This window comes from Chelon labrosus (genome assembly GCF_963514085.1).
Source record: "Chelon labrosus genome assembly, chromosome: 12".
In the NCBI taxonomy this organism is placed as follows: domain Eukaryota; kingdom Metazoa; phylum Chordata; class Actinopteri; order Mugiliformes; family Mugilidae; genus Chelon; species Chelon labrosus.
In genome coordinates, this window is record NC_140345.1 from 14,283,534 (window position 1) to 14,350,731 (window position 67,198).

General features: G+C 41.2%; 6 protein-coding genes and 1 pseudogene across 7 annotated transcripts; 5 read left to right on the forward strand and 2 right to left on the reverse strand.

Annotated features, from left to right (window-relative positions):
* Positions 1 to 10,481: 10,481 nt before the first annotated feature.
* Positions 10,482 to 13,965, forward strand: spaca6 (sperm acrosome associated 6; the record flags this gene model as incomplete). The annotated part of the gene is made up of 9 exons (XM_084557408.1): positions 10,482 to 10,695; positions 10,805 to 10,891; positions 11,063 to 11,134; positions 11,351 to 11,374; positions 11,486 to 11,563; positions 12,098 to 12,201; positions 12,651 to 12,807; positions 13,170 to 13,353; positions 13,512 to 13,965. The coding sequence occupies 9 exons, from the start codon at positions 10,482 to 10,484 to the stop codon at positions 13,582 to 13,584; spliced, it is 993 nt and encodes a 330-aa protein (XP_084413534.1). The 3' UTR covers positions 13,585 to 13,965.
* Positions 13,966 to 22,421: 8,456 nt separating this feature from the next.
* Positions 22,422 to 25,622, reverse strand: has1 (hyaluronan synthase 1). Its single transcript, XM_084556696.1, has 4 exons — positions 24,877 to 25,622; positions 24,562 to 24,787; positions 24,316 to 24,448; positions 22,422 to 24,200 (listed from the first exon to the last, which is right to left on the reverse strand). The coding sequence occupies exons 1-4, from the start codon at positions 25,570 to 25,572 to the stop codon at positions 23,522 to 23,524; spliced, it is 1,734 nt and encodes a 577-aa protein (XP_084412822.1). The 5' UTR covers positions 25,573 to 25,622; the 3' UTR covers positions 22,422 to 23,521.
* A 3,410-nt stretch (positions 25,623 to 29,032) lies between these two features.
* On the reverse strand, positions 29,033 to 31,832 carry LOC311496523 (trypsin-like; the record flags this gene model as incomplete). The annotated part of the gene is made up of 5 exons (XM_084556410.1): positions 29,033 to 29,276; positions 29,362 to 29,498; positions 29,589 to 29,851; positions 29,939 to 30,092; positions 31,682 to 31,832. The coding sequence occupies 5 exons, from the start codon at positions 31,830 to 31,832 to the stop codon at positions 29,127 to 29,129; spliced, it is 855 nt and encodes a 284-aa protein (XP_084412536.1). The 3' UTR covers positions 29,033 to 29,126.
* A 4,457-nt stretch (positions 31,833 to 36,289) lies between these two features.
* Positions 36,290 to 39,796, forward strand: fpr1 (formyl peptide receptor 1). Its single transcript, XM_084557638.1, has 2 exons — positions 36,290 to 36,343; positions 36,981 to 39,796. Exon 2 carries the CDS (start codon positions 36,992 to 36,994, stop codon positions 38,150 to 38,152), a length of 1,161 nt encoding a protein of 386 aa, XP_084413764.1. The 5' UTR covers positions 36,290 to 36,343; positions 36,981 to 36,991; the 3' UTR covers positions 38,153 to 39,796.
* A 1,345-nt stretch (positions 39,797 to 41,141) lies between these two features.
* On the forward strand, positions 41,142 to 42,446 carry LOC311497362 (chemerin-like receptor 1; annotated as a pseudogene). Its single transcript has one exon. The product of its transcript is annotated as a chemerin-like receptor 1 (transcript).
* A 5,750-nt stretch (positions 42,447 to 48,196) lies between these two features.
* LOC311497360 (chemerin-like receptor 1) lies at positions 48,197 to 49,200 on the forward strand. Its single transcript, XM_084557641.1, has one exon. It carries the CDS (start codon positions 48,213 to 48,215, stop codon positions 49,086 to 49,088), a length of 876 nt encoding a protein of 291 aa, XP_084413767.1. The 5' UTR covers positions 48,197 to 48,212; the 3' UTR covers positions 49,089 to 49,200.
* Positions 49,201 to 61,380: 12,180 nt separating this feature from the next.
* LOC311497358 (chemerin-like receptor 1) lies at positions 61,381 to 64,797 on the forward strand. Its single transcript, XM_084557639.1, has one exon. It carries the CDS (start codon positions 62,474 to 62,476, stop codon positions 63,608 to 63,610), a length of 1,137 nt encoding a protein of 378 aa, XP_084413765.1. The 5' UTR covers positions 61,381 to 62,473; the 3' UTR covers positions 63,611 to 64,797.
* The last annotated feature ends 2,401 nt before the right edge of the window (positions 64,798 to 67,198 follow it).

A 67,198-nucleotide genomic window follows, 5' to 3' on the forward strand; every position in this document is an offset into this window, starting at 1 on the left:
ATCGGAGAGTTGATCTCAAACGTGGCCACATTATTTACCCTCAGTCAGGGATGCACCATTAAAATACATATCAGCAGAGGCTACATATTGATATTTGATACTGGGAACTGTGAATTTGGTACATGAAAATCAAGTGTTACTCTAAATCCAAACCGGATTATGTTCCGTTCTCCTGGAGTTGCATCACGTTCGTTGCATCACGTACAGCTCAAAATCAGCGAAAGTGAAATTGCCCTTGTCGTGAGTTACCGTACTGTATGCGGATGATGATCGAGTATGTGAGGAATTTTGAACTTGGAGTGACACTGGCCCATTTAGGAGTCGCTCCAGACATCTTTCATAGCGGAGCAGTTTTCTTTTCACGGCGCAGATGCCCGACGGGCCCGCTCAAGGGTGGAGTGAGGGAGTGAAGGATGGCTGACACTGGCACAATTACACTGCATTTCTGCGTGATTCGACTGTGAACGCACGCGGGGTAAGCTGGAGGAGGCTGTGGGCACATTAAAAAAAAAAAAAAAGATGCCGGCCAGCATGTGTTGTGGATGTAGAGGGAGGAAGGGAGGGTATGAAGATGGAGGGTGGTTAAAAGGCTAAGACGCGGGAAATGGGGACCCATGAGGGGCTGAGGCAGAGAAAACGTTGAGTGAGTGAGGAGAGGAGAGGAGGGGAGGGCATGTGCACTTTGGGACAGGAGGTTGAAAGAGGGGAAAGGGACTGGATAAGGATGATGAACGCGGAGCAAATAATGAAAAAAAAAAAAAGGAGGAGAAGACAGGGCAGAAATTCACCTGGCAACATTTCGACAGTCACGGCAGCATGTTGCCCAATTGGCTTAAAGGTTTTAGGATGGGTTGTGTAGTTTCTCCCTCTCTTTATGTCCGTAATGCTGCTTTTGTCAGAAGATAGATTCCTCAAATCCCACATGCCAAGTAACGATTTCATGCAGAGAATGCAGAGCTCCCACATACTGCTCTCCTTTGTCAGCATTGCAGACTTTTATCCTCGCATTTCTCCAACGTCTACCCTTCTGAAGTCATCTTTATATCGACGGCATTTGTTGTTTTACATTTCTGTTCTGATAAGGGCCAGCTGAAATTCTTTAAATGGCATTTACACAGCACATCATCTTGCCCCAGTTATGTCTGAATCCGGGCTCGTAACGTAACACTCCTGGCTTGTAGCTGTTGGAATGCAGCCTCGTGCCAGCAAACGTAGCGCACCATTTCCACAGAGAGGATCCACAAATCTAAAAAGTTTTAGTCTTGAAGCCTCTTATTGAACGTTTCACTCAGTGCGTGACGTGAGGGAAATTCCATTTCGACTGTGAGGCAGAACTCGTCCAGATTTAGATATCACAGCTGACAGCAGACTTGATGCCGATGACAGTGTTATGACAGATGGCATTTAACTCCCGCGAAAAGCTGTCAGCTATTAAGGCAGAATCGGACAGATGATTCGGATGAAATGCTGCAGCGTGTGAATGCATGAAAGTGCGAGCCACAATATGGTTGAATAATGGTTAGTGGTTTTAAAAGAGGGAAGGAACATTTTTCATTCCAGGCATTGATTTTCAGCAGACTGCGTGATTGTGACGTCCTGTATGTGGCAGTCCCTGAGACGGTGAAAGTGAATTTTGTCAGTGCTGCTCTGTTGTGGAGTCTGCCGCCAGTGAAAGAACAGGACTCTGGGAAGTGAGCTGCAGCTTGAGCAGTCACCAGTAGAGGGCAACAATTCCAAAGAAATGGACTGAGTCAATGACCGTACAGTAGGAAAAGAAGCCTTTGTAGTATTCACACCTGTTAGATGAGGGATTTCCATTGTCACTGCCATTGTCAAATCTGCAGCAACCACTGCTGTCAAACATTTATCTCATCTGCCTCACCCAGGCTTCACTTTCCTGTCTGATAACTCTCACTATCTAATCTTTGTCTTCGTCTGGCATCTCTCTGCATACATTATTCGGGCTTGTGTACACACCTCCTCTGCAGAACTTAATTCCAGGCTGGCTTCCTCTCCTAAAGCCCTTGACCGCTACAGGCAGAGCACATTTTCCTTGCTGTGGTGTCACTGCACCACTCCGTAGGAGCATATACCGGGATGTAACCTTGAACAATTCTCCTGATTTAATCCTTATTGCAAACTGGTTTCCCATTTACTGTTGTTGGGTGGTCACGTGCATCTCTTACCAAAAACGTTATGTCATTTCATAGCGCCAACGAAAAGGCCCAAAATAAAATCAGTGGGGAACATCCCACGTGAGTTTGCATGGCTCAGTCTCCAACTTGCTAGGGCATTAACTTTCACATGACCGCTTAAAGAGTAAACGGTGGCATGAGGTAATTGGCTCACTGGAAGACGGGAGGCAGACAGGTGCATAGCGGATGTACTCAGGCACAGACGTCCTGCTGTTGAAGATCTTGTCTGGAGAGCAGCTCTACAGTCGGTGCTCTGCAGCGTGAGGTAGTTGGTTGTATGGTTTCGCATAATAAACAGCAAGGAGATAACTGTACAACCTTCTAGCTTTCCCTGCGGAGTCACTTCTTGCCACGTCTAGCTTACCACCAGCAGAGAGGTAAGTGTGCTTTGTTACTCCGCCAAAGGATCTCCTGGTGTTTAATGATACGACTCGTCCTTTTCAACTGCAACCCCTTTCATCCTCTCAAGGTCTAATCATGATACCTCTCTCCTCTGGGCAAAGTCCTCACGAAGTCGCCTTCTCATACGCTCGTGTGCGGTTTCGCGGGCAAGCGTATGTGGCGGCCGGTCATAAAGCAATCAGTGGCGCATACTGCAACAGAGAAATCTTTGAGGGAGGGCGCAAAAAAACTGTCTGTGAGACCCACAAACATTTTTAGTTCACTAGAGGGTGGATGAACATATTATTTCATTCTATTATTTTCTTGTTTGACACAATTCTTATTGGGAAAAGGCAGCACTACACACTATAATACTTCAAGAAAGAGCATTTAAGGTAATTAGTGGAAATAAAATAAAGGCCTGGATTTAATCAGACAGGTAGCTATTATTCTTTTTTTTAAAGGGAAGAATGAAATGAGAGGCTCTTTCAGAAATGTATGACTTGCCTTCAACATAAAATAACTCCCTGCCTGACTGCCACCATTGTAATGTGCAAACATCCCCAGTGAAACACAATAAAACGCACGATATATCATACATATGTATATGGGTTACCTTCATTATACACATCCATACTCGGTATGGAAATCATATATGCAGTACATATACGACACGATATGCATTCTTCATGATATCCACCCCTGGATACAGTACACTACAACAGGTAGAGGAGCCTTGGCTGCCTGACATTATACCTTTGCATACAATACATGCTACTTTTATGTTATCACTTCAACACACGCTGTAATTTTCCCCCCGTTTCATTACCCCACAACCTTCCGGCCCCCTCCCCTTCTTCCTCGCTTCCCCACAATATGTCAGACCGGCGGCTGAGACAGCAGCCATCTGCAGTGCGTTATAGCCGGCTCTCCTCCCCTCCTGGAAGGAGAAAAAAAAAAAAAAAAAAAAAAAAGAGCATATATCAGAATTGTGCTGATTCGGCACTGTCAGTCGTAGTGTTCTTTATCATCCACCACACAACGCCAAGCGATTTGCAAGGTGTGTGAGGCAAGGGTACTGTGCAGGGGAGAAAGCGCTATCAGCCCTGCATATATTCCTCTATTTCTGTGTCAGACATTAATGTAGCAAAGATTGTTTGTGCCAGTGATCAGATTTTCTTGGCTCCTTTTCCAGCCTAGCAGATGCTGCACACAGTGCATATGTGTGAGCAGATTGTTATACGAATGTATTCTCATGCAAACACACGCACATATGCCGCTTCAAAAATGGGGAACCACGGGTAAAATTGCACCACATTTCTCGGTATAAAGCAGGTGCCTTGAAGCACCTGCTCATGCTTCTTAACTCGCACTTAAGAATTCTTTCGTTACTCTGCTTAAAGCACGGTTCTTGCTTTCGCCTCTGTGCGTGCACACACACACACACTGGTACTTTGTAAAAACAGGTGGGAGCGCTGCCATAAACAATGGTGTGTGCAATCTCTTGGGGGTATAACAGCAAACTAGAGCATCCCGAGCCTGAGACAGACAAGGCAGACACCATCCCAGACTGATGATGTCATCCCTGTGGAGCACTCCCAGTGCTTTGTCTCTCAGTGGCACTGCAGAGTACAGCCGCAGGCACACACACATACACAACCACCCCGCCACCACAACCCCCCTACACACACACACCTGTCTGTGACATTCTGCATTTGTCACTCAGGTTCGGACGCAGCTCATGTCCGAGGAAGAAAGCTGCTTTTTCTTGGTTTCCGAAGCCAAAATGGCGCCCGGGTAGCCTAATGCAGTGTGCCGGCGAGAGGACAGACAGAGGGGAGCAGCCGGTGACTCCTGCACTCTGTTGTCTGGTCACAATCAGAAACTATGTGTTGATAATGTGCAGGAGATTGCCTCCGTGACATTAACAGCAGATCAGATAGACTAGATGCTCTGCACGAGCACGTGTTGAACACGAAGTCGCATTCGGTGCGAAGGAACGGTGCAGAACATTCAATACCCACGGTATCACAGGAGATAGTGTAAACACATTCGGCATGTTGTTTCTATGCAAATTCAGGTGTCAGGGCATTACAGTATGATTGCAGCCACGGAGGAGGATGTTAAGAATCCTGTAGTGCATCAGAGCCGTGAATAAGACAGAATAGGATCAAAGCAGGAAATAAATTCAGTATATGTGTCGAGGAAGCCTGCAGTTAAAGCGACACAGACCAGTACATAGGCGATATGGGTGCATCATGATTATTCAAGAGGTATTATTGGGTATTATTGATTAAAAGCGTACATTTCTAAAAGGTTAGATCCTTGTCTTACATGTCTTACAAGGAACATGAAGACAGGTTTGTCTTAATCAATTTCCATCACATGTTGTTGGTCACTTCTTGTTTTTCAGAGAGAACGCTTTTGAAAGTTCCCCAAAACGCTACAACTGTCTTTTGTTTTTCATCGTCTTTTTTGCAATAGTGGTAACTCACTTTCCATCGCTGAGGTATTATCGCAAGCCTCAGCTACTGCTCGCTGCCCAAAAGCACCGTATTTTCTTTGTCCATTTACTCTCATTTGCTCTAAATGTGTGAGACATCGGTGATACGCTCTGTTGTACAACATGGTCCGAACACTTTAGAGCCATTAATGATGCTTACACATCAAGTGTAGTGTTTATGCTCCATCTCGCTGAACAGACAGCCAATCAGTGGGTCCAAATTAGATTTACTTTCATTTCTGAATTTCCCCCGGGGCTGTATGATTCTGTTATCCCACAAACACGACTGCAGCGCTGTCCTCTGCGAGAGCAGCGCAGATATTACAATCAAACTGCCTTCAGACATGTGAACTGATCGAGCGGCGGGCGGAAATATTAAATGCGTTAAAAAACATGACACATTAAATATGCAAAACTGCTGCAATTTCTTTGTTTGTGCATGCAACACAAAGGACGGGCGTTCACGCTGGTTTTCCATTGTTTCCTCATTGTTTCATTAAAGCAGCTTCCATTGCAGCTTCGCCCGGATTAATTCGGCTGCACCGAACGGCTAACTGCATATTGTTCACCTCTGATGTCAAGCTGTATAATCGAGACACGTTTTATAATTGGCAGAGCTTTCCCGCGATGGGTTTATTTAGTGTGTTTGATGTCACTCCAGCTGCAATTTACAGCGGTGTTGGAGCAACACCATAAATCCTGTAATCAATTTGATGATGGTATGATTGCTGTACACACAGGAGGAGGCAGTAATGTCAGGCTCTCAGGTTCATGAGACTCCTGGGCTTCATATATTTTCTCTATTCTCATCCTATTAGAGATTCTGACCCTCCCCCTCCATCCCCACTTTGTGCTAGCCTCTCTGCTCCCCCCTCCCCCCTCCCCCTGCCCCCCCCCCCCCCATACACACACACACAGTTCCTCTCTTTCGTAGTCACACACATACAAACACACACACACACACACACATGAACTCGCTGCACTCTTATTCACTCTCTCTTTCCATCACACGTTCACACACATACACGTAGCTCCCATACCGGAGTGTGTATGTGTGTGTGTTGTGTTTTGGGGGGTGGGGTGGGGGTTACTGAGCTAGTAGAGACGTGAGGCTTGGAAAACTGTGTGAGGAAAAAGAGGGAGATGGAAGGATGATGACTAGAGACTGTAAAAGAGGGAGAAAGAGGAGGTACAATGGAGGCAAATAGAGACGACTGGAGACCACTAATGCAGCATGGAGGGTAAATGTGTGTGTGTGTGTGTGTGTGTGCGTCGTCTTCAAGTGTTGGACAGCATGAGCACCAGGCGGTTCGGTGTGTACACCAGCATGTGAACTGCACAAGTAAGCCAGCTCTTTTCTCTCTTCTTTATTATTCTCTTGTTCGCAGCTCCGTGCGTTTGTGACAGCAGCCCTGCGGAGACAAAAGGTGAAGCGCTGTAGAGATGCTGGTGCTAGTCAGGCAGGCAGGCGGGCAGGTAGGTAGGTAGGTAGAGAGCAGAATAATGGAATCAATACTATTGTCTGTAACCTACCTGCCGCTGGGCTCCCTGTCTGGCCCCGGCGGAGACCGTCAGAAGGAGAGAGAGCTGAGAGGAGACACAGAATCACTCTGACTGGGGAAGAAAAGAAGAGGCTGAGTGTGAGGTGATTCCTTTTGCTTTACATTTTCACCCACGAATGTAGATTGAGTGCTGTGTGTTTATTAATGCAGGGGTGACGTTTTAATCTGAAAACTTTTTCCACCGCTGATTCATCGCATCCTTTTCTGTGACCGTCATAAAGGAAGTAACGCTAAGGTGCATGTGCCCGCATGTCATGTGTTTATGTCAGTACAGTATAGTATTTATGTCTGTGTTTGCGCACGCTGAAATACCTTTCAAATAGATTGTAATACCCAGGCTGCACGTTGCCGAGGTCAGGTCTGCGTTGCGTGTTTGAACGACACCTTGTTTTAATTTCCGTCTAACAAATCCCATTAACATTTTCAGAAATAGCAGATTCAAAAATGTTATGACAGTCTGCATGTTCACACGCTGCGTTGAAACTAAATCAGCGGAGGAAATTCCTATTTCTGCTGTGTATGTGTGCTTTGGCTTGGCTCATTTGTTTCACTGACTCCGACATAAATGGCAGTATTTTAAACGAACCTTTAAAGGCTGTCTATACCGCAGACGAATCCATTATTCATTTTCAGTTATGACAAATGTCACGCCATTCCCTCTGGTCTGCTCCACGTCGGCCGCGCGCAGCCTTGACAAAGACGACCTCGAAATCGCACCTCTGGATTCCAAAATCTGGAGGCCTGTGGCTTATGAAGCCAACCTGTGGGTAACACACACCGTGCGTTAATGCAGCTCAATTTGATGCAGCATGCGGCGCTGACTCATTACACCTTCATTCACATTCACGCCGAGGTGTTAAAGTGTGAGAAGCACATGTTTCCTCGACAGATGAGCCGCTAATAAAGTGCAGATTTGCCTTTAGAACGTTGTACGTGAACTTGTGCAGTCTTCCTCTGTGAGTGTGTGTCATTCTGTCTGTCTGCCAGTGGGTGGCATTGCCTTCTAATGTTTCTGCGCAGTCAGTTTTCTTTATTTTCTCGCAAAAAAATAAATCATTTACAATGATGTTGTCACAATTTGACTGAGTGTAAAATGCCTTTATGTTACAGGTGGATAGATGTCGTAGTTATCCGGCTCTTCTGCTTCCTCATATTCTTCGAAAGCTAGTTTCCTTTTAACCGGTAAGTCCACAGACAGATCATATCTTGTTCTTAATGTTGTTGTTTTTTTTTCAGATAAAATACAGTAAGATGCGTAAGTGCTGCATGAAAATGCTGTCAAACTATCCATGAAATTTAATATCTCTAACAGAAAGCATGCAGACTTTATACCCTTAAAGAATAATCTAAGCTGCAATTTAATTTGAGCTCTCTCCCCAGCCGTTTGTTTTACGGAATTACAGAATTACAGACAAAACCCTGCAGCCATGAAAGAACTGAAAACAAAAGCCTCTTTCTGTGACACATATTATATGCCTTAGACAGATATTCTGTTATATATGTGTACATATGTCAGTCAGGGCTAGTGCTAGCTCAATAAATTATGTGCAAAAGGCCCAAAATCTTTACCAGCGCTTTCGAATGAATCGTTTCTCCCAGTTGATCAGAGAATTGCTGCATTGATATTATTTGTACGTGCTGTGAAAAACTTCTTTTATATTTGATTTGTTGCACAGGAAAACAAAAGGTTAGCAAGGGAAGAAATGTGGATGAACATGGCATGAATATGTGGCGATTACGCTTTCATTGCACTGTTCAGCTTTGCTCCCGATCTGCAGAAACAAGCCAGTAGACCGGTCGGTGCCGCAGAATCCAAATGTCAGATGAGGTCATGTCTTTGTCTCGGTGCAGCGACTCTGCGGTTCTTTCTGTTAACACGTTTCGTCTGGGCATTTGTTGTTGTTGTTTTTTATTTATTTATTTTTTGTTTTTCTGAACGTTCTGAACGGCTCTATTTTAATTTCACAGTATGCCCCTCTGTCCCTGAGACCCTTAACCTGTGAGGTCAAAGCAGGTCACAGGTGAGGTCCTCGGGAACAGGGCTGCATTCAGTTTCAACGTCCTCAAAAAGAGGGGAGCGTTTAGTGAAAGTATTTTACAGGACAAACATCTTCCTCCACAGAAAGTCACCTGTTTGACGTTTACTTTCTCACCGTGCCTCCCGATCGCTTCAAATGCAAGAAGATCTTCAGACGTCACCGTGTCACGGTTATTCTGGCTCTGACGTGTATCTTGGCGCCTCGCGTATTATTTACCTGTCATGTCACGATCAAGACTTTTCAGGCGGGATGAGAAGAAGACAAACGCCTCTCCTGCTGCACTTTCAGGGAGCCAACCCTATTGGCTGGCTTTGTGTTATAAACCCCGATGGGGGCCAATAGGAAGACAGCCGAGGGTTGTGACCCCGCCACATGTGTCGCCTCCGAACAAAAAGTTTTTGTGCTTGAATCGGCAGTGGTTACTTTTTTAACGTTTGTATGTTAATAAAATATGAGAAAAAAGTGTGTGTGAATTTATTTTAAAGAGCACATTTCCGTCTGTTTGCCAGTTAAATCTGCGATGTCCCAGTTTTCCCTTTATTTTGTCTAGACAGCCTCCAGGATTAACAATTTCTCATGTTCTTGTCCTGATTTAAAAATAGCTCATCTTCCACATAAATAAAAAGAGTCATTTTTATCAGTACCACACATTTAACAAAGCCTTGAATGAGTTTGTAAATGCCCTGGATGCGCATTAAAGAAATTACCGACGTGTCCTTGACGTGATGCGACCAGACACAATTAAATGCTCCCAGTACTTGCTTATTTGGGATTTTCCATCTCCAGCCATCTGACTAGCTCTCTCACTTTGGCAGTCCTGGAGCACACTCTTGCCTAATATTGATTGGCCTGTCTGTGTGGAGACAGATGAATGCATTAGTACCCAGCTCACCCTGCCACTGGAAATATATTAAGTTCATGTATTAGGCACCCTGTCTGGTTGCCATGGAGATGCACCAGGAGTGAGGGACCGGGGAGAAGGAGGGAGGGGGCTGTAGGGATGAGGAGGATGCGAGACGAGTGGGGGATACAGGATGTGATGAGGCAGTCGACTTGATTTGTAGTCCCGCTCCCTCTTCCCTTTTTTTCCTCCACCTCTGTCTGTCACTTGTGTGTCCTCTCGTTCCCCTTTTCTCTTTGTGTCTCCTCGCTTCTTTCCGTTCTTTGTGCACCACTTTTCAAAATTCCTAAACTTCACGAGCCAAAATTTGCGCTTTCTCTTCCTCATTGCGTGGCTTTTCTCGCCCCTTTTGTTTTTAATATTTGTCTTTCATTCTCTGTGCTGCCACCCGTACACTACCACCACCACTTTCATTTATTGTATATTCTAGTTTTCTCTCAGGTTTTCTTGCTGGCTCCCTTCCCACTTTATCCCTACATGTACATAAGCATTTAACTCCCTCTTCATCTGCCCTTCTCCCCCCCCTCGCCGCCGCCGCCGCCGCCACCTCCCTACTTGGCTCGCTCCATCTCTGTGCTCTGCAGTAAAACTGGTGCATTGAGGCAGCAGGAAATGGGGACTGGAGACAATAGAAAGGAGGGAAGTGTTGAAAGGAGTGTGTGATTCCCTCCCCTCAAACCCTTGCAGCATGAGAAAACACGAGCAGGATACTTTCAAAATCCCCAGTCTCGCGTGGGATACGCACATGAAATTCATGTTTTATTTTTAAACCTCAGTTTCCAGTATATAAAGAAAAACCCTGGAATTTCCACATTTGTAGTCACCATGAGACGAGGATTTGAACAAAAACAGTTTACACAGAAACATGTTATTTCTGAGTTTAAAGCTTGTGCTGACAAAATGTGCACGGCGGTTTTGTGGCTTTTGTGCGTGAGCTTGCTGTTCAGCCCCTCTCTGAGCTGCTACCAGTGCTTCGTTGATGTGGAAGACAGCCTGCGTCTCTGCTGGGGTCACGTTTTGACTGAACACAGCGTTAGAAATGTTGACGCCTGCTTCAGTATGCTGGATCGGATATTCAACAGCGATGAGAGGGTGATAGCGGCCGGGAGAGTAGGTAAAAAATGGAACAGTAAAATGAGCAAACGAGCCCTAAACAGAGCATGTAAATGCGTTTGCGGTAAGAAAGTTGTCTTATACTTCGGTTCTATGCGTCTCCCTGCCAGGTAAAGGCTATGACAACCAGCTGAAGGAAATTCTGGATGCAGAGATCCTGCCGATGGTGGAGGAATTTGACAATATGCTGAATAACGGTAGCTAAACACCTGCTCGAGTAAATGAGTCTGTAGAGCGTAAGAATTGTTAAGTCAGGTCAGAAACAAAGGAATGAGAGGTCTCCAAAATGATGCCCTCAAGCATGCAATTTTCCAGGATGTTTTGAGACAAATATTTCTGTCCTCCTCCTCCTCCTCCCCATCCATCAGACTACGTCTATGAGCAAAGGTTGCAGACAGCAGCAGACAATTTCATTGCAGCTGCCTCCAAACTGCCTAGAGGTGAGACATGGTCTCTTTCTTTTTCCTTCATCTTTTCATGTACACTAGGGCCTATATTAGGTCATTACAGCTCCCTCTGATCTCCGTGCTATCTCTGTAATAAGCTAGTTACGTTATTACAGACTTTCAAATACTGTGGAGAATAAAGGAAGCAGTCAGGTTGAACTGACTTTTACTTCTGGATGCTGCCACTAACTCTAATAATTCTTTTCACAGTTTCTGGATGCTTCCCTCCATGCGGTCAGTGCTTTATTCTGGTTTGTCGTTTCAACATTTTCTGTCATTAGAAAGCAATTCTGCTGTAATCTGCGAATCAGTATATTATATTATATATATTCATGCACTTATCAGGTTTTCAGAGTGCAGGCGCAGAATACAACTGCATAACTTGCCAGTATGACTCCTGCGAATTCCCTCTCGACTGTCCAGGTGAGTATTGATGAATATAATATGACACGCTGGATTACTGATTCTGTTACATCACAGTTTTCAAATATGAGAGGACAAAAAAAAAAATAAAAATGATGTACTAATCCAGACTTGACATATTTTCCCCCTTCATAATCACCCGCAGTAGATCCTTGAAATGCGCTGCTTTTGATCCTTGAAATGCTCTTAGCTGAAAAGTCAGGATTTGAAAAAGAGACGGAGGAAAGGTTTTATTTCCACACGTTATATCTTTTGCATTGAGCCCCCAAGGTACTCTTTAAGTCCTTGGCTTCTTTATGCAAGGTGACAGTTGACTCCCACACACGACCGTATTCGTATCGACCCTGTACAGCACAGCCGCCGTTTAGCATACCATCACTTTTACTCCACTCCTCAGAGACCGGGCTTAAGTATTATCATTAAGGAGGGCTCAGACTGCAGGAGCTGCCCTCCTGTGAATGTTATCTGTTTGTTTGTGTGTTTGTGTGTGTGTGTCTGTCGGTGTACACGTGGGTGGCTATATGTTTATTTCAGTGGAGGAAATTAACGTAATGGAGAACAGCAGGAGCAGAATGTGGTGCGATGTGCCTTTTGGCTTGCCAGATGACATCGAAGTGATCTGGAGGTTTGCAGAGGAGGTACGCTCTGCATATGGTGAAACCACTCAGGTTCACTGCCATACCTTTAGACTAACACTTGAACATCTTTGTGAGACGCATGTATTGGCTAGATGTAAGAGGATCCCTCGCCTGTCGGTTTAATACCGTACGAAGCTGGAGCCAGCAAACTGTTAGCCTAGCTTAGCATAAAGAGTGGAAGCAGGTGGAAACAGCTAGCTTGGATCTGGTCTAAAAAAAACTAAACCAATAAATGAATAAAAAGTCTGCCTATGATTGATAGAGTGTAGTGACTTTGCCTTATTAACACTGTGACGTTCGTACTTCCTGTTTCCCAAAATGCTGAACTATCTTTAAACACTACTTTTATGCAGTCCTATTACATATGTCTTTGCATCCGTGCCAGTTAGCATAAACCCTTCCTGCATGCTGGCGCCCAAAATCTGTAAGTAGCCTATTTATTCCTTCAGGTGAAAACCCAGCAAACGGATCAGTTTAAAGAGGTGACAGCGGGGGTGGACAGGCTCTATTCCATCCCTTCAACCAGCCCGCAGCATCAGGGCACCTACCAGTGTGAGATATACTCGGGCCAGCGCTCCATTGTCAGAGTGTATTTCTATATCGCAGGTAACAAGTTCCACCATTTCATGAAAGACATATTTGGTAAAAAAATGTAGTTTATCAGTGGGAGATAGAAAAAGTAGCTCCTTCACTTGAGAGGAGAACAATCTTAAAAGATACAGATGTAATATTTTATGACCAGAAATAAATATGCTGAACGCAGAGGCTGTATGTGCTCAAAGGAATGTGGACTATATACAGTGTTATATAGTTTGATCATGTAAAATGTTACAGTTAATGACTGGTTTGAAACCAAGTAGACAAAGAGGCAATATATTACATAAGTTACAATACAAATCAAAATGTTTTCTCTTTCTGTTCTCCATATTGCTTCTCTCTCTCTCTCTCTCTCTCTCTCTCTCTCTCAGTGACCCCCCAGGTAGTGTCAGGCCACACAGAGCTGCAGGAGATATTTGACCTGTCTCTGCTCCCAGGAGGCCGGTTGCTCCCTGCGCCTGGTGGATCTCCTCCCTCCTCCTCCCTCCTCCTCCTCCCAATCCTTCTCACCGCCTGTTTAACTGCTTCACTGCTGATGCTCCTCCTCTCCCTGGGGTAAAACAAAGCTATTCATTCCCATAACATAACACATTAAGAGCAAAAAAACAAAAATTAATAAATAATGCGATGCACACCTCTCCTGTGACAATACGACGCCTTATGCCAGGTTACATTTCATTTCACGTCTCACGCGTTTCTTTGGGCTATTTCAGAGCGTTGTATTGGTCGTCAATACCAGAGCAAATACCAGAGCAAACAGAAGGAGGAGGTGATCTAGGATTCTGAGAGTTGAGACGATCCATGTTGTGCATTAAAGGCATTTCATCCAGCCCTCGGTGTTCCACAGATCCTTACGTCATAGTTTGCAGAAAACTTGTGTGCGATTTCTTCCACCACTAGAGGACAGGGTGCACACCTGTCCTGTGTTACTGGTAACAACCACATTTATGCTCATGTGTTTGACTGAAAGCACTGCTACTATTATATAAACTAAGTTTCTGTACTCACTGTGAATTCATATTTCAGCTGCTTCTTCTTCTTCACTTTATACTTCGAATTATGTCAGAGGGAAACAGCTACAGTCACTTGCAAATTTAGAACTCACATAATGTATGTCACGTATATGAAGAGCTTCTAAAATATGAACTTTTCACAGTAAATAATGTGTGGTTAAAAATAACTCCACATCAACAGCTACAAGAAAAGATGCCTCTTGAAGAAGGTGCGTTCGTCTTAAAACCTCCAAAATAATCTAGCAGCAGGACACGAGTGAACAAATCATACAATGAAACTCTAGAAGTGACCAGTTTCTGAAATTAATCTTTACGAAACATGTGATAGTTCTTGTCTATGACTGGTACCAGACAGCTTAAAGAAAGTGTTCAGACATATAGATATATTGTTTGCTCCAGAGGCTGGGCCGGATCTGGAAAAGATGACAATGATAAGATCCATCAGACACAGATACAGCACAACCAAAACATGTGCAAGGGACCCAAGGTACTTTTGCATTCAGACGGTGTGGAAATGGAACTTCACTGCGGTGACAGGAAGTGTGGGAGAATCAGATAACCAGTATTAGTCAGGACAACAGGCAGAGGTGTAATGAAAGAGGGGTATGAGCTTAAACTGACTGCATCAAGCAACAGTTGTGTCTAAAAGGAAAGGAAAATGGAACTACCAAGAAGATAAAGGTCAACAAAAAACAAAACAGTAGTACCTACTGGTGGCCACATGGTGGCAGCAACATACAGACTGCAACTGATCTCCTCTATAAGAAATCATCCTTAGGAACATCTTAGGAGAAAACAGGCTTTAGTCTCAATTCACATTGAACTTTACATTAGACATGTGGTCCAGAGAAAATGTGGTTGCCAAAACGGAAAAACAACATTGACAAAAACCAATATGAATCATCATCAATGTGTTGAGAATAGGGAACTATGGCAAAAGTACTAAAATGTGACACTGCCGTCATAATGAACTACTCAAAGCTGCATGTGTCTTCCAGTCAAGAGAGTGTGATAAGGGTCATTAAGCAACAGATTCAACTAAAAACTAGTGTAAAGGTAGAAACATGCCCCAAATCTCATGAAAAAGGGAGCAGCGGCGTACTCAAGGTTCCCTCAGGTGAATGACACTTACACTCAAATACAACAGTATACATGATCATCCTCACAGGCACGTCCATAAAGACTGTCTCACAATGGACAGAGGAGACAAATGTCAGTGACAGGTCATCAGAAAAGTCAAAAGAAAAGAGGACTTATATCACGCTATAGAAAACAATAACTAAAATCTTTAAGTTCTGAGCAAATACCATGACACCATGCACTGGCTTTAATGGTCTGTCATGTCAGCTGAACTAGAGAAGACTGGTCTCTGGTTGATAGCGACACTCATTTTAACCGATAGTAAAGATCTCTTGGCTTATTTTTTTCATCACATTTGAGGCTGTTTTAATTAGCTGGACATCAGGAAGAAATAACTATGTGATGTGCCATATGGTGGCATGTTGATGACAAAACGTTGCTTCAAATGGCAAAAGTTTGACACATCAAAGTGAAGGGGCAGCGTTCAGCCACTAGGTGTCAGCAATGTTACGAGATCAGAAACAGATCACGCTGTGTGTATATGAACTCTCCTTATTTTTAATAAATAATTAAATGGCTGAGGAAATACAAGGTCTAATTTCAGTTTGAATGTAGAAATGGATTTAAACAACCTTCATGATATGAGTGAAATGCCATAGACATGCATTACAGAAATGTTTTGAAACTTAATGAACACAAACAACTGGTTATTATTTAACTACACTTGTTAATACCGTATCAGCTGAATATGGTATTTGTATTTCAATGTGAATAATAAATGCTCCAGCTTCACATGGTTGTATACAAAATAATAACATGGGGAAGAATGCAAAATTTAATAGAAAATGAATTAAGTTTAGATAGATATAACTAAGGTAAAGTGCTTCAGAAAGCAAAGCATTTACTCCTTGTGCTCATTGCCCATGTGTTAATTAAAGCCATAACAATTCCAGTTGAACACAGATTCATGCAGTGTATATTTAGATTGTATCTGACATATGATCCACCATGCGTTTTTGCTTTTAAGTTGCATACGTCATGACTGGAAATGCATGCATGACCTACAATACTCAATGCATTTCTGATTTCTTTTCCATACAGTGCTGTCGCTCTGTGACACCTCGCTCTTGTAAATGCTGATTTAGTTTCTCTCATTCTGAAGAGTGAGAACACTTGATGAAAAACAGAACAGAGTGTTTATAGCTTGTACATTTTCATTCCCAGCAAGTTGAACACACAGGTATTGACGAGTACACTTCAGCACAGTGATTGTTGCATAGTTGCTAAGAACCTCCTGTTATGTTCTCCTGAGTGCAGATCAACACACAACCGCAACAGTGGTCGGTGGTTCCAGGTACAAGAAGGAGATATCGCCCAGCTCGGGCACAGTCCGTTCTCCTGGGCATCACATCAATACCTGCGGTTTGCTGGAAACCCTCATAGCACCCATTGTTAGGGAGGCAGGGGGGTCGCGTCTGATAAAAGTTACACAGACCAAAGCTTTCAGCGGCTAATTCATGTGATGAAAAGTCAAACAAAACAGCCAAGGCCTTATCTGAATCTGAGTCAAGCAGCACACTTTCAGCATCCGCTTAAAAGTTAGAGGCCTCAGAGTAATTACATTTAAGTAAAAATATGCTTTAAAAATACAAATGCATGTTAAAAAGCTGAGTTTAGATCACCACACCTGTTCATGGTCTCTTTTGCATGTTGTTACCGGCCTCATGTCGAAACAGAAACAAAGTTACATTAGGTTTCTTTATTCCTTTGTGAAGTATAATGTGAAGTTTCTGTTTCACAGTTATTGTATCTATCTGTAAGTCTTGAAGGGAAACGTTGCCATAGTTTTCGGTATTGGATGGGAATTAGGTTTGTGGTTGTGACTTTCTGTAATTTTATTCAAACTTAATGCTTAATGTTCTCCTTGCTTCGGCTGAGATAAATTTCTCCTATAAAGCCTTATATCTGACAATAAAGGATGAAATACTAAACATCATTCTAGTAGAGCAGCCTGGGGGTCAAAACAAGAGGATATTTTGATGCCATTGGCCTCATACACTTTGAAAGTCTTGATAGGATGAAATATAACTTTGCCAAAATGTAGAATAATGCACATAAGATACAATTGTGTTGGATAATGGTCAAAACTTATCCATGTTTAGTTCTTGACTACACGTTTTTGTGCTAATACAGTACTACACATACATTGGTGTGTTTTGGTGTACCACTGTGGCCCCTCAAGATGCACCACTGCTTTAGTTTCAATTTAAAGTAATTAAAGCACAAATATAATGTGTTCCCACATTTTTCTCGTAGAGTTATGACTGTTCAACCATTGTTCATCAAGTAAACTTCACGTCTTGCTCCCTTTACAAGTATGTAGTAGTACATAGTGTGTTAATACCCTGTTACTACACTGAAACTTTGGATTGATTATACTGCATGTTGTGTGCTGTACTTGAAAACATTCCTAAGCCAAGTAGACAAAGCTTTTGCCGTGCCACAGACGACGGGAGGCAACCCAGTATACCAGTGCGCTCTGAATAGATATCACACTTGAAATAGAGACAAACATAGGTTTGTATCTTCTCCTTCTTCTTTGGATTAGCATTGATAATAGAAATTGGGAGAAAAAAGTAGTGAATTTTACACTGACTGTTTTCTCTTAAATGCAAGCTAGATGACGACTATGACAGTCTAACATTATTGGAACCTGTGAGCAAGTAAACTGGCACAAATTGAAAAAAAAAATAAACATAAAGAGATTTCTGCTGAACCTCCGTAGTAATTCTCTGTGAACTAATGTTTCTTCTTGGTGGAGAAAACACAATATGAGGACAGAGCGAGTTCTGTGAGCCTTTTAAACCTCTCGTGGAGTATCTAAATATAGTCAGACATGACTCAACACTGGGTTTTTCTTTTAATTGGCAGATTGCTTGTATTTTTTCCTCTGGGTTGCTCAGTTACCAAAGCAACCTGTGAAGCACGATGACAGGCGGAAATGTAAGCTATATGCATGTGAAATGGTATCTGACTTATTTTTTTGCGTTCTACTCTGGATTTTATTAGTCATGTTTGCCTAGCGTTACGCGCGTGTCTGAGTCTTTTTCACAATTCTCTCATTGCGTAACAGTAACAGGCAACACAGAGGCCATGGCGCCATAAGCATCTGTATGGGACCATGTCAAAAAACATTTGCAGGTGTCAGTGCTGACAGAGTCATACATCTTTCTTTTGCTTTGGATTTTTTGTCTCTTCATAATTGCTGTAATTCCTTTAGTTAGCCTATAATTGATAAAGGATTTAATTTAGGTGTACAGCGTTGGACACCCATAATAATACTAGAAAGCACCAGTAGTCTCTTCATTTGCATTTTATCTTAATTTAAAAGCAATTGTAAAAATGTGAATAAGCTACTATAATGAAAGTTTAATGTATAAAAAGTCTCTCTTCTTGAAAAAAAAGGTTTCTTGAAGCTACTTGGATGGGTTTCGCCACCCATCCAAGTAGCTTCTTCAGTTCAGAGGCAAAACAAGTCCTACAGCCTGCCAGTATGACCTGGATGACTGAGAACCTTCACAGACATATTGTGTTAGAGTATGTGTAGAGTATTGTAGTTTTCATGCATAAGTATCTCAAGCAGAAATGACCTGATTTAGATGAGAAAAACAACACCATCGTACCATTTTCACAGTCACACTGACTCAGTATGGTTTAACAGTCTGTTTCAGTAAATTCACAGGTTTTGAAAACGGCTTAAATATTTGTCCCAAACGGGGCCAGCTTTATCATTTCTCCTCAATGAAATGGAATAAAATGTAATGACGCAGTTTTGATGAAGTCACAACATAATTACAACAAAGAATCTTGAATGGTTGTTGTGACGTTAAGAAAACGGCTTTGACGACATCAACACTGAGTGAGTTAAAAAGCCTTTTGATCACTTTCTGCTCCGGTGATGTCAAAAAGTTTGGGGAAAGTAGTGGCCTCTGATTAGTGACTCTCGGTATGCTGCTTCAAACTATGTGTTTTTGCGCAGTTTCCAGTAAATGATGGTGGCCCCGCCAGTATGACTGTTTGTGCTGCAGCTGAAAGCTGAAGGCTGAAAGCAGAAAGTGGCTTGGGGAACACCCTTGGTTTAATCTGTCCAACCATTGTCTGCCAAAAATAACAAAATGATCCAACACAGTTGCCCATTCTTATTATATATATGCCCATTCTCTCATCCCTGCTCTTTTTGGATTCCTTTCTTCCTTTCTTTCTTCGCTGGAGCAGAAAGAAAATTAAATGTAGATCATAAATTTAATGTGGAAAATAGAGGATCAGTAATGGCAACCACAAGCCACACCAACAAGCAAAGTGGAAAAATCTGTTGTGTTTATTGTCTTGTTGTGTAGAACATGTGACCACTGTATCATTATCTCTCATATAGTACTGATCTCTTTGTATCTACCGCAACACTTTCTGTCGTGTTAATTTTTCCCACATATCACTTTTCTTTACGTCATCAGTGCGGCATCACAGTCATCACTATGGCTTTCATAACTACTGCAGATTGGTGGTAAAGCTTATCACATGCAGTTAGACTGATAAAGTTTGGTGAGTAAGATGACACAACATTTCTGCTTCCCATTCGTAAAAGACCAAGCGTGCGCCCCAACATGTGCGCCAGCTGATGTCAGAGAGGGGAGGCCCAGACAGGGTGGGGGAGGACAAGCTAATTGAAAACAGACTCAGAGGGAAGTGATGTTTGGCTTCGTCACACCATTGGTTTGATCCCAAGCCCCCCACCCCCACACCCCCACACCCCCCACACCCTCTCTTCCTGACTAATTAAAATCCTAACTGTGCAGAAGCTTGTTTCATGTAGTAAATAACCTCAGGGCTCTGAAGTTCACTCTGGCTGGATGTTGCCATGAGAGCCCAAACGTGGGATAACTTCGCGTAATCTAGTGAGCAACACCGCTGATAAGGAAATTCATCATGTGAGAAAATATTCTAGCTGTTTGAAACACCATTAGTGACTCACTGGCAGAAGTGTTTCCTGATCTCCCAGTGGTGTTGTGGTTATCTAGTCATGATGTACAGCTGCAAAATCATTGCCTCAAACATGTATTTAAAGGCAACATCTGTGAAATGTGATCTTCTACAGCATAGGCCACACAACACAGTCCCATCCCGTTATTTATTGTAGGTTTTATTCTAGACACCAACACTCTTGTCTCACAGAACTGCGTATACTTCTCCTCCCACCTCTCTGATCATGTCTCTCTGATGGGATGTTTTTCATTGCTGTCAGTAAACTCCTTCTTCTCCTCGTCCTCATGTGAAACACTTTGGTGTACCTCAAGGTTCTGTCCTGGGTCCTGTTCTGTTTGAGCTTAATATATTAAGTGTTTTTAAAGTTATCTCTTACCAGTGATATACAGATGATATTTAATTATATTTTGTGTTAAAAGACTTTTAGTAGCTCATTATGAGTAAACAAAAGTTCTTATTTATTCTTAAAACTGAAAGTCTCTCCCTTTTAATTAGAAGAGGCACACCATTACTAAGCAGCTTAAGATCAACCACTTATTCTCTTCTCTTACTTCAACCTCATAGTTTCCTTTTCTTTTTATAAATGTGCATATATATTTGTTCTTTCTAAATTTGTAAAGCATTTTGAGCTACACTTTGTGCACGGAAGGTCATATAAGTACATTATAATCTCCATTACGTTTATTGTTAGGCCAATCTTTTGGGTCCTTTTGAGAAGAAATACAGCATCCTGCATTAAAATACCACTTGGCAACAGAAACAGTGCCGACAGTTTTATATAAGAGAGCCCATTCAAGCTCATTTCGTCCCATTGTTCATTTCATTCACATTTTAAGTAGCAATTCCATATAGCTGTACTTATTAACAAAACCTTTCCACTGATAATTCCTCCTCGCCCACACCTACAATCAAAATAGGCAGGTGCACTTGACTTGTGCATTAATGCTCTTTTGAGGCTAATCTGTATAATGAAGAGCCACTTTAATGTTTACACAACCAGAAAGACCTTGTTTATGACGTTTGTACAGATCATAAAGATGTCCCTGTTTATTGATTGTCTGTAGGTTTGATGCAGTGTTGCTCCTCATCTTAACAACAACCAAGCAGGTCCACAATTTTTTTCCTGGCATTGCAAAGAGTCACTCCCTCTGCACTTTTACTGCTCTCTAAAAAGCTATGAAGGAAAAGCTTCACCCTATATACAAATATTTCCAAATAAAACAGAGCTCACAGGTCCTCCTAATGTCAAAAAATTCACTTGAAGATGATTAAAATCCTGCTTTCCCACCCAGCACTATAACTGTGAAACTGTCTTTACTCATTTTATTTTTACTTGTAAACACTATAAAAACATCGGGTCTAACAGAATGGACCTAAACTCAAGCCGAAGAATTGAGATTTTTCTTGAGATATTTTACAAACACCGATTATTTATATGCAGCCTTTCTGTGTGGAGTTTGCATGTTCTCCCTGTGTCTGCGTGGGTTCTCTCCGGGTACTTCAGCTTCCTCCCACTGTCCAAAGACATGCTCGTTAGGTTCATTGGTGATTCTAAACTGGCCACAGGTGTGAGTGTGAATGGTTGTCTGTCTCTGTGTTAGACTGGCGACCTGTCCAGGGTGTACCCCTTCTCTCGCCTGATGACAGCTGGGATAGGCTCCAGCGACCCTTCACAGGACAAGCGGTTACAGAAGATGAATGAATGAATGAATGCATTTTAGTCATTTGTAAATTCTTTATAAAAGGTAAGTTTTTTAAAATTACATCTCAGTGCTGCACAGTCTAATTTCACTGGTAGATGATTCTCAGGCACTAGGGATAGTGCTATCTTGTCTGCTTGCTATTCTAGTGATTCATCATCTTGGGAAAGCATTCAGTAAAGGAAAGAATGATATTATACTCAATTTCTGTGTTTACATTAAGATTAGTTTTCCATTTACAAATGCCTCATGTAACCTCCTAGGTCAGAACTGACTCTCCAGTCTGGTCTGATCCGAAGGAATTTACAGTCAGTTTGAGAGGGGTGATATAAGCTTGTTGATAATCCAGTTCGTTGAAAGTGTCTAATGACCATGTAACTGTTCAATCCGATCGTTTCATTCTGCACGTTTGCCCCACATGTGGTAAACATCAGTTGACATGAGGAGTTTCTGGGAGAGGCAGAAACTGGACAGCAGGAAACAGAACTGGTCTGGATGCCAGTATGACCAAGAGGCTTGAAATGAAGAGTTGTTTGAAGAAACAACTCTTCTGTTGAATGAATTTGAAGTTTTCAAGCTGTGAAAAAAAAAAAATGCTTTTTCTTTCTTTCTGTTTCCTGCAAATCTGACTCTCCACAGCGGCCACAACCACTTTACCACAACCACAAATATCTCATCTGATCATTTTATTTAGCGTCCACGATTTTTTATGAGATTATTTACAATGACGGCCCTATTGGTGTCCGACGAATATGATTTTTCTTTCTGTTTCATCAATTAAAATAACTTCATGTTTTAGATGCTTATGAGTAGCATGAAGCATAATTTTATATCTTAGTATTTATTACTTATTATTTTTTTTAGTATCGCTAAGCACCTCTTCATGATCACACTGATTTACCATGTCAACTTTTCTAATATTTTCTGTTACAATGTGATTTTGATCCAAGCAAAACAGAAATGTTCCTGTTAGAAAAATATTTTATTTGGGCACATTTTCAACAAACTTTTCACATTTTCATAACATTTCCAGCCTGCGCAACAAATGTATTGCTTAGAAAAGAACATACATATAAAACATCCATGTTTTCCATTTTCTCTGTGATATATATAAAAAAACAAAGTGCATCTCAGATACTTCACATATCAATATTAGACACACAGCAACTATGTAAAATGCCATATTTAATGTCCCCTTCGTCTCATGTTGCAGTAAGTGACTTCATACTTTGGTTCAGTTTTCTCAAATATAAACCTTTTTCCGTTTCTCACTGCTCCATATTCTAACTGCAGGTTTCTATATGTTCAAGTAATGCTGCGCAAAGTGTCAATCATGATCCAGTGCAAAAACACCAACAGCGGTGAAGTCGACCAAACTGGCACAGTGACGCACGTTTAAGTTAAAAATCTTTGTGTTGTTAAAGTAATCTACACACAGTACACGTACACGTGGACATATCTGAAGACAAAAATACATTCTACGAGCTTTTGAAAATATTCCTTGCCCACATATCTTAAAACAACATTACTTTTAAATAGAAGTCTTCTTTTGATGCCATTAATAAATATCTGATGGGCCATCTCTTCAGTCGTCATCTCACAAAGAGAAACCTGAGAAGTGCGTGGACTACAAAAGCCCACAGTACAGTTTCTTTTAAATGTGCAACACCATCCTCATATCAGTTTAAACGTTTGTTCCTATATATTAGTGACCATCCTGGTTCGGAGTGTATGGACGTATTCAATATTACAATACTTATTCCCCTTTGTTGAGTTTGTTGTTTAGCAGCTGCACGAAACACCCCTGTCCCTCAGTAACGTGAGACAAAATAAATATTTATCAACTTGATAAATGGTTGAATTCAAATAAATTATCTTACCCCTCCAGACCTACACACTTGAAACATTGTAACTTCCGGTTCGTTTCCTACATAACCTGCGGAACCACACCCAGTAGAGGAATATCATGAGCAACCAATAGCACGTGTAGGCCACACAACCAAAGATAAGGAATCTGGTCTCAAGCAACTTAGCTGGAGTCGACCAGTCCAGCTGACTCTCTCTATAGATTGTGTAACCGAACCCGCTTAATAAAATGGCAGCCCACACCGACAGGGGAAGGAGGGGGATGTAGTTACCTACGATCTTACGCCTGCCTGACGTTCCCCAACTGCTTTTGTTCATCGTGAGAATGGCAAAGTACTTAGCAGGCAGCAAGCTGGTCATGTACAGGGTCGAGTAGAGCGACATGAACACCATCCCCATGTCCCTCCGCAGAAGGCACGCGTAAGCCGCCTTCGCCAGCCCGATGAGCTGGATGCAGCACAGGATCCAGAGGACGTCCCACAGCGAGCCCGTCCAAAACAGCTGGATGATTGTGGCAGTGACAAAGAAGGGGAAAATGCCCGAGACGATGGACTCGTAGGTCATCCAGAGATGGTGCTTGTGCCACCACATGGCGTTGTAGAGCCACTCCCGAAAGTAAGACTTCGTCCAGCGAGTCTGCTGGTTGAGCCAGCGAAGGAACTGAGCAGGAGTCTCGGTGTAGCATTTTGAGAGTGCTGTGTACCTAGAGTAGATGATAGAAAAACCACATATTAAAACATTTCCTATTTGACTTTGTGACATCACCTATTGTGTCCTATGTCATTTATGTGCATAATAATAATAAAGATGGAGCGTACTTTGTGGCGTAGCCCATGCTCAGCATGCGGTTGGTGAGATGCCTGTCGTCACCAAATGTGCAGTGAGTTCCTAAAAACATCTGGTTGTACCAAGACTCCAAAAACTGCTGAAGGATGTCGTTCCTGTACAGACCTTAAAGGAGAAATTGAAAAGAAACGTTAGCTGTGAAATGTTACAACACAACACTTTTCTCCTACTGCTTCTTTCACAGAAAAAAAAAAAAGTAAATTAGTCTTTGCTCTTACCCAAAGGTCCACTTATGCAGGACACACAGTTGAAGAAGGACTGGCAGGACCTTTCTATGTTAAAAGCCATCCAGTAACGAAGGCTGCTCATGAAGCTGATGTATGAGTCTTTGAGGTTCAGGATCATCACGTCTCCTCCCACAGCGCCATACTTAGGGTTGCTCTCCAAAACCTTACACAGCTCCACGGTGGCCAAAGTGTCCAGCTTAGTGTCTGAGTCACACACCTGAGGAAAGAGAAAGACGTGTTACTGGAAGTGCAAAACATAAAAAGAACATATTTCGTGAACATGTTTGAGCGTAAAAAAGTAGATACCTGTATATAATCAACCGATGATCCGAGGGCTTTGAATGCTGTGTACATCACCTCCCGCTTCCCTCCCCACTTCTGCATGATGCACACACACCTCTTGCTCCGGATCAGGTGCTCTACTACTTTTCTCTGCGGATCCTCTCCTATCACATGATCAGCATCCCCTCCTGGGCCCATTTCTGCACCCATTTCCGCATCTTTCTGGACCTGGGTGGGGTCCCACGTATGATAGTTGTTCTTCCAAACATAACAGCCGGGATCCTCATCCGCAAACACCTCTCTGAACATCTCCATCATGTATCGGTCGTCATCTGAGTTCCCGTCCACCACCATGATGATTCGCAGCAGCTCGGGGGGATACTTAAGGGCCTTAATGGAGTTGAGACACTCTCTGAGATAGTCAGGGTCCTCCTGGTAAGCCGATATAGTGAAGCCAATTGTTTTGGTGTAGGTGCACGGGGCTGTGCGAGCTTTCATTCGCTTGTGCTCAATGAAAGCGAAGAGACTCTGGACCAAGAGGTGGACCGAGAGAAGGAGTCCGTAAAAGCCAAAGGAGACGATTCCATACACGGAAGTCACCAGCTGGAAGCCCTGACCGTAGGCCCACACCATCACGCCCAAGACCAGCAGGGCGAAGAGGAACGTGAGGATGATGCGGACTATTGTTCCCAGCTTCTTCAATAAACGTTTCAGCTCCATTGTTTCTTTACCTAAAGGACACAAAGACACCACATGTTGGTGTTCAGCTCGTAAAGACAGGATGCATGTGCGACTAAAAGTCTTTTACGGGTGCCGCATCGAAAAAACAGCATTCTGACAGAAGATCTACGCAATGTAAAAAGACAAAGATACAAACGTTCCCGTGTAAAATTAGCTCAGCTCATTTCAGACACACAACTTTTGCTTTCACTAGGCCTATGGCTTGTAAACACTTAAAGGATGGAGTCTCACTGCATGAGGTCATACTAAAAACGTACACAGACTCAAGTCTGGGGAAAAGGGTGTTGCGTGGAATCAGTCGTTTTATGTCGACAGTTTGTAAGTTAACAAGCTCAAACTTGGAAAATAATACAACTTGCAGATGCTACGAGCTCCAGTATTGTCTTTAAGATCCTGGAAACTGAGGCTGTTAAAGAACGTGTGCCGCCGACAAGGACGCCCACCTAGACCAGTGCAGGTGATATACTGTAGAGCCAAAAGATGAACTAGTCTGTTTAAATAATTAATCTTTAACTTTGAGTCATTACATTTGATCTGCTTATGTCAGTTTTATTTAGGTAGTCAAATAAACTGAAGAATTAAAACTAATATTTTATTTTTTCCTGTAGGCTATGTGCTATGAATAAACAATGAAATTGAGGCTTTGCTACAATCTGAACTGAAACATCACAAACACACAGAAACGAGTAACAGTTAACACGTGTGTTTGAATAACTGCTCTTATTAATAAATAGCCAAACAACACGATAAATAACTGAAAGAATAAAAATCAATTTGATGTGCATCTTATCAGTCTTACCTTTTTGGAGAACCGAGATTTTTTTAAATTTATTTATTTATTTATTTCCAATTTCGTATTTTTCAAGTCAAATAACTGGAAGCGTTTTGTTTTTGTTTAAATGTGATCCTAGGGATTTAAATTCACTTACACAGTGAAGCAATTGCTCAGTGAAACAGGAGCAGGCATGCGGATAAATCAGTAGAAAGTCATTTATTTTAAGCCTACCTGATGTCAAGTTTCCCTCCAGGCTTTAAAGTTGCGAGACATCCACTCGGAGTTGCTCTTGTCGGGGAGCCGGTGTGAAGTTGGTTGGCTTTTACTACTGGATTAAGTTGGACTGGAGATGGAGCCATGTGCGCGCTGTTTTATGCGCGCCCCCGCTGACTCAGCCTGACTCAGGAGGGAGGCGGAGGTCCCTGTCTGAGGATAGAGTTGTGCGTGGGGTTGATTTGTTTCTTCATCTTTGCCATGGAGATGTTTCGTCTGTGACCTCCGACAAACCATTGTGCCGCTGCAACGAATGAATTTCCCAAACGTTTGGGTGGGACCCTCAAACATATGTGTGAAGACCATCAGGGGTTTAATTCATTCATTCATCCGGTCACTCACTCCGTTATTCTTTCATTAATTTGTTTGTTTGCTTGCTTGTTTGTGATCCAGATTGTCTGCCTGTCTGCTCTTGATCAGCTGATTGGCTATCAATCAATTGATGGGAGGGGGCAAAGAAAAGAGAAAAGTATGGGCAAAGTAGGATTGAGAACTGAGATGAAGAGAGAAAAACGGGGATAACAACTTTATAAAAAAGAGAAATAGAAAGCCAAAAAGTTATTCTTACGTCTTCTGCCTGAACTTAAGTGAGAATAAGTTAATTCATGTGTAACTTCCTGGAGTTAGTGTGGATTGCCAGAGAAGAAAACGTCTCGTCCTTCAGAGATAATTGCCCACAGTGAGTTACATCCAGCTTGTTCACTAGTTGGATGTTGCCCTCTGCTGGCTCGGGTGTGAAACTGCATGTGGGGAAAAAAATAAAAAAATTAGAGGGGTAGAAAAGTGAAAGTGGAGACTTTTTAAAGCAAATGGGGGAGGACTCCAAGCTGGTGTCTTGGAGGGAAATGAAATAATGTCTGTTTTCTAGTGCCTGCACCGTACTTAAGAGGAAAAAGAGCTCTCTTATATGGTTCGCTGTGCGGCTGCCACCGTCCTAACTTAACCATGATTACATCCCTGGAGAGTCATTTCGCAGGCAAATCTGTTGACCGCTCACGAAAGGTCCACACCCTTAGCCACTGGAGCTGGCCTGACCCGTCAACGCGTTTCATGTCAGACCCAAATAGAAGCCACCGGGGAGCTGATGTCATGTGTGTGTAGGGATGGTGGACTGACTTGATTCACTGTATTTGTTCCTGTGTGTGATTATTTTCCATGAGATCTGTTTTTGTTTTCATTCGTGCGCTTTACAGTGAGTCGTGTTTTGTTCAGTGAGTGTAGCGACGTGTTCGGGTTTTGTCAATATTGATTCGTCTTCCACAATATTTATTTTTATTTTTTTTGCTATGAAAAACTTCTTCTTTGCTTCTGTGTCCTGTTTACGTCTCAATTTGTACGAGGAGGTTGCGGCTAAACGGCTGGTTTCCACTATCGTATGTCTGGCTAATCATTATAGTCACTGAGGGCCAAGCTGCACTGGTAATGTGGCCACTTCAAGAGCATGAACTCTAAAGCTCACTGCAGAAGGATAAGACGGCTTTAACCAGCCTGCCCTAAACTCTAAGTAGCTCGCAAACATGGTTTGTGGAATTCCAAAGGATTCAAAACACGGACATCTGTGTTACCAGGATCTACATCTTGTCCAAGATCATGCTTCGAGCATGCTGTATAGCAATGAGAGCTATTTTTTGTGCATGCTACAAGCCCTCAGAAACCTCATTATGGTTCGTTCTTTATGTGTTGGTCAAGCAAATGCCTGGTGACTCACACATCTGTTCTGCGCCACACCCAAGCACCCACAATCAATCATTTTGGGATCTTCTGATGGAGCATTTCCACACGTGCACCTGATGCCGTTTGATTAGCAGTTGGAGGCCCTGTTTGTCTCTCGCAAAACGTTCAGACTGAACGTGGAATCTCATATATCATGCAATAAACTGCAGATTAAAAAGTTGCTGCTGAGTCAACCGTCTTAAGTACCACATCTGCAGCAGTGCTCCGTAATCAGCAATTGCTCTGCCTGAGTGTGCGGCGTGCGTTACAGTTTCCACCCACAGAGAGCAGTGTGGCAACATGTTTTGCCCCTCGTGATTTACTGTCGGGTGACTGTAAATGTGAGGTTTGTTCCTTGACGACTGAGGCATCTACGAGCACCAAGCTCGTCTGCCCATTCATTGTCGAGCCGTTCGGAGTCGTCGCAAATGCTGTGACATCCTGAGAGGCAGCTAGATCGGTCACGCTCGGTGATACTTGGCATTTTGATTAACAGCCGCGCTTTCAAAAGCTATGAATTACACACAAGTGGTTTTTGTGTCCCGTATACTGATGACACGCTTTTACTTATGGCAAAATCGCTGTCTGTCAGTTTACCTCGAGGAGAACTTTAGCTCCTTGTACAAGTACTCCCTACTGTGTGTTTCACAGGACGTTGTATTCAATCACACACTAATAGACTGGCATGAACCACACTGAGAGAACAGGAGATCATGTAGCTGACTTTACTGATGTTGGCAGTTCACATGCAAACTCTCTTTGTCTTTGCTTCTCAGCCAGACGCCATGGTGTTCTTTATCCAGGACACGTAGTTGCAAACCTTTGTGTACACCCCAGGCTTCTTTCTCTGAGCGCAGCCGTGCCCCCAAGACACGACTCCCTGGAGCTCTCCGTCACACATCATGGGACCCCCGGAGTCGCCCTGAGGTTAAAAGAGGAAGGGTTATTTCTTAGCTCGTAAATCATTTAAGGATTTCACGTTACAGCAGCTATCATCTGTACATCACCTGGCAGGAGTCCTTCTCTCCCTCAAGATATCCAGCACAGATCATGTTTTCAGTGATTTGGAAAGGATATGCGTTAAAGCAGGTGTCGTCGCTCAGGAGAGGGGCCTCCAGACACTGCAGCTTAGCTGGGTACCTCGCTGTGAAGACACAGTACGCATCAGTGTCTTCAAACATGTCGGATTTGACATTTGAGCGCGGCTTTTTGGAGAACTCTCACACAAACTCACAGCCCTCGTCGCTGGGACGGATGCTTCCCCACCCGGAGATCTGGCACATGGTCCCGTCCCTGGCGCACGCTGAAGGCAGCGCGGCAGGACGCACCCAGCTGTTCAGAGTGGCAGGTTCACTCAGTTTGATCAGCATGATGTCGCTGTCCTGTGTGCGGGAGTCGTAGTCGGGGTGGCGGATAAACTCGGCGGACATGATGTACTGTTCGGTTCCCTCGGGTTCCCAGATGTCGTGCTCTCCCAGTCGAACCTCTACGTTTGACCTGAAAGAATCAAACCCAACCTTCAAAGACGGACACTTTGCTGGAGTGTCTGTCTGGACACTGGAGAAAGAGAAAAGCTGCTCTTACTTCGATCTGCAGTGTGCAGCAGAGAGCACCCACTGATCAGACAGAAGAGTGCCACCACAGTAATTGTACCCCGTGAAGAGTGACACTTGGTAGGGCACTGAGTTTTTCGGGCACTCATACCCTCCTACGATCTTGTCATCTCTGTCCAGGGCAGCTGTAGATAAATAAAAAAATAATAATAATAATCAGTGTATTGCCAGCCATCATTTATCTCTAGCACCGTTCCCCATCGACAATAAAATTCAGTATTATACCTGCTCCTGCAAAGAGTGTCAGGAAAAGGAAAAGCCTCATGCCTCCTGTCTGTCTCACTGCCACATGAATGTGCCCTCATTCTCTTAGTGTCAGGTATTTGAGTCCTCTTATCTCCTTTTTCTCAAGGCCCACTATAGTCAGAGGTACACGTCAAACCCTAAACATGTGTTGCATTTCCCCACTGATACTGAGCTTAACGAAAACCGATCACACCCCTCCACTCCATGTTTATACCCTTTATTTTATGTTTGTTTTTGTCATAAAACAACTGTAATTGCAATATTCTTTCTTTCTTTTTTTATTGTGTGTTTTTTTTTTTTTCTTCTGTCATACGATCACATGCTGGACGTGACATGAGCTGCCTTCAAATGACCTCAAAGATGCTCTAGGGTCATTTTGTCAGCACACAAAGTGTAAGTACATGTTTTTTTTTTTTTTAATGTTCTTCTTGCTCTTATCAGCAAGCTTTTACTTGGAAAATGCGTGCTGCAGCTGTGAAGCAATCCGTAATATGTTTTCCATAATCATAGATGTGGACAGATCAGTAACCTATGATGTTTTTAGTATATAACAGTAAATGTGGTGAAATGCCACTTGACACCTTGACATTATCACTGGATGCACAAATTTGTTACACAGACACCTGCGTTAAATGACTCATATGCAAAGCAGTGGAATCTTTAAGCAGAGGAACGCATGGTTTATCTATCTCTCGGGTGATTGTTAAACGCTGATGAAGTGCTATGGGGTAGATATACCACGCAGTTCAAGGCTCCATTACTCATGTATAAGCAGAGGTGTTTATCAGCACCAGACAGGAAAACATTTGAACACGAGGGTACGTTTGCCCGAACCCTGTGATTATACACTTACGGTTAAAATATAACGCATTCCCGTCCAGCACAGGCAAGTTCTCCTCCACGCTCATCGCTATGAGGCATGAGGCTGCTTCACACCTCCTCGAACCTACATATCATTTCTCAAATTCCTTGATTGCAAAGAATGTGCCTGGCACATTTGCGTAAAAGGTCCTGTGTGCGTTCTCTTGTGCTCGTTTAGCTGACACAGATCTGGATTCAACCGAGGCCTCATGTGTTTTCATTACATTCTCAGCCAGAAACGCGGGGCTGCGGGATATTGCAGCAACCTTCAGTGGTGGCGTTTATTAGAGGAAACTTAATAACCAAAAACATTTAAAACGTGCAACAAATGCAACTAGCTAATTGGTCAAAGGTGGAAAGCCCCTTGTCAGCCTCACATATGACACCCACATGCACATGTTTGGTTGTTGCACATCTGCAAAACAGAATCCAGATTCAATCGGCCGGTTAAAGGAGAGGTTTCTTTTAAAAACATCGCGGCTGTCTCTGCAACCTAAAACTGCCACAGACTTCCAAATATTTCCAACAACTCAGCATTTGTTTTTTTTCCTCAACATTTTCTTGTTTAACCATTGGTTACAATATATGGGAAAAAAATTCCTTTCACCATATGGCGGCCTCTGCTTCACCAGTTCTGCTTCCTCAAATCCGTCTCCGCTGAACCTCAAAATACTCTCAGACAAACAGAGAGAGCACTGAGTCAATCTGTCTTTTGCCTTGCCAGACTTGTTTTCTGTCAGACAGAGCTGATTATTCATATCCCTTACGTCGGCTGAGGGGGGACCGGGCTTTGTGGTTGAAAGTAAGGGCGAATGCAAGGAAGTGGTTTAGGTTATTGAGGTTTAGCTTTTTTTTTTCCCTGTGTGGTGTATTCATGGAAAAAAAATGTCACTGAGCCATAGGGGCGAGAGACGCTGGCACCGGTTTTGACTTGAAAAACAAAATTCCTGACCTCTCCGCACCCGTGAGACAAAGGTTTGATTTCCAGTCAGCACCGCAACAAGATCAACAAACCTTTGAGGCTACGGCAGATTGCCGTTATTTGTGTCTCTGACAGTGTAGAATGTAGAGGTTTCAACACAGCAGCTCGAATGCCACTCTGCACTCTTTGTACAAAAGGAGCCGTGGATTTAGAAATCCGTTAGTGTTTAGAAATGCTGCAACGTCCCAGTGTTTTGCACTCGACAGCAATAAAATTATGGGTGTATTACAGTGACGCTGGGAGCTGCAGCATGTCATTACTGCTTCGCTATCCCACACACAAAGACTCGCACACATACAGCAAATGCACATACATTTTAGTCATGTCTTTCTGGTTTCTCCAAGTTGCTGTATTGAATAATAAGTCCCCAAACTTTAAGTGTGTATATCACTCTCTGCTAAAACTAAATTCCCTTTAAAACCTCCACTGGTTGTTTTACACACCCAAATTGGTATTTGTGTGGCACACACATAATTGCATGTTTGGTTGGTAAATCAAGAACTCTGGCAAGCCCTGGGCTCTGAAGGCTTCCCTCAAACTATAGCCTTGAGATAGCTATTAATATCCCCTACAGACTGCAGCAAAACGCTCTGCCTTTAAGTTCTGTCAGAGGACAGCACAGCAGAAACTCAAGAGAAATAAATAAATAAAAAAACACATTTCAGCAGAGAAATAAAAACTAGGGGCCGTGTTGCTCAATAGTAACATGACCAGATTTAACAAAGCAGTCAGGCTGTCTAGACCTTAGCTAAAACGGGTATGTTATTTAGTATCACAAATGGGAGCTGAACAGCAGAGCTGGGAGAGATGAAGACGATAACCGGGTCAGCTTATTTCAAATAGTTTCCTGTAGTTATAATAAAATGCTTTTGGACCTGGTGTAAAATACCTCTCCGTGAGGAAGTTGCAGTTCAGATGCAGAAAGTGTACGTATCCAAAGAAAAGGGTAACGACAACAGAGACATGAATCCTCCCATCCTCCCACACTCACAAGTGTGATACGCTGACACACATGCAGGGACCGAGAGCATGTAAAGGGACACATATACAGACATGTAGTGTTTCTCCTTCCCATTCTCTTCATCCTTTCCTCCTCCCCCTCACATCTGGACTGCTGGCAGTTCCTGTGTGGTGTGTGCGTACACAAGAGAGGGACCCAGCTTTTGGGCTGGGCAGGTTCAAGCAGCTCACACTGTGTGAATGTGATCAGCTTAAGATTTTGAGCCTTGCTGTGCCTCACTGCATGGACAAACCCACCACCATCACTAAGAATTATTATCGTATGGACTTTTGAGAGCGGCACAGTGGTGAGGTGGTTAGCACTGATGCCTCACACCGAGAAGGTCCCCGGTTCGAATCCATGGGCTGACTGGGCCTTTCTGTGTGGCGTTTGCATGTTCTCCCTGTATCTGCGTAGGTTCTCTCTGGGTACTCCAGCTTCCTCCCACCATCCAGAGACATGCTCATTAGGTTCATTGGTGATTCTAAATTGTGAGTGTGAATGGTTGTCTGTCTCTCTGTGTTGGCCCTAGACTGGCGACCTGTCCAGGGTGTACCCCGCCTCTCGCCCGATGACAGCTGGGATAGGCTCCAGCAGACCCCGCAACCCTTAACAGGAATAAGCGGGTATAGAAGATGAATGAATGAATGAATGAATGAATGGACTGTTGTTGAATGAATGGACTCAGAAGCTGACTCTACCTCCCCTCCCAGGGTTGCAAATATTGTGTTTTAACTGTGTGTCAACTAATTTGGCAAAACAAGTTTTGCTAACTAAAAATATGTGGTGCTTTATTGGCCAGCTACCTTGTGTATCACTATGGGAAAGGTAAAGAAAGGCAGATCACTGGAGACATGTTCATGCTTATTTATTTGTTTATTTATTCATTTTTTATCCTAAAATTTCCTGAGAATAAAGTCAAGCAAACCCCTATAATACGAATGAAGACGTGTGGGAAGTGGAGCACCAAGTGGGAGGAAAAAGTAAGCATCATGTCAAACACGCTGAAAGGTAGAGCTGTACTCGTGAGGCAGATTTCCAGTCACATTCCAGCTGACACTCCCCCGTGTCCAGCTTCTTTCTCCTTAGATCAACATTTTTTTCACTCTTCTAAGGTTGATGCTGGAAATCAAACTACGGGGGTTGTTCATGAGATCTCTGAGGAAATGACCGTGGAGAACAAAAAACAATAATGCGTCAGGCGGGTGTAGAAGAAGAAACTTCTCTGAATTACAGCTCAGTTTTACTAAGGATGGAACATGAAACATTGCATTCATTCATTCATTCATCTTCTGTAACCGCTTGTTCCTATGAAGGGTCGCGGGGTCTGCTGGAGCCAGTCGCCAGTCTATCGCAGGGCCAACACAGAGAGACAGACAACCATTCATACTCACATTCACACCTACGGCCAATTTAGAATCACCAATTAACCTAATTAGCATGTCTCTGGACAGAAGGATGAAGCTGGAGTACCTGGAGAGAACCCACGCAGACGCAGGGAGAACATGCAAACTCCACACAGAAAGGCCCACGGACTCAAACCCGGGACCTTCTCGCTGTGAGGCATCAGTGCTAACCACCTCTCCACATTGCAATCAGATATACTTATTTATTTATTTATTTATTTGATAGGAACAGTGCACATTAATGAACATCTATTCAGACAGCAATAGACGTAAATATGCCGGATTATAGCAACAATGCTAATCCGCAGTCCCTAGGCAGGTAACACAAAAACATGATAAGACATAGGACAGGACAATAGATCACAATAAGAGCACATCACAAGACAGTACGTTACTAAGAAGATAAAAGTCAATGGTTACAAGACTGGTTTGCTTTCAACCACTATATACAGTTCTTTGCTTTTTTTCCCCCCCAGAATCATATTTGTGTACCTTTTTGGCATTTACAATAACACTTTATGGAATGCACTGTGGGTGATTAAGTGACCACACACGGGGCATTCCTTTTTAATTTGTTCATGCAGAGACATGTTTGCTCAGATTCTCCAGCATGGCTGATAATTCACTGTGGCAGTCCTCTGACACATCAAAGACACTCTTCCATTGTTTTTATATTTCAAAAGAAATCGGATTAATGCAGAAAGCTGCACAAACTAAAGCATGTGTCCACCGATCAGCCACAACATTATGACCACTGACAGGAGAAGTAAACAACATTGACCATCTTGCAACAAAGCAATGTTCTGCTGGGAAAGGTTTGGACCTGGCATTCAAGTGGATGTTACTTAGACATGTACCACCCACCTAGACCAGACCAGGTACCCCCACCCCATAGCAATGATACTCCTTGATGGCAGCAACCATCCCCAGCCTGACACACGGAGATGATTCACAGAGGCCCCCACTAACAACGGTCTGTTGCCAGACATCACAGGACACCCTCAGAAGGCCCATGTCCATTCTCTGATGAGTCACAACTGTGTTGGAGGCACAAGAGAGAGGCAGGAACTGCCAGGGAGGTCATAATGTTATGCCCGATCGATCTACATCAACACTAATTCACAAAAGCATACCTAAGGTTTGCTTTATTTGTAGGTTTGAATCTCCAGTATGTCTATCTTCAAGCCACAGCAGCCCACTGTTTTATAAAACTCCTGACCCTAAGTTTTTGACGCAGGCTTATGTGACTTGCTGCATGTGCAAGGTGAAGATGTCGCCCACATGCCCAGATGTCAAGCCAACACAGAGCAATTACACTTAACCCTAAGCAAACATGAGCTCAACCCACAAAGAGAAAAACACATTACGCAGCAGGAGCATTACTAGGCGAATGAGAAGTCACAGCATGACTCTGTCTCAGGTAGTCGTCTCAGCAACCCACAATTTGTGCATTTAGCATTTTGGTTACTCCATGTTTTCACTTTTGGAGTTTCCCAAAGGGCAAAGACTCCGTCGTGTCGCATTTGAAGAAGACATGCCTTGGCATGAGTCTTTGGTTCAGACTTCAGATAGGGAGCATTCAGTCAAAAGAGTATTTGAATACTGCAAAGCATCTACATCTACTGCATTCACTGATGTAATGCACCTGTCAGATGTTTGTGTTTTTATATTTCTAGAAGTGCAGTGCATAGACACCAGTACTAGGGGTTGGATGCTTTTCATCGGGCTGGGCTGGGGGGTGCTGCTGCTCCCTGAGGTCCCGCCTCAGTGTGAGCGATGACGTAACATATTTAAGGAGTCAGGGATCGGAGCTCCATGATTTCCACAGAGTAGTCAGAGCTGGCTGAGGAGCGTTCATCTCAGGTTGGATCGCTGACAAAGGTACCGTATCTGTCAGGTTTTGTTTGGTTTTTTTTAACCTGCATGAGCTCTTCAAATCACAGTTTGATGAGAAATGAGACAGCAGAATAAAATGTGTGCATCTGGAGTTGGGCCAAGTCTGGAAAATGTGTGCGTCTTCATATGGACGTAGATGGTAGTTAAGCGCTTTGTTCAGTTACTCTAAATCGTTATTTGAGCGTGTAGCTTATAACCGTAATATGTGGGATCCGTTTCTTTTATTGAATTGATTTCTTTTTAAGTGCTTGGGTTAATGAAAACTTTTGCGCATCAAATTCTGATCCCGTTTTATATTTGCTTTTTATGTGAATTTTACGCATCAGGCAACTGTTTTTTTCTTTTTGCATGTGCGACGACGAAAGGTGGTTCGAATTAGTAGAAAAACCGAGAAACACACTTTCATTGATATTTGTCTGTCATCTCCTTGTAGTTGCATTTACTGAAGTTGCTGGGATCATTGGTCCTCCCTCGGTTGAAGTCATGCGTGTGTGAACAGCATATCCTATTGGCCTTTTGTTGGAACTAACGTGGGAATCTAAACTTAATCTTAAAGAGTGAAGTGTAGATAATCTGTTGTTACTATAAAGGAAACTCTAAAAATGTTTTGTTTTTGTTTTAGGTTCTAAGACAATGATGGATGTTGTGACAGCTATCAATCACATCAATGCTACAGACGGCAGTGGAAGAAACACCTCCATGTACGATTTGTATGACTACAGCGAGCAGGACTACGGGGATGATCAGGGCGACAGAGAAGACCATGATGGGCTGGCGCAGTCTCTCAACATCATGTCTCTCGTTGTTTACTGCCTGGCCTTTGTCCTTGGTGTTCTCGGGAATGGAGTGGTTATCTGGGTGACCGGCTTCAAGATGAAGAAAACGGTTAACACAGTTTGGTTCCTCAACTTGGCCGTGGCAGACTTCCTCTTCACCGCCTTTCTTCCCTTGAGTGTGACATACACAGCTATGGATTTCCACTGGCCTTTTGGCAAGTTCATGTGCAAACTGAACAGCACCGTGACCTTCCTCAACATGTTTGCCAGTGTCTACATTCTGGTGGTGATCAGTGTGGACAGATATGTGTCTGTGGTGTGGCCCGTCTGGGCTCAGAACTACCGTAGTTTACACAAGGCTTATTGTGTGAGTCTTGCTGTTTGGGTCCTGGCTTTGATCCTCAGCGCTCCATACTTCATCTTCAGGGACACCGCGCCTTCCACCCGCAATGAAAATAACATCAACTGCTTCAACAACTTTGCTCTTTCTGATGACATCGATACGCCTTCTGTGAATCAGCTGGGGCTGTTCCGTCACCAGGCCATGATCATCTCCCGCTTCCTGCTGGGATTCGTTATCCCCTTCACTGTCATTGTCTCCTGCTATACTGTCATAATCCACCGCCTCAGAAAAAACCGCACCCTTTCTAGCCACTCAAGTCGCCCCTTTAAGATCATCGCTGCCATTATCATCACTTTCTTCCTGTGCTGGGCTCCTTATCACGCCTTGAGTCTAATTGAGATGATGTTTCACATGTCTGCTACCTCAAGTGAAACATTAGAACTCGCCATTGCTGTTGGTATGCCTATAGTTACCAGTCTGGCTTTTCTCAACAGCTGCCTGAATCCACTGCTCTACGTGTTCATGGGCCAAGATTTCAAGGATAAAGTCCGCAAATCCATCCTGAATATGTTGGAGACTGCCTTCCAGGAAGAGGTCTCTCGTTCTTATACCTATACAAACTCAATGGTCACCAGTCGGAGCAAAGAGAAGTCAGTTTCTGATGCTGAGTTGTAAGGATGTCAATGAATGAATGAATGAAGATTGAATGAATGAATGACTACTTAAACTGTACGTGGGACTTTATACAAAAAATCACTTGACATGAGTTTTAGGGTGGGATAACTTGCCAAATCTAAAATAGCATCCTCTCACTTAGCCACACTGACTGATGGTAATATTGCACAATAGGTTGTAGATCAGTTCTTAATTCAATGTTGGTAATAAACATTTTAGAGTGATGAATTTTTTTTTGTTGTTGTCGTCTGTTTGTTACTTTATTTATACAGCACTATATATAAATGTACATCCAGAAGAGGATTAGGGCCACATAGGAAAACAATATTTAAATTCTAACTTTTTTTTCACAGAGCATTGGTTTCGTTTTACAGAAATACTCAAAGAATACTCAAACTTCTGAGTTTAGTTTGTAATATTTGCCTTCAAAGTCAGAATCCAAAGTCGAAAAGATGGTAAAATTAATCAATGGATGGATGGATTAAAGTCAGAATTCAGATTTTCAACACAAAATGTATGGTCAAAAACTCATATTTCTGACTTTAAGAGACAAAATCAAGATTATGAGAAAAGAAAATGGTCAGAACTTAAGTAATGTTTTTACAGTGGCGCCAGTCTTCTCCTGTATATACCCATATAACCTGCATACACACATAAGTACACCCATCCAAATTTAAGAAACTCTGGTGCGAGCAGCTACTTTAATCTACTGAGTGGTTGTGATGCCTCTCCATGGTTTTGGTTTGGGCTACACTGTTTTACGCCTACTTGAGTCAGCATCAACATAAAGATAACATGTGGTCGATGAAGGGAACATCTGTTACGTACACTCCAGACGCTGATCACTATCTTGTGTGTGCACTAAAGAAAACAGGTGATATTTCAAATACGAGTTATGTATAGGCCATAACATTGAAGCTTCCCCGCCGTATACAATAGTTGACTGCAAACTTGATTTTCCTGAATATTAAATTCATCGTGTGAAACAGAGTTGCCTTGAGACCATAATGAAACAACATAATGTGTGAGGGGTGTGTCTCCAGCCCCAACTCTAGGTGCATGCATGTTTTATCCAACCAGAAGAAAGAAAACAATAATCAAATGAATCATCATTACATGAATTCCGCCGTTAACCTTGTTTCTGTTGTAAACAATGTAAATTTGATGTTGCTTTTTGTTGTTTTACTTTTTAATAACTATTATTATTATTATTATTGCTTATTTTAGCCCCTGTGGCCGACTGTACTAAGAGTTCATAAATGGTGATAACGATCATGACTGACTGTTCATGTTGTTTCCGCTATTTCTATAATTAAAATATTTTTTGATTAAACTGCTTCTCCACTCCTATGTCTCATCAACACAGCACGAGTGCCCAAAACATCTGCTTCCTTAATTTATGAACAGTTTCATGCACATCTACTTACATACAAACCTCCTCTGATGCAACGACTAAGACTATTGATCAGAATTAACAACTCAAAAACTATTATTGCTCCGTACTTGACCAATAGAGGGTGCTGTTTTACATGTCAGGTGCTGGAGGAAGTCCGTCTTCAGAAGAAAAATGCAGATGCACTTATAGACTGAATATAAGCAATGCATTCTGACTTTTTGTGTTGCTTTTAATCATGTAGTAGAGCAAAAACCAATCTGTTCAGACCATTTCTCTTTCTTTTTAGTTCATCCCAGTCAGGCACAAGAAGTCTGTTGAGTGATAAGTCTAGAGGGTGTTGACAAACGGACCTGTGTCCTTGATAATGATGTGCATTTTTTGGACAGCTTGTGCCCCATAAGGACATTCAAGAAGACGCGAAAAACATACAGGGTTGTAAACAACATGTTATCAGCTTTTTACAATTAATGAAGTGTTAAATAAAACTGTGGATTTGTATCGTTCATTATTCATTATTATTGATATACACCTGTCTAGGACCTCACCGTCATGTTTCTTAAGTCAGGATGGCCGAGCGGTCTAAGGCGTTGCGTTCAGGTAGCAGTCACCTCTGGAGGCGTGGCTTCAAATCCCACTTCTGACAGTGGGTTTATTTAGTTCCTGTCAAGACTAATGCACTCTGACGGTAATATGGGGTTATTTCAGTGACAGTCACAATCTGATCGTCAGAGGAAATTTGACTAAGAGTGATGCACGCAAGAAGGAGCATACTGCAAAAAATATATATATATGTACAATATATATGTATACACTATGATTTTTAGATGTCTATTGCTCGCAGGATTGGATTTACACAGAGAGTATTTTAATAATGTAAAATGTTCAGGGTGGAGACTGGAGACAATAAAACATGAGTCACCACAAATCAACAACTATGATACATGTGTGAAGACTAAAAAGTAACATTGTGCCCTTAATTATCATTTAAGATATGTTTTTTGTTTGTTTTTTTGTTCTTTCTGGTTAAACTTTATGATTGCATCATCTGAGTTATTTAATAACTGTGTACCGGCCTTGATGTGGGCAGTGGCATACCACCCACATTAGTCTATATAAACCTGTCAGAGTTTGATCGGGGAATCTTCTGCTTTGGATTCTTCATCGACCGCAGAGAGCTTTCACAAAGGTATGTGACCTGTCTTATTTTGTTCTTTCAAAAAAATATTAAAAAATGACATTTCCTGTTTGATACAAAGACACACACACGCTGAAATACTTTATATCACTTTGTTTCAGAGAGCCAACCAATAACTTTTCTACAACCTTTGGCCACAAAATTGTGTTTGAATCTAATTGTTGGGAAATTGCTGTGAATAGTGCAATATTAAAAGTCAGTTAACAAAGGTAAGCAAGGTTCCTGTGACTGGAGAACGCAGAGCAGGAGGAGAATCTACTTAAAGTTGCAGAAAGGAAGTGTGTTGATTATTTTGTTTCTTATTTCATGTAATTGACAAGAGTTGGCTCCAGCAACATCAACTGAATAAAATAAATATAAAATAAAAATATAAAATGATGTGACAAATATAGAGTCAGAGCAGCAGGGAGCAGATGTCAATGCTATTATTAGTACAGCATGAATTATGTGTTGAGGAAGAAATTACTCATCATTTGGGATCTGAATAGTTTTGTTTCACGCATAGTTTGAAGTTTCTTCTTTTTCACTGAACTAAGTTATCACAAATTTACATTCATATTGTCACTTCTTGTTGTCCCTGCAGGTTTCAAGACAATGGCGGAGATGACTACTTCCTCCTCCACTGGTCCAACTGTTAAACCTGATGGAAATGACAATGAGTTCTTTGCAAAGCTGGTACAGTCTCTCAACATCATGTCTCTCGTTGTTTACTGCCTGGCCTTTGTCCTTGGTGTGTTCGGGAACGGAGTGGTTATCTGGGTGACCGGCTTCAAGATGAAGAAAACGCTTAACACAGTTTGGTTCCTCAACTTGGCCGTGGCAGACTTCCTCTTCACTGCATTTCTTCCCTTGAGTGTGGCATACACAGCTATGGATTTCCACTGGCCTTTTGGCAAGTTCATGTGCAAACTGAACAGCACCATAAGCTTCCTCAACATGTTTGCCAGTGTCTACATTCTGGTGGTGATCAGTGTGGACAGATATGTGTCTGTGGTGTGGCCCGTCTGGGCCCAGAACTACCGAAATGTACGCAAGGCTTATTGTGTGAGTCTTGCTGTTTGGGTCCTGTCTCCTGCTATACTGTCATAATCCACCGCCTCAGAAAAAACCGCACCCTGGCCAGCCAGTCAAGTCGCCCCTTTAAGATCACCGCTGCCATTATCATCACTTTCTTCCTGTGCTGGGCTCCTTATCACACCTTTAGTCTAATTGAGATGATGTTTCACATGTCTGCTACCTCAAGTGAAACATTAGAACTCGCCATTGCTGTTGGTATGCCTATAGTTACCAGTCTGGCTTTTCTCAACAGCTGCCTGAATCCACTGCTCTACGTGTTCATGGGCCAAGATTTCAAGGATAAAGTCCGCAAATCCATCCTGAATATGCTGGAGACTGCCTTCCAGTAATAGGTCTCTCATTCTTATACCTATACAAACTCAAAGGTCACCAGTCGGAGCAAAGAGAAGTCAGTTTCTGATGCTGAACTGTAAGGATGTCACGGACGTCATGGAAACTGCGTCTCTCCAACATGCTAAGATAAACATGTCATTTACATTTTTTATTCAGCATACGGGCAATCTCTTATGCGATCATAATGAATCTTTATTGTTATGTCTAAAGTAGCAGTTCCATCTGTAGATATGTTTCCCTCTTTTAGATGTGTGGGAAGTGTGAGGGGTGTGTCTCCAGCCCCAGCTGTAGGTTCATGCATGTTTTATCCAACCGGAAGAAAGAAAACAATAATCAAATGAATCATCATTACATGAATTCCGCCGTTAACCATGTTTCTGTTGTAAACAATGTAAATTTGATGTTGCTTTTTGTTGTTTTACTTTTTAATAACTATTATTATTTTTGCTTTTTTTAGCCCCTGCCGCCGACTGTACTAAGAGTTCATAAATGGTGATAACTATCATGACTGACTGTTCTTGCTGTTTCCGCTATTTCTATTATTAAAATATTTTTTGATTAAACTGCTTTTCCACTCCTGTGTCTCATCAACACAGCACAAGTGCCCAAAACATCCGCTTCCTTAAATTATGAACAGATTCATGTATATCTACTTACATACAAAGCTCCTCTGATGCAACGACTAAAACTATTGACCTGAATTAAAGAGGAACTACTATTTTTTACAACCTGGACCTTATTTATAGCATAAAATACCATCTTTTACTCACCAATATCACTTTTGTTTCATTTGCACGTGTTCAGAAGATTATTAGATCAGCATATATCCATATAGTGGGAGTGATCAGGGCACCGAGTCGCAGCCTCTAAATAACACATTATCTGCCGTAAAACTCGTTAATTTCGCCAATATTTTGTTATGATACACTAGTGCTGTTCCCCGGTTGAGTTACGCGTTATCATCATCCAGGGTCTGTAGATTGACCTCTGACCTGGATGATGTCATCTTGTTTACCTGTAATTTGCTACTGCTAGTTATTTGCAACGTGGCTAAATATTTTTCCCATTCTGAGGTTGTGGACGACGACTTTGTTTATGATGGACGTCCTTACCGTTTTTAGAGTATACGGATGAGGAGCTCGTTGAAAGGAGGATGCGGAGGCAGAGAGAGGAACAGCTGGCCAAAGAACAACAAACGACTGCACGTCCGTGAATAGATGTGCTAGCGTATCATAACAAAATATTGGTGAAATGAAGAGTTTCGTGGCAGATAATGTGTTATTTAGAGGCTGTGTTCCGGTCCCCCAGTCACTCCCATTATATTGATATACGCAGATCTAAATATCGTCTGAATGACTCCAAATGACACCAGAGTTATATGGGTGAGTAAACGATGGTATTTTATGCCAGAAATAAGGTCCAGGTTGTAAAAATCGGTAGTTCCCCTTTAAGGATTTGGTTCTCTCACATACACATCAGGTGAGGTTATGCGCTGAATTTCTCCCTGGTGATCAACAAATCAACTGATTGTGTTTACTCTGTCAGCTACATAGAGATAGAGTGCTGTTAGGTTGTAACTGCGTTATTGTTATTAAGCAGTGGAGGTACTTGTCTTAGCGTTATTGCTAAGTGAAGACGTAAGGAGGCAGGAGCCTATCAGAGACACACCAGCTGTTAGGTCCAGGAAACGTTGCCCTCTTTATTGTTCCCATGACAACCCTAACATTCTAAAGTCACCTAGCAGGACTTATCTCTACAGTACTGTATGGCAGTGTATATCAGATATGTATTAAAAGGTAAAGGGATGATACACTCCAGTTTGTCACACATAAACAGAACAGGTCTGTTACAACGCTGGCATGAACACTTACAGTTGTTGAGGCAGACTGTGTGTATGATGTGAAATCCTGTACAAAGAGAAACACGTCTGCATTCCTCTTCCATCACACATACACTACTGATGGTTTTTACAAAAAGCCAACACCTACAGACATCAGTTTACACTGCGGTAAATGAACCGACCAACGCACTCTGACAGTAGTATGTGGTTATTTCAGTGACAGTCACAATCTGATCGTCAGAGGAAATTTGACTAAGAGTGAAAAACATGATGCACGCAAGGAGGAACATACTGCAACAAAAATATATATAAATATAGACTCTGATTTGTAGATGTCTATTGCTCACAGGACTGGATTTACACAGAAAGTATTTTAATAATGTAAAATGCAATTTCTCACAGATGCTGCAGTGACTTTGTTGTTGCTGGAGACAATAAAACACGTGTCCACATGTTGTTTCATTAAGTCACCACAAAACAACAACTATGATACATGTGTGATGCTCTGGAGACTAAAAAGTAACATTGTGCCTTTAATTATCATTTAAGATATGTTTTTTTTTTTGTTATTTCTGGTAAAACTTTACAGTTGCATCATCTGAGTTATTTAATAACTGTGTACCCGCCTTGATGTGGGCAGTGGCATGCTACCCACATTAGTCTATATAAACCTGTCAGAGTTTGATCGGGGAATCTTCTGCTTTGGATTCTTCATCGACCCCAGAGAGCTTTCACAAAGGTATGTGACCTGTCTTATTTTGTTCTTGCAAAAAAATATATATGTATATAAAAAAAATGACATTTCCTGTTTGATACAAAGACACACATACTCTGAAATACTTTATATCACATTGTTTCAGAGAGCCAACCAATAACTTTTCTAAAACCTTTGGCCACAAAATTGTGTTTGAATACTTTAACTGTAAAGTTGCAGAAAGGAAGTGATTTGACAAATATAGAGTCAGAGCAGCAGAGAGCAGATGTCAATTACAGTTTTTTTCAATCGCTAACAAGCGCTTACCCATACTTCAGATATTTTTTCTAAACTCTTAACACAGACTAACACCTACAAAACACAATTGGCCAAATGGATAATTTTCTTCTCAAAAACACATTTTGTTAAATATATACTAACTCTTCATTTCAAAATAGAACACATCTTTCTCTGCACACACCAACTTTATACCAAAACACTGGAATATGACTCAAAATTAAATTATTCTGTCAAAGAATAACACTTGTTTTCACTTCACAAGGTACATGCAGTCAATCAAAGTACACCAGGTTTCAAAATACTGACTATTGTTGACATTACAAAAACTACATAGACTTTTATGCTTCAGTTTTACAGGTATTTGCATGCAAAACATGCAATCTACCGTTTTTTACACTAAATTTCTTGGTTGGGAACTGTGTGTCCACATGTATTGTTCACATTCAAAAGCATTCCAGTAAAAAGCAAATCATTTTTTTTTTCCTTTACTGTTTACTACAGGAGGTACAGTAGAAATACTGTTTACAGTATGATAGAACAGAAAAGGTTTTACAGTATTGCTTACAGTACAGCAACAAAATATCCATGATACACACAAGAGCATTCTGAACAAAAAATACAACAGCAAAAAGCCCAGATAAAAGGGGAGGGGGGGGACTAAAAAAAAGCACAAAATGACTCTATCTAATCTCTGCAATCTTCAGGGTTAGGCCACATGTTTTCATCAACATCGCATCTGATATTATCCAAGGCGATGCATCTGGGATAAAACCACTTGGTATGTCGGATCCACCCTTGACAATCATCAACTGTGATGTTCCTGCAGCCAGCATCCATGGCTTCAAGGAGGGACATCTGGTCATGTGGCTGACGGTCATAAACCTTCCACCTCCATGCAGAAAACAACTCCTCTATGGGGTTGAGGAACGGTGAATAGGGTGGAAGGAAGAGATGTACCAGTCTTGGGTGGTGAAGAAGTAAACTTTGAAGGGACGTTGAAATTGACACGTCTGGGGCAATTCCAGCCATATGTTGATCTCTCCTGCCTCTGCTCCCCTGCTGATCAGAGTTTCCTGATCATACTACCTGAGTGTCACTCCTTTGTCCTTTTGTCCTTCTGTTCTGACCACGTATGGGAGCCATCTCTGCCCCTCCACTGAGTTCACCCTCCTGTATAAAGTTGCCCTCGACTGACCATTATGCAACCACACCTGGGGACAGGGTATATCTGTGCTCTGGCCCTACATTCAGGGTCAGTCTCCGGTCTCAGACCCACTCTGTGTCGGTAGGCTCACCATGACCTGGAACTCCAATAAACTTGCACCACTTCAGCAAACTTGGAACTAGACTTGGATTGTTTTTTTTCTTCATCAGTGGACTTCAGTGTTGTTAGCGATTGAAAAAACCTGTATTATCAGCTGAGATATGTTGTTTTTGAACTGATATCATTGCAGAAGAAGAGATTTTTATACTGTATCTAAGGTTTGGAATATTGCTTTTGCTATTGTTGGATGTTGTGTGTTAACATTCGTAAATACAGTTTTTCTCAGTTGCTAAAACACTAAAATCCATTGGCTGAAGGAAGTTCTCAGTTGCTTGAACTCATTAAGCTAACTGTTCAGTCTGTTGTCAATACCTTAAACCATTTCACATGGTTTAACAAAACTCTAAACACATTCTCATTCTTAAAACACATTCTGCACTCTAATGCACATGTCATCCATACTAGTAAACACAAGTGGCAACAATTACATATAAAGAGAGCAGAAATGTCATTGATTGAACACAATCAGTCAAAATTGATTTCACTTCTTTCAAATGATGTGACAACCAATATAAGCCAGTTCAGAGAGCAAACAGGTTGTTGAAGGTGGGAATGGGAAAGTGTGAGAATGGACAGAAGAATTTATGTGAGAGGACGAGGACGAGTGCGTATGCGAGGTGGGGGATGAGGAGAAAGAGGAGGAGGGCAAGAAAGAGAAAGAGGAGGACGAAGAGGAAGAGGAAGAGGAAGACAAAGAGTGGAAATATCCGATGAAATTCGAGCAACAATCATAGACCATGTTGTTGGCTGTATATGGTACAATAAACAAATTGAATGGCCCTGAACATTGTGCTTTCCATTTGTTTTCAGTACTGACTGCTCAATAGATTTCGACTGGTTACAGGTTCATATCATCAAAGAACAAGAATTACAGTATCACAGAGATGAAGTTTTTGAGATGCAGGGTACAGCACTGCAAAAATAAGGGTACAAGAAGGAGGAAGAACAAAAAAAAAATGCAAAGAGCAAAACAGTCATTTCTGATCAATTTTGAGCTTTTTGTATAATGACAGAAACATATGAAATTTGTTTTGAGATTAAAAATGTACTTCTCCCTGAGAACTATATGTTTTGAACAATGTGTTTTCTATTTTTTGGTGTATTGTTTACTGACTGCTTGATAGTGTATGTCATTTTGAGCAATTTGTTTATTATTTGAGAGCAGTGTTTGATTTTGAGCACAGGTAAAACTGTTTTGAGGCCAAAGTTTCATTTTGGGCACACGTAAAACTGTATTGAGGCCAAAGTTTCATTTTGGGCACACGTAAAACTGTTTTGAGGCCAAAGTTTCATTTTGCAAGAGGAGTCAGAGGTTTTGTAAATCGTGCTTGAAGCTGAGGTTTTGTGTTTAAGGTTTTGAGAAAATGGAGCAAGGTTTCAGAAATTGTGTTTTAGCAATTGAGAAAAACTGTAATACGAAAACAATCCATAATTTTGTTGGGAGGTACAGCTGGTCTGTTAAGAAAATGTAAGCATTGTGGAAATGTGTTCACTGACTGCATATTGTGTGAAAACGACATGAAATGTGTGAATGGAATGGCCACAAAAGACCTATGCTGTGCTAATTGTGTTTAGAGTTTTGAAAATGTGACCACTGATTGGACAAACGCTTGTTAGCGACTGAAAAAAACTGTATTAGTACGGCATGAATTATGTGTTAAGGAAGAAATTACTCATCATTTTGGGATCTGAATAGTTTTGTTCCACGCATAGTTTTAAGTTTCTTCTTTTTCACTGAACTAAATTGTCACAAATTTACATTCATATTGTCTCTTCTTGTTGTCCCTGCAGGTCTCAAGACAATGGCGGAGATGACTACTTCCTCCTCCACTGGTCCGACTGTTAAACCTGATGGAAATGGCAATGAGTACTTTGCAAAGCTGGTACAGTCTCTCAACATCATGTCTCTCGTTGTTTACTGCCTGGCCTTTGTCCTTGGTGTGCTCGGGAACGGAGTGGTTATCTGGGTGACCAGCTTCAAGATGAAGAAAACAGTTAACACAGTTTGGTTCCTCAACTTGGCCGTGGCAGACTTCCTCTTCACTGCATTTCTTCCCTTGAGTGTGACATACACAGCTATGGATTTCCACTGGCCTTTTGGCAAGTTCATGTGCAAACTGAACAGCACCATAAGCTTCCTCAACATGTTTGCCAGTGTCTACATTCTGGTGGTGATCAGTGTGGACAGATATGTGCCTGGGGTGTTGCCCGTCTGGGCCCAGAACTACCGAAATGTACGCAAGGCTTATTGTGTGAGTCTTGCTGTTTGGGTCCTGGCTTTGATCCTCAGCGCTCCATACTTCATCTTCAGGGACACCCCACCGTCAACCCACGATGAAAATAACATCAGCTGCTTCAACAACTTTTCTCTTTCTGATGACTTTGATACGCTTTCTGTGAATCAGCTGAGGCTATTTCGTTACCACTCCATGGTCATCTCCCGCCTCCTGCTGGGATTTGTTATCCCCTTCACTGTCATTGTCTCCTGCTATACTGTCATAATCCACCACCTCAGAAGAAACCACACCCTGGCTAGCCACTCAAGTCGCTCCTTTAAGATCATCGCTGCCATTATCATCACTTTCTTCCTGTGCTGGGCTCCTTATCACTCCTTTAGTCTAAATGAGCACTATAGAGTTTTACAGAAATGCACGTACACAAGAGGATTAGGGCCACCTTGTAAAACAAACTTCTCAAACAATTTTGAGATTGAACTGCTTCTCCACTCCTATGTCTTATCAACACAGCACAAGCGCCCAAAACATCTGCTTCCTTAAATTATGAACAGTTTCATGTATATCTACTTACATACAAAGCTCCTCTGATCCAACGACTAAAACCATTGATCAGAATTAACAACTCAAAAACTATTATTGCTCCGTACTTGACCAATAGAGGGTGCTGTTTTTTCATGTCAAGTGCTGGAGGAAGTCCGTCTTCAGAAGAAAAATGCAGATGCACATATAGACTGAATATAAGCGACGCATTCTGACTTTTTTTGTTGCTTTTAATCATGTAGTAGAGCAAAAATAAAATCTGTTCACACCATTTCTCTTTCTTTTTAGTGCATCCCAGTCAGGCACAAGAAGTCTAGTCATGACTGAGTGATCTCGAGGGTGTTGACAATTGGACTTGTGTCCTTGATAATAATGTGCTTTTTTTGGACAGTTTGTGCCCCATAAGGACATTCAAGAAGACGTGAAAAACAAACAGGGTTGTAAACTTATCAACTTTTTACAATCTGTTGTGTATTTATGAATTTTATAGATAAAGCTGGGGATTTGATTTGCTCGTGATTTATTATTTTTGATATACACCTGTCTAGGACATCTTGGTCCTCAAGTCAGGATGTCCGAGCGGTCTAAGGCACTGCCTCTGGAGGTTAAATCCCACATATATATGCAAGTATCCTCAAAATACACTACCAGGCCAAAAGAAAAAATAAAAGTCGCCACCTGGATTAAACTAAGCAAATAGGTATGAGCTTCCTATTGGATAATTACTGCATGGGTGATTATCTTTCAGCTGGTAGCAAGTTATCATCGTCTTCCAAATGTAGCCGGAAAACAATCCTGATTGATCGTGATCGGCAATTACTTAAACCTTTGATGAAATCAAATCAAAGAAAAACAACAGTAAAACTCAGGGCTATGTTTAATAGTGAAAGTAAGAACATTTAAACATGTACAATGTGAAGGAAACTCAAGGTATTGGGACTGAACAGCTGTGTAAACCACTAATCAGGAAAAACTAGGAAAAAATGGCTTCAGTGTGCTAGGGAGCATAAAGATTGGACTCTGGAGCAATGGAAGAAGGTCATGTGGTCTGATGAGTCCAGATTTACCCTGTTCCAGAGTGATGGGGGCATCAGGGTAAGAAGAGAGGCAGATGAAGTGATGCACCCATCATGCCTAGTGTCTACTGTACAAGCCTGTGGGGGCAGTGCTATGATCTGGGGTTGCTGCAGTTGGTCAGGTCTAGGTTCAGCAACATTATGTTTCCAGCTCAAATTGTGAAAGAGTGGTTCAGGGAGCATGAGACATCATTTTCACACATGGATTGGCCACCACAGAGTCCAGACCTTAACCCCAATGAGAATCTTTGGGATGTGCTGGAGAAGGCTTTACACAGTGGACAGACTCTCCTATCATCAATACAAGATCTTGGTGAAAAATTAATGCAACACCAGATGGAAATAAATCTTTTGACAGAGGCTTATCGAAACAATGCCCCAGTGGTCCAACAAAATATTAGAGTGTGTGACTTTTTTTATTTTGGCCAGGCAGTGTATATATCCCACAATTGATCATTTTACACTGATATTATTTGATTTATACAAGTGTCTTTATTCTTGGCTCACGTCTCAATAAAGTAAGTACTAGTCCATTATAATCTGATGGAAGTGACTAACTCAATATCTTATATGAACTGTGGCATAATCTGCACCATCATCTCTCAGGTCCTCAAATGGGAGCTGAACATCAGTGCCGTAATCAAAAAAGCACAGTAGAGGATGTACTTCCCTGCGGCAGCTGAAAAAATTTAACCTGCCAAAGACAATGATGGTTTTTTCCTTGAGTTCCTTGGAGAGTCCATATTTGCTATTTTATTTTATTATTTCATTATTTTATTTTATTCGTTTATGCATACAGTGTGCAACAACACCAAAACAAATTCCTTGTATGTGCAAACATACAGTCGTATGAAAAAGTTTGGGCACCCCTGACAATTTCCATCATTTTCATTTATAAATCATTGGGTTTGTATCAGCAACTTCATTTTGATCTATCAAATAACTGATGGACACAGTAATATTTCAGTGGTGAAATGAGGTTTATTGGATTAACAGTGAATGTGCAATATGATTCAAAACAAAATTAGACACATGCATAAATTTGGGCACCCCATCAGAAAAATCCCTATAATCCATCAATATTTAGTCGAGCCCCCTTTAGAAAAAATAACAGCCACCAGACACTTCCTATAGCCTGTAATAAGTGTCTGGATTCTGAATGAAGGCATTTTGGGCCATTCTTCCTTACAAAACATCTCTAGTTCAGTCAGGTTCGATGGTTTCCGAGCATGGACAGCCCGCTTCAAATCATCCCACAGATTTTCAATGATATTCAAGTCTGGGGACTGGGATGGCCATTCCAGAACATTGTATTTGTTCCTCTGAATGAATGCCCGAGAAGATTTTGAGCAGTGTTTTGGGTCATTGTCTTGTTGAAATATCCAGCCCTGGCGTAACTTCAACTTTGCGACAGATTCTTGAACATTATTCTCAAGAATTTGCTGGTATTGAGTGGAATCCATGCGACCCCCAACTTTAACAAGATTCCCAGTACCAGCACTCGCCACACAGCCCCACAGCATGATGGAACCTCCACCAAATTTTACTGTGGGTAACAAGCGTTTTTCTTGGAATGCTGTGTTCTTCTGTCGCCATCCATAACGGCGCTTGTTATGCCCAAGTAACTCAATCTTTGTTTCATCAGTCCACAGCACCTTCTTCCAAAATGAAGCTGGCTTGTCCAAATGTGCTTCTGCATACCTCAAGCGACTCCGTTTGTGGCGTGTGTTCAGAAAAGGCTTCTTCCGCATCACTCTTCCGTACAGCTTTTCGTTGTACAAAGTGCACTGAATTGTTGAATGATGCACATCCACACCATCTGATGCAAGATGATCATGAAGGTCTTTGGTGGTGGTCTGTGGGTTATTTTTGACCATTTTCACCATCCTTCGCCTTTGCCTCTCTGATATTTTTCATGGCCTGCCACTTCTGGCCTTAACAAGAACTGTGCCTGTAGCCTTCCATTTCCTCACTATGTTCCTCACAGTGGAAACTGACAGCTGAAATCTCTGAGATAGCTTTTTGTATCCTTCCACTAAATCATAATGCTCAGTAATCTTTGTTTTCAGGTCATTCGAGAGTTGTTTTGAAGCCCCCATGTCACCACTCTTCAGAGGAGGGTCAAAGAGAAGAACACCTTGAAATTGGCCACCTTAAATACCTTTTCTCATGACTGGATACACCTGTGTGTGGAGTTCAATGCTGAATGAGCTCATCAGACCAATTTTGTATTCCAATAAGTAGTTACAGGTATTCAAATCAGTAAAATGACAAGGGTGCCCAAATTTTTGCACAGCCTATTTCTAACCTCTGATTTTATTACATACAATTGAATATCGCCACACCCCAGTACTCAGCTTTGATTAGAAAATGAATGGCATGCCACTTTGATAATTTCCTGTGAAGATAAAGTACATCATTATGCAGCCTCAGAGGGGTGCCCAAACTTTTTCATACAACTGTACTTCTGATGACACTTGTTTGTACATGATAGAAAAGAAAGTAGCTAGTAATTCAAGCAGCAGCTATGTATAGGCCATAAATAAAGGTTTTATTGATAGTTTCTGCTGTGCAGGATAGAAGAATAGAAGCTGCAAACTTGATGTGCAAGACACATTTTGACAGAAACAGGTCAGTACCAGGTTAATTTCGTAATTTCCCCTTCTTGCTTATCTCTACAGAGCCACTCTGACAAAGCCATTATGACAAAATTAGGATAAAACTCGGATTCAGAAAACTTCAGAAATTGTCCTCGGGGGACAAAATACAAAGTATATACAAGTTACACTGCCACAAAAAAACAAAGTGAGAGGTACGTCAGCAGTTGCATTCACTCTGATTTTCAAACAGATTTTCAATAAATAAATCACCCTGAAAAGCATATTGCTAACTTCAGTCAGTGTGCTCCGGTGTTTCTTTTTCTGCTTCAGTGTGATCGAGTCAATTCAACAGATCCAGACATTTGCGATGAAAAGTGATATTTGTTTTTAATGTTGGCAGGTTCAGATGAGGCTGAAGGTGATGGTTAGCAAAGGTTTGTTTTGGCAAGAAGGCAAGCTGAAGGAATGTAGAAACCTGGCAGGAAACGGCATCTCAGGAGTCAGTGGAGTGGTTCTGAGCACCACAGTCGAACACAACAAACTGGCAAGGAACGGATGAGACACCAGGGTGGATATAGTGCAGTGCTTGATAGATGGATAGGCTTCAGGGCCCGTATTCCTAAAGATTCTTAGCGCTAAGAGTTGCTCCTAGTGGCCAAATTCTAAGAAAATTCTTAGAATCATGACGTTTCCCTCTCAAAGTTAGGAGTAGCTCCTAGTAAAGATAAAAGCTATTCCTAAAGAATCTTAGCTCTTAAGAGTGCTCCTAAGGTGAGATCTGCTAAGAGCAGGGAGGAGGACTCTGGGACTTTTAGGAGGCTTAGGAATTTCTTAAGCAGAGGAGAAAATGGCTGAAAGAAGAGGCAGGAGAGATATTCTCCAAACACTGAATGACAATCAAGCTTGTTACAATCGCAATACAATCGCGGGAGTTACGTTCTAAAAATAACCCGCAATAGGCGAAATCCGCGAAGTAGATTATAAATGTTTTAAGGTTGCAAAACCCCTCACTACACACTTTATACACTTTTCTCAATAACTTGCAAACATACCGCACTTCAGTCACACTGCCAGCGATCAAAGATACTGTATGTAAATTTGCAACAATTCTGTAGACACCGTACGGAGGAGATTGATTGACAATGGTCTACAGTCCCTTAGCCAATCAGGACGCAGAAGATGGCACGCAGCCTCTCCCTTAGCCAATCAGGACGCAGAAAACAATGCGCTGTTAAAAAAAAAAAAAAAAAAAAAAAAAAAAGCATGCAAAATTGCATGTATCACCGGAAATGAAAGTCATCACAACACTGAGGTATTTAGCAACAGGAAAAATGCAAAAATGCAACAATGCAGCAGTGATGACTTGGGGCCAAATCTACATCTCTAAACACTTTTATTCTCATTGACCAGTTGATCCAGAAGCAAACACTGTTCCTCTTCAGTTGGGTTTCCTACTTCATTTCTTCTCCACTGCTGTTCGGTTTTTGGAAGATTTGAACATCAACCAACACTGCTTCTTCTAGGCCGGTTAGCAATCACAGAAATTGATGAAAGCTGAGCCATTTTACTCTTGTTAATACCAAATAAGTGAAGTGCAAAATGTTACCAGTGTGGTAAATAAATGAAAGCAAATAAATAGAACTATCAGCATGTGAATACTGTGGTAGTGGCCTGAGTTTAATCACACATTTTATAGGATCATTTTTAAAGTATAGCTACTATTTATTTATTTTTATGTAAAGTATTGTTTATAATTATACAGTCTTCATAGAGATTAGATTCTGTTATTAAGTCTATTAATTTGACGTCAATTCTAGGCCAATTATCACCAAAAGTGTATTTTAATCTATCTTTTAGGATCAACCAATCACACCTCTTGAAATGATGACTCATACCTAGCAACGGGGTCAACCACACCTCCTCACTAAGATAAGAGTTTCTGTCCATTCCTTGCTAAGAGTTCTCTAAGAATTTTCTGGAATCACTCCTAAGCTAAGACTCCTAGCTAGGAATTTTTAGGCTAAGATAGGAGCTCTCTTAGAGGATTCTTAGAATCTTTAGGAATACGGGCCCAGGGGTGCAGGCTGATTGGACTGCCACACCCAGAGACTCACACACATTCTCACTCAGAGGCAAAACAAAGACAAGAGACAAGAGGGAGGGAAAACCCCAGAAACACAGGGAATAGGAGAGAGGACACAGAGTCAAGAGAGGCAGGAAGTCATTGCTGCCATCATTTATGGATGCTGCAAGAATGTTGGATGAAACTGTCAATGATGAGTCTAAGAGCTAATTCATGTCATGTCTGATGTGGTGCTGAGTGTTGTGGGATGTCTGATGTCTCTGCAGTTGTAGGGTGTATAAGCGGTGGATGGGACGAGGAGGAGTAAAAAGGGCTGGTGGACAGATTTGTGGGGTGGGCTGGAAGGAATCACCTGCTGCTTAATGTGGACAAGACCAAAGAGATGGTGGTCCAACGAAATATTAGAGTGTGTGACTTTTTTTTTTGGCGAAGTAGTCTATGCATCCCAGAATGAATAATTTTTACAATGTGATTGTTTGATATGGCACAGTGGCATGGTGGTTAGCACTGATGCCTCACAGCAAGAAGGTTCCAGGTTCAAATCCATGGGCCGACTGAGGCCTTTCTGTGTGGAGTTTGCATGTTCTCCCTGTGTCTGCGTTGGTTCTCTCCAGGTACTCCGGCTTCCTCCCACCGTCCAAAGACATACTCGAAAGTCCAACCTGCATGCACACAAAACACAAACTTGACATGCAAGACACACTTTCCCAACATTCATTTCACAACTTCCCCTTCTTGCTTATCTCCTCAAAGCCACTCACACCATTATGACGTAATTCGGCACATGACACTGCCACAGAAAAACTTCTCTGGTTGCCTAAGTGAGAAGGACGTCAGTAGTCGCATTCACTCTGTATATTAATATTCACTTACTTTAATATTCACTTCTTTTATAATTCTTGTAAATATTGTGTAAATAGATTTTTTTTGGTATTGTTTTTCTATTTTCTTATTTTTTCATTGTTTATTTTTTTTGTTATATATTATATATGATGTCGAGCATCTGTACATTGCTGTTGCAACTATGAAATTTCCCAGTTTGCGATTAATGTCTATCTATCTATCTATCTATCTATCTATCTATCTATCTATGATACCTGAAGGTGTCAAACTGATCAACTGTTTCTCAGTATGCAAGAATGAATGATAAATGCTCAGAATCACTCACAGTGCTCCAGTCTTTGTCCTCTTCTTATGTTCATATCTGTCACGTAGGCCAAGTTGAAGATTAGTTAACAGTAAATGTATTAATAGCACAAAACTAGAGAGTCCAAGGTATACAGTGTGTATTTCACATGAACTGACCTGCATGCACGGATAACACATACATTATTACTGAGTACTTGTGATGCCGTTTGTTGAAAAAAGAAGCCAGTCGTAATTTCAGAATGAGTATGTTATGTATTCAAGCAGCAGTTGTCAAGGGGTTAGGGGTTAATGGGGTAGGACCCAAATGCAGGACAGAGGGGGCTGAGGGAGGAGTTGGCACAAAATGTATATAATGAAAAAAACAAGACAAAACAGAAAGCGTTGCAGAGATGGCAGGTAATCTAAACGTGACGAGACAAAACTGCTATGAGACATGAATCCAGGGAGGTGGCAAGTACGACGGGACAGAGAACAAAGAGGAAGGCAGGGCAATGTATACACAAGTGGGCAGAGGGGTGATGAGGCACAGGCGAAACAAATCAGGGCAGAGCACACAAGGAGAAATCAATGAATCAATCCAAACTGGAAAACACAGGGAGTAACACCAACAGGAAACCAAGAACTTTACAAAATAAAACAGGATACTCAATACAGAACCACAGGTAAACTTAACACAGAACCATGACAGCAGTTATGTAAAGGCCACAAATAAAGGTTTCATTGATTCACTCTGATTTTCAAGCAGATTTTTAATAAATAAATCACCCTGAAAAGCATATTTCTAACTTCAGTCAGTGTGCTCCGGTGTTTCTTTTTCTGCTTCAGTGTGATCGAGTCACTTAAAGAGATCCAGAGATTTGTGATGAAAAGTGATATTTGTTTTAATGTTGGCAGGTTCAGATGAGGCTGAAGGTGATGGTTAGCAGTGTTGGCTTTTTGTAAAAACCCAACACCTACATATGGGCAGGGTTGGGTAGTAATGGATTACATGTAATCTGGATTACGTAATCAGATTACAAAAATCAAGTAACTGTAATCAACCCAGATTACAATACAAAAATTGTGTAATCAGATTACAGTTACATTGTTGGGGATTACCTGATTACATTTTATCATGCAAACAATGCAACTTGTTTATGACAGCCTGGGCATGAAAAAATACTAATATGTTGTAAAAAGAACATGTTCACTTTTGTTCTATGATATGTTTACAGACTTATTTACAGACTTATTTTGAGATTTTGAAAGACATGTTGTGGATATGTTATGAGAAATGTTCAGAAAGAGAAATATGAGAAAAGATAGAAAAATGTTTTAGGAATGTTTTTAGTTGTAAACATTCAGTATGGCATTCATATGGCAGAAAAAGAAACCGAGAATTAAATTAAAAACGTTAACCTACCCAAAGGATCGAGGAGGCCTCAATTTTCCCAATCTGAAATTATATTACTGGGCAGCACAGCTCCGTGGATTGGCAGAATGGTTAATGCAAAACGAGGAGACAAATTGGTTAGACTTAGAAAAAAACTCATGTCCCCAAATGCCCCTTGAATCGTTGCCATTTTTAGAGCGAAAGAGTCTCAAAATAGATAACGAATGGATGAAGTGCACCCTGAGAGTTTGGTTCCTGGTTCGGAAAAGTATGAAGGCACCTCTAACAATATCAAGAGCAATGCAGATTGCGAAAAATGTGGAATTCCTTCCGAACATATTAGACACTGGGTTCAGGGAATGGGCAGATAAAGGACTTGTTACAATAGACCAATTGTTTGAGGGAGACGTTTTAAAATCATTTACACAATTGCGAGAGAAATTTGGTTTGGGTCCTACTGATCTCCACAGATTTTTTCAAGTGAGAAGTTACTTAACGTCACATAAGGAATGGAACATGCTTCGACGACCTTCTAGTCCTATTGAACTGTTTTGGATAAAAATTATAAAGGAAAAGGGAAGTACGAAAATTGTTTCACAAATATATAAATGTCTGCAATCCCATATGTCAGGGAACAGTCTTGACACAAAGGAAAAGTGGGAGCTGGAGATGAATGTTACTATTGAGGATGAGACATGGGAACGGGTGTGTGAAGAGGGACACAGAGTAACAAGTAGCCCACTGTGGAAGGAATTCAGCTGGAAATTAAAAATGAGGTACTTCAGAACTCCATTCCTGGTAGCAAAATTCGATAAAAATAAAACAAATTTATGTTGGAGGAATTGCAAAAAAATTGGAGATCACACACACATTTTCTGGGACTGCCCGAAATTGAAACCATACTGGGAGGGGATTCGTACAGAAATACTTTCCATTTTGAATGTTGATTTACCATTAGATCCGCTGTACTATGTTTTAGGAGCAATTCCAGAGGGAAGTATGGATAGGGAAAAGGTATACCTGCTGAACATCCTCCTGTTGGTGGCAAAGAAAATGATAACTTTGTCCTGGCTTAAACCACACCCACCTACCCTACATCAATGGAAAGATAGACTAATGACAGTGTACTTGATGGAAAGAATAACAGCAAAACTCCAGGTGAAAATGGACTTATTCTTAAACCGTTGGGCCCCTGTAATTGCTTATTTTAGACTATCAGTGTGAGATAGCCCAAAACTGACTTTATGGTGAAAATGGCTAAAACTAACACTTGTCATCTGAAGTATTTTCCCCTTTGATTTGTTTATTCATTTTATTTTATTCTTACTGGGTGATTCCTCTCTACCAGATGCCATGGATTATTATAAAAAAAAAAAATGTTTTTTTTTTTAACATGCTTGCCGAATTGTAAATATTTCCCCTTTGATAAAGGGTACTGTGTACTGCTTTGTTTTGATGTTTGTTTGAATGGCCTTATGAGGCAGTTGTGTACAATTTGAACATGCATAAGTATAAATAAAAACACTTTGTTCAAAAAAAACATTCAGTATGATGTGAAAAAAGAGTTAAACAGGTTGATATGAGGATATGGTCTGAAAAACGGATATGTTCAGAGTAAAGAAAGTACTTAGTAATAAATCTAAAGTTTTTAGTTAATACAGTTTTTAGTTCATTCACAAAGGAATGCTTTCTCAGCTTTACTGAGAACAAAAAGTTTTCTTAGATGTAATGAAATAATAAAGAGGAAAATAAAAAGAGAATTCATTGATCAATTCTGTGACGGTGTCTTTTACTTAAGGTGCATATTTATTGAAGTAATCTAAAAGTAATCAGATTACGTTACATGTTTTTGGTAATCCAACTGATTACGTTACTGATTACAAAAATTGCCATGTAATTTGTAGTCAGTAATGGATTACATTTCAAAGTAATCTGACCCAACCCTGCATGTGGGGTTATTTCATTCAGTGCCAATGGGAATTCAGCTAATAGCATGAGTAATAACAAACAAATGCAAATCTCTCAATTGTAAATAATGTTGGAACATGTAACATGTGCTATTCTTTCATAGAGCCAAAGGAAAATAAAAAGTCAGACATGTTTGAATTTATAGACCAGTCCTAAAAAGTGCGGAACTCTGTGGCAACAACGTCTGCTTCTTCAAACTTGTTTCGTAACCCTCCAAATATTAGCCAAGGGTGACAGTCAGGGACAGTCACAATCTGATCGTCAGAGGAAATATTACTAAAAGTGAGATAACATGATGCACGCAAGAAGGAACGTACTGCAACAAATATACACACTCTGATTTGCTCGCAGGATCGGATTTACGCAGGGAGTATTTTAACAATGTAAAATAATGCAATTTTTCAGAGATGTTGCAGCGACTTTGTTGGAAGACTGGAGACAATAAAACACATGTCCACATGTTGTTTCATTAAGTCACCACAAAGCACCAACTATCATACACGTGTGATGCTCTGGAGACTAAAATGTAACATTGTGCCTTTAATTATCATTTAAGATATGTTTTTTTTTTTTTGTTATTTCTGGTAAAATTGTACGATTGCGTCATCGGAGTTATTTATTAGCTGTGGACCCGCCTTGATGTGGGGAGTGGCATGCCACTCACATTAGTCTATATAAACCTGTCGGAGTTTGATCGGGGAATCTTCTGCTTTGGATTCTTCATCGAGCCCAGAGAGCTTTCACAAAGGTATGTGACCTGTCTTATTTTGTTCCTCCAAAAAAATATTAAAAGATGACATTTCCAGTTTGATACAAAGACACACATACTCTTGTTGAGTTCAGTCGATTGAAATAATTTTTGTACTTATTTATTTTTTTATTATTGATAAAGAAAAACTACCAAAACACTTGCAGGACAGGGACAAATCAGTTAGTGCAGAACATTGAACAACAGAGAAGGTGCTAAGTGTGTGGGTGAGTGAAAATAAAAGAGGGGAGGAGATGACAAGAAATTGTTGCTACCTTGGTGCTTTGTAATCATATCGGCAGTATAATAATATTATAACACACACATGCACACACACATACATATACATATATCTACAATTACAAAATAGTATATATTACATTATATTTTGCTCAATTATAAGAATAAGAAAAATAAGAATAAGAAAAACCTTTATTTGTCCCGCAATGGGGAAATTGCAGTTTGAAACAGCATAAAGAAAGGGCAGAAAAAAGAACAAGAACAAAAAGAGTAGCGTATAGAAGATAAATAATGAAATAGAATAGGATAAAAACATTACACAGACTGAACTGTCAGATATTGCACAGACTTTTGTAACTGGGTTTTGAAGTTTTCACACCTTGTGGTGTAATAATATTGCACATATTAACAGTGTTCATTGTGAAGCCTAACAGCAGCAGGAAGGAAAAACCTTCTGTATCTTTCCTTCAGGACTCTCCTATATAACATCAGTAATATTTTCAATTATAATAATAATATAATCAGTTATCATCAGGTATAGTAGTGTAATAGTGTTTTTTTTTTAAGAAATAAAAGGTAAGTGACAGAACATTTGTCTATTGAGACAGTCTTTGTTTGAAGAGGGAAGAGAATAAAAACTAAAAAATATAAAAATAACAGTAACAATAATAACAACAAATAGCTCAGTCATTTATAGACGTGGTGGGGTTTTGGGAACAGCCAGGCATAAAAACCTGAGCACTGATGTGCCTGCATGTGTTTATGTGTACGTCCTAATTTCCTTTACAAGAGTCCAATATTTTTGATCGGTGACCAGTAGCCTATGTATGAAATGAGTCGATCTGACTGTTTTTAAAATGCTATTGAGATGTGGTTGCATTATAGGAGGAGCCATTGAGATATTTTTGTTGTGTTTTTCCAGTTTAGGAGGATTGTCTTTTTAGCGATCGTTAGAGCGATCAATATGGGTTGTTCACATTTCACTGGCGGTTCAACTACAGAAAGGTCTCCTAGCAGACATATAAATGGAATACTGCGACCCACAGCTAGTGATGGTGTATCGATGACATTTGTCCAGCGTTTCTGAGTCGGTGGGCAGAGCCAGATGGCGTGAAAGTAATCATCTATAGTGTTTGCTGTGCAGTGTGAACAGATGTTATTGTCTACAATTCCCATTTATGTTTTGGGTAAAGTGTACTCTGTGCAAACTTTTGTAGTGAATAAGTCGTAATTTGAAGTTTTGTGACATTGAGAAGGTGTTTTTGTAAATGCGTATCCAGGTTGTAATATCTTTTTCCCAATCTTATAATTTATTTATGACAGAGTCTAAGGCATTAAACCATTAAGATGTGGGTTGTACTGGGATCATCGCAAAAACGTAGTTTATTTTAGGTAAAATGGGCATTTTTACTCCCGCTATTCTTCCATTTAGTGAGATGGGTAGATTGTTCCAGTGAGGTCTTCTTCTATACTTTTTTGTAATGGTGTGAAATTCATCTGGGCCGGGGATTTATTGCTAGACATGGAGAATATGGTTTTCCTGAGTTCATCTGGTTGGTCTAGAGTGGTGGTGTCGTCTTTAGATAACTTTGGGAGATTTATTTTGCTAAAAAAAGAGTTGATTTCTTGATTGAGTCATAGGTTAAATTTCCCTGTGTGTAATTCATTGCTGTAATAACTAATTATATAATAACAATTTTTCTTTGTTTCTTTTCAGTTGATTAACAAGGAATCTTCCATTTTTTTTCATTGTTGTTCTTATTTCATGTAACTGACAAGAGTTGGCTCCAGCAACATCAACTGAAGTCATAAAATGATGTGACAAATATAGAGTCAGAGCAGCAAAGAGCAGATGTCAGCACTGTTATTAATACAGCATGAATTACGTTTTGAGGAAGAAATTACTCATCATTTTGGGGATCTGAATAGTTTTGTTCCACTTTTAGCTCCTCCACGTTTCTTCTTTTTCACAGAACTAAATTAACACAAATTCTATCTAATACATAAATCTGAGTAAACTCCTCTCTGTTCATGGTGTTACATCTGTTAGTGTGGAGCTTTTTGAATCATTATTGTAATAACTGAAACACTTTCTGTGCAGTAAATATAATAACACAATCATCAACAAAATCAAAGACAACTTTTGCATATGTTCATATTGTTTCTTCTTGTTGCCCCTGCAGGTCTCAAGACAATGGCAGAGATGACTAATTCCTCCTCCACTGGTCCAAATGATAAACCTGGTGGAAATGACAATGAGTTCTTTGCAAAGCTGGCACAGTCTTTCAACATCATGTCTCTCGTTGTTTACTGCCTGGCCTTTGTCCTTGGTGTGCTCGGGAACGGAGTGGTTATCTGGGTGACCGGCTTCAAGATGAAGAAAACGGTTAACACAGTTTGGTTCCTCAACTTGGCCGTGGCAGACTTCCTCTTCACCGCATTTCTTCCCTTCAATGTGATATACACAGCTTTAGGGTTCCACTGGCCTTTTGGCAAGTTCATGTGCAAACTGAACAGCACCGTGGCCTTCCTCAACATGTTTGCCAGTGTCTACATTCTGGTGGTGATCAGTGTGGACAGATATGTGTCTGTGTTGTGGCCCGTCTGGGCTCAGAACCACCGAAATGTACGCAAGGCCTCCTTTGTGAGTCTTGGTGTTTGGATTCTGGCTTTGATCCTCAGCGCTCCTAATTTCATTTTCAGGGACACTGAAATAATACCTCAAGTAAACATCACCACCTGCTTCAACAACTTTGCTCTTTCTGATGATTATGAAACACCTTCTGTGCAACAACTGAGAGAGTTACGTCACCACGCCATGATCATCTCCCGCTTCCTGCTGGGATTCGTTATCCCCTTCACTGTCATTGTCTCCTGCTATGCTGTCATAATCCACCGCCTCAGAAGAAACCGCGCCCTGGCCAGCCAGTCAAGTCGCCCCTTTAAGATCATCGCTGCCATTATCATCACTTTCTTCCTGTGCTGGGCTCCTTATCACTCCTTTAGTCTAATTGAGTTGGTCAGATTTACTGGTGAGCCAACTAAAGCATTACGCTATGTAATTACTATTGGATTCCCTATAGCCACCAGTCTGGCCTTTTTAAACAGCTGCCTGAATCCAGTGCTCTATGTATTCATGGGTCGAGATTTCAAGGATAAAATCCGCAAATCCATCCTGAATATATTGGAGACTGCATTCCACGAAGAAGAGACACACTCTCTCACTGACAAGTCAACGGACACCAGTCAGAATAGAGAAAAGTTATCTGCTAATAGCAAAGTATAAGGCTAAATGAGACTACTGAAACTGTGCATAGAAAACAATATTGACATAACTGTACAGGTGCAGTACATACCAAAATGCTTTCACAAGATGTAAATATTTTCCCAGAAATAATCATTTCAAACCAAGATTTTATAATTTGTAGTGTAGGAGTACCAAAAACATACTTTCATTTTTGAGTTTGAGGTTTTATCTGGTGTGGGTTGGGATGAATCATTGATGAGTCACTTTATAGATTGCTGGCATTGTGTTTTGTATTATTATTATTTTTGTCTTTTTGCAGTTAATAGTTGAAATCAGTCACCTTTTTTTGGTTAATTGATTGTCCGTTGCGTAATTATTTAATTTACCCTGTTTAACCACACCTACAGTATTTACCGTACAGTTTGGCTGGTTCCTGAGTATGGTGTGATACCTTGCGTCTTTGCTGCAAGTTGCCTGTTCTTAATCACACGGCAACTGGATACTCACAACTCTTATACACACAGCAGTGCATTCACGCCACATTCTGATACACCTAAAAGGGACTGTATAATTTGCTTGTCCTCTGGAGGGCCGCGGGGTCTATCCAAAAGGCGTTCAAAAAAAGGTCTACAAGTCCAGTTGCCTTTTTTTAATCGCCTTTTGGATACACCATCACCTGGATGACTGAGAACCGCGGTAGGCGGGGTACACCCTGGACAGAACGGCAGTCTAGCAGGGCTAACACAGAGAGACAGACAACCATTCACACTCGCATGCACGCCTACGGCCAATTTAGAATCACCAGTTAACCTAACAAGCATGTCTTTGGACGCTGGGACGAAGCCGGAGTACCCTGAGAGAACCCACGCAGACACAGGGAGAACATGCAAACTCCACACAGAAAGGCCCAAGATGGAATCCTGCGCTGCCCAGGATTGTAAAATACCGTGTACAAAAGATAAGGGAACTACATTTCACAATCAGTATTACATTATTGTATTGTTGCTGCTTAAGCCACAGAAAGAGATGTGGTTGACAAATGGAACTTTTTTTACATAACGATATTGAACAGTTCTCGCAAAGGCCATCTCAGGGAGAAGTGGGTGGTTCAGGATCAGTCATTTAGTCTGTGTATTCATTTTCATTAAACAACCCACTTTCTAATGCATTTGTAATTTATACTTTGAGATTATTATGCTTAAAGCTGATACTGTTTAGTTTGATCTTTTGAGTCTTGTAAGTTCTGTTGTTTTTTCACAGCTATTTACTAATGAGTCCATGCATGATCTGCCAATAAATAAATGTCACAAGGTGTATAATTTCGTCACTGTTTATTTCAGTTTATTTCAGAGCAGAGCACTAGTTTCATCACCAGTTAATCTGCCAAATTTTCAGTGCTTTAAATCTCTACATTCCTTATATTATCCCGTGAAACTACAAAAAACGCTCTAACAATAGATTCACTTTAGGATCAAGTCAACTTTAAATAACTTAAAAGTTGCCAAGCAACCAAGTGAGTGAAGAAAAATGACTCTCCTATATGTGGTTTAATGTGAAATACAAAGTTTGATGTAAATACTAATAATAATAATATAATAAGATTTATACATAGGAGGAGATCATATACACAGCTTTGAGAGTGTGGTGGATTTGTGGCTGCTAAACTACCTCCAAACACTTTACGTTATGTTATAGTAGACACCATAATACCATGATGAACAGTTTACTTTTGAACAGTTTATCCAGGAATATGATCAGTCAGGGTGTAAAATGAACCATGAGTAACTTTATTTCTGATGTGGACACACTTTGGGGATTTTCTACTTTCTATTTCATGTGACAGTGAAGAGAAACCAGTTCAGTTCATGGAAACGTCTTGCTCAAACTCGATGTACAGGCACTCAACACCATACATAAAATATAACAAAAAGCTAAAATCAACAATAAAAAATAGAGAACTAAAATAACAAAAATCTATACACAATATTTACATTGTGTGATGGAGAGGTTGGTCAGGGTTATCCATGATTGATAACAGTTTATTCAGTCCTCTTTTCCACCACAGATTCAAATGTTTCCTGTCTGCAGCCAATGATAGAGCCAGCCTTCCTGATCAGTTTGTTCAGTCTATTGGCGTCACTGGCGGTAATGCTGTTCCCCCAGCAGACCACAGCAGAGAAAAGGGCACAGGCCACAACAGATTTCAGAAAATTTCCAGCATCTTGCTGCACACATTGAAGGACTTCAGTTTCCTTAGGAAATAGAGTCTGCTGCAGCCCTTTCTGTGCAAAGTTTTGCAGCTGTGAAAAGCTGCAAGTAAATTGTGCGGTCCGCATTACAATATGATACAATAAGACAGGACACAACACGACACTATGCGATACACTATAAAGGTTTGTGACTCACATTTTTATTAATGGAAGAGCAGTAAATAAGCAGAAAATTAGATAAATTACACAGAAACAAACAATGCCCCTTCACAGGACAAGCGGTTACAAAGATTGCACTGTACTTTCTATGTATTTCTAAACGAGGTCAGTTGGTGCAGAAAGGAAGCAACATGTGTATTTTTAAACTTGGTTGATGATTGGGTAATCTACCGCCTGCCCCAAGAACTTTGTTTACTGGAAACTGGTTGCCATATCTGTTAAACACATTTTCTCTGCAATCAGTTTCTATTTCTAAAGAATGATGCATTCAAGAAAAAGGGACCTTCAAAGCAGCCTTTAAGAAGAGAAGTATAGAAGTAATATAATACAGAAATTCTGCAGAAATTCTCAGATGACAGTCGGATGACAGTCGTCAGCCTTATCAAGGATGGGTAAGATGGAGAATACAGAGGCCTCATCCTCTTTGATTTTGTAGTCTGGTGCCAGGAAAACAGCCTCCAGGTGAATGTGGTTAGAACCAAGGTGGTGGATTTCCGCAGGGATAAACACACACCACACACACTGGTGAACATCCAGCAAATAGACATATAGAGATAGTAGACTCTTAAAAGTGATGGGTGGGGTATAGGGGGCATGTATTTATTAATCTTAGATGTACTCAGTGGCAACAGTGAACTGCTCTACATCTACTCTTAGACTTAGACTTAGATAAACTTTATTCATCCACAAGGGAAATTGTAGCTTAGTTGCACATAAACAAAACACTCTTAAGAAACAAAGATGAAAGAAAGATAAATAAAATAAAAATATCTAAAAATAAATCTAGTGAAATTAAATAAAAATAGTATAAGCAGAAATGTACAAATGTACAAATTAGCGTATCTGTAGTCTGCTATCTTGGACATGGATGATACCTGTAATTCACAAATCTATAGTAGATTGATTTTAGTTTCTCTTTGCTGCTCAAAATACTGTGGCAATCCTGGTAAACCTAAAATTCTTCTTACTATTTTACTATTAATGGAGCTTGCTATCGAGGCTCCCCGAAGACGTTGTTTTTTTTACCTCTTCACTCAGTCAAAAGTGACTTTGCTTCAAGGTCCTCTATAAAACCCGCTCACATTTGTCTATTGTCTCCCTTTGCAGGGAAAAAGAGAGATACAGGCCAATTGGAGAGCTACTATACCCCACGTGTTGCGTCCTTTACCAGATTTGGGTATTGGTTAACGCTGAAGAT

Excerpts from the sequence above, each read along its gene's own strand:
- has1 (XM_084556696.1), bottom strand. The coding sequence starts at position 25,572 with ATGGAGCTGAAACGTTTATTGAAGAAGCTGGGAACAATAGTCCGCATC. Across the intron at positions 24,788-24,876 it reads CATCGGTTGATTATATACAG|GTGTGTGACTCAGACACTAA; the intron begins GTATCTACTTTT and ends CTCTTTCCTCAG. Across the intron at positions 24,201-24,315 it reads AGCATGGGCTACGCCACAAA|GTACACAGCACTCTCAAAAT; the intron begins GTACGCTCCATC and ends CATCTACTCTAG.
- fpr1 (XM_084557638.1), top strand. The coding sequence starts at position 36,992 with ATGATGGATGTTGTGACAGCTATCAATCACATCAATGCTACAGACGGC.
- LOC311497360 (XM_084557641.1), top strand. The coding sequence starts at position 48,213 with ATGTCTCTCGTTGTTTACTGCCTGGCCTTTGTCCTTGGTGTGCTCGGG.
- LOC311497358 (XM_084557639.1), top strand. The coding sequence starts at position 62,474 with ATGTTCATATTGTTTCTTCTTGTTGCCCCTGCAGGTCTCAAGACAATG.